The following is a 58,017-nucleotide window of genomic DNA, read 5'->3' as shown; positions in this document are numbered from 1 at the left end:
GACACCATCCACTTGTGGTATTTCTGTTGTAGCAGCACTAGGTGACTAAGACATCATCCACTTGTGGTCTTTCTGTTGTAGCAGCACTAGGTGACCAAGACACCATCCACTTGTGGTATTTCTGTTGTGGCCGCACTAGATGACTAAGACCCTAGGTATAGTGTTGCTGACTACCTACTGAAAGGGTAAAAAGAGTATCAGAAAGTAGCAACTGCCAGAAGCAACCACAGCCCTAGGGCTTGGAAAGCAAAAGGAACAAAGAACAACTTAGGAGCTTGTAAGAAGGGCTCTGCAGAGCTCAGCTGGTGCTGGTGTCTTTGAGGGGGCACGACGAGGGTGAGTGCTAAAAAATCTGCAAACTGCTGCTGCCGGTGGGAGCTGCCACTGCCGCGGTGATGTTGCCAGATGATGCTCAAGGGCAGGAGCAGACAGGAAGGGGCAAGTCCCACCTCCACCAGCCCTGCGGTCTCCCTCTAGTGGCACCTGTAGACACAACCTAACAGCGAACCCAGGAAAACTAAAACCCTTGCCTTCACCGTTGGATTCGGTTTGACTCATGGTGACCCCATGTGAGTCAGAGTAGAACTGTGCTCCATAGGGTTTTCAATGGCTGTGCTCTTTCAGAAGTAGATTTCCAGGCCTTTCTTCTGAGGCATCTGGGTGGATTCAAACTGCCAAACTTAAAATTAGTAGCCAAGCACTCGGCCATTCACGCCACCCAGGGCTGGGTTCAATTTCAACTCATAACGAGTCGATTTTGACTCATAGCAACCCCAGGTGACAAAGTAGAACCACCCCACAGGATTTTCTACACTGTAATTTTTTTTAATTGTACTTTAGATGAAGGTTTACATAGCAAATTAGTTTCTCATTGAACAATTAATACACATTGTTTCGTGACGTTGGTTGCCAACCCCACGCACGACATGTCAACAGTCTCCCCTTCTCGACCTTGGGTTCCCCATTACTAGCTTTCCTGTCCCCTCCTGCCTTCTTGTCCTTTTGTTTTAAATCCCTAGCTAATCTTTGGCTGAAGGATGAACCTCAGGAGTGACTTCAGTACTGAGTTAAAAGGGTGTCCGGGGACCATACTCTCGGGGTTTCTCCAGTCTCTGTCAGACCAGTAAGTCTGGTCTTTGTGAGTTAGAATTTTGTTCTGCATTTTTCTCCAGCTCTGTCTGGGACCCTCTGTTGTGATCCCTGTCAGAGCAGTCAGTGGTGGTAGCCGGGCACCATCTAGCTGTGCTGGCCTCAGTCTGGTGGAGGCCGTGGGAGCTGTGGTCCATCAGTCCTTTGGACTCATCTTTCCCTGTGTCTGTGGTTTTCTTAAACCGAACAAAATATTTTTCTTGAATTTAATCCTCGTCTCATCTCTCATGATCAGCGCAGGGAAGCCGAGCTCAACAGAGGTTAGGATTTGCCAAGGCCACACACTAGTGAAAGGCAAAGCAGAGACTGTCAGCCCCAAGGCCCCAGGCCCACAGCCTGACGGAAAGCACAGACACCGAGCGGCATCAGAGCAGAGCCCCTCTGGCGGAGCAGAGAGGTGCACGGCACCTCTGAATTCATCGCTAAACTTCACAAGATCACTTACAGCCTGTTCTCTGGAAAAATCCCACGTAGGACCTGGAACTCCACTGGTGACAGCATCATAGCAATTCCTCGTTTGTGGAGCCCTGGTGGCACAGTGGTTAAGAGCTCGGCTGCTAACCAAAAGGTCGGCAGTTGTAATCCACCAGCTGCTCCTTGGAAACCCTATGGTGCAGTTCTACTCTGTCCTATAGGGTCGCCATGAGCGGGAATTGACTCAATAGCAATGGGTTTGGTCTGGCTAAATTAAAGGAAGGTATCAATGTTATAACCACTACCAGGGCCGGGTTACCCAATAAGCCAGGTCTGCACGGGCCCACTGGTGCCTTCCCACGGGTCTGCAGTGCACAATTTCACCTGTCCCCACCACGGCGACAATGTGGTGAAACCTGTGTGAGATTGCCCATCACAGATTAGCAAGTAAATACAATTAAGTCCATGTGCACTGTCATGGATTGAATTGTGTCCCCAAAAATATCTGTCAACTTGGCTGGGTCATGACTCCCAGTATTGTATGATTGTCTACCATTTTGTAATCTGATGTGATTTCCTTATGTATTGTAAATTCAATCCTTATGATGTAATAAGATGGATTAGCGGCAGTTATACTGATGAGGTATACAAGATTGGATAGTGTCTTAAGCCAATCTCTTTTGAGATATAAAAGAGAGAAGCGAGCAGAGACACATGGGAACCTCAAACTATCAAGAAGGCAGTGCCAGGAGCAGAGCACGTCCTTTGGACTTGAGGTTCCTGCGCAGAGAAGCTCCCAGACCAAGGGAAGACTGATGACATGGACCTTCCTCCAGAGCCGACAGAGAAAATGTTCCCCTGGAGCTGACACCCTGAATTTGGACTTGTAGCCTACTGGACTGTGAGAGAATAAACTCTTTGTTAAAGCCATCCACTTGTGGCATTGCTGGTACAGCAGCACGAGATGACTAAGACAGGTGCTTTGCCCAACGCAAGCTGGTGCACACCGCGCTTACTGGTGACTCCGCCCTGACAGTGGCCCTTGTTTACTGTATACACATTCCTTGCCTGCAGGGCCTGTTTAGGGATCCTGCTTTCATGGATGTGTCAGCTGAGAAGAGGTTCAGCCTGTGCTTTAAGACTCCTCTTTCTGTGTCCCTTCCTGGATACTCTGCCTGGAAGGACCTCCCACCATGCGGTTAGCAGCTGAGTGCATTAACCGTTTGCACCCTGGCCTTCTGTTAGAGGCCCTCCAAGGACGGCTGTGGGGAGGTGCCAACACAGGCCACAATCTCTGCCTGGAAAGGCTATGAAGTAAGGCCAGGATGTCCATCCTACCTGCTGGAACCATCGTCCAAACACCCCGGCAGAAGCCGTGTTTGCCCCCACCCCACCAAGTCAAGTTATACCCGCTCCAGGCGCCAGGACTGTTGGGACTACCCCTGAACCCAGTTCAACAAGGGGGACATCTGAAGGCTGTGCAGTCTCAACAGGAAAGAGGACAGGGTGTGAAACCCTTTTTCCTAACGCTGACTTGGGCAGATCTGACACTGCTGGCTGGCAAACAGCAGCCTCCTCTTTCTTCCTTGCCCATCTGGTCCACCGTTACAGGGACTGGTGGCCCAGCTCCGCTCAGCCCTATTCTATGGACTGAGCCAGCCATGGTGGTGCCTTTCTCTGTCCGTGATTGGCTTAGGAATGGGCGTGTGGTGCAGCTCTGGCCAATGAGCTACACAGAAAGCTCTGCTGGGGGCAGGGCCCTTCTGGGGCTTGGCTGCTTGCTCTTCAAGAAACTAAAAAATAACCAAACCAAACCAGTGACCGTTGAGTCAGTTGTGACTCATGGTGACCCCACGTGCATAAGAATAGAACTGTGCTCTATAGGGTTTTCAATGGCTGATTTTTCAGAAGTAGATCACCAGGCCTTTCTTCCAAGGTGTCTCTGGGTGAACTTGAACCTCCAATCTTTCAGCTAGTAGCCGAGCACGTCGACTGTTTGCACCACCCCGGGACTCCTAAAGAAACTCACGGGAAATCTTTCCCACAGGACCGTGATGTGTCTGCATGGGGCTGCAGCAGCCAGCTTGCCAGTGAGTGAGGTGGCATATGCAGAGGGTGGCAAAGGAGAAAAGGACCTCGTTCTGGGCGGCACCAAACTGAGCAGCTGAAGTAGGCAACCCTGGAGTTACGCTGCGTCCGGAGGGCCTGCGATGTGACATCATAAAGCCCCTTTGTGGTTTAGGCTGCTGAAACTCGGTTTCCTGTTACCCCGGCAACAAACAGGTACCATAGGGGCAGTGACGTCACTAGGGTTGGTGCCCCCCGCCCCACGCTAATGACTGCAATGTTGTAGCTAAAACACCAGAAAATCTGACAAAATCAGTTGCTGTAAAAACACTGGCATCAACGAGAACAGCACGTGCCGACGGAACCGCGTGATCTGAAGCGTCACTGGAACAGGGTGATAACGGCAGCTCCGGCCCGAGTGGTCAGAAGCTTTGAGAGTTAATTAGCATAGAGTTTTAGCCTTGCAGGTATATTGATACATGTAAGCTGGGCTTCTGAGAAAGGTTTTTGTTGTTATAATTAACTATAGGGATATTTTTATTAAAATAATACATTGTTGCTGAAACACTGCATAAAAATTTTATAGACAGTCATTTTGGGTCACCCCCTCTGACAGTGTCCCGCCATGCAGTCCGCACCCCCCGCACCCCTCAGTGACGCCACTGAATGGAGACCATTACCCGCTCACCAAATCCACCCCTTTATTTTCTCAATAACCAGTGTGTTTTTGCCGTTTTGTGCTTTGCCTTGTTCCCTCAGCCTGACGTTGCTCCTGCTCGGGTGGAAATAAAAATTGGTACCCCAATCCTAGGAGCCGAAAACCCGCTCACTAGGGCCTCTCGCAGACTGGTTCCCATGCAGATGCCTGCTCTGAGCACAGGGCAGAGAGCACAGGCTTAGACTTTGTCCTCCCTAAAATGAAGCAAACAAACGTGTAATTCCAAACTGTCACCCAGCAGCAGGAACAAAGCAGCCACACTGAGCCTTCCCTCAGCCCTGACTGGAGGAAGCTGCCTGGGGCTGTGGGTGAGACCCCACTGGGAAGCCCTGGCTCTGCCACCAACTCGCTCGGTGACGTGGGCAAGCCACGTCCCATGGCTCTGGCCACTGGTCCTCATTTATAAACACGAGTGGAAAAGACCCCTTCCAGCTGGCACATGTTTCATCCATGCCTTTGACAACAATGGCGCTACTGTACCAGCCAGCGAGAGCATGCCTCTCATGCCTCAGGAACCGCGGGGCCAGCGCCCCCACAGTGACCCGGACACTGAGGTCAGACCTGTGACATCAGCTCCCACATCCTGGCTGAAAGGGCCTGTGCCCTCAGTCTCTCTCAGGTTGTAACTGAATGGTTATTTGAAAGGACACAGGAAGCTGGAGTGAGGGTCCCTTCTCTAACCAATTCCCCACGTGTGAGGAACCAACCCCTGCCGGCACCAACCAAGCAAGACCTGCCCCCAGGGACCTGCCCCCAGGGATCCTGCCCCCAGGGACCTGTCCCCAGGGATCCTGCCCCCAGGGACATGCCCCCAGGGATCCTGCCCCCAGGGACATGCCCCCAGGGATCCTGTCCCCAGGGACATGCCCCCAGGGATCCTGCCCCCAGGGATCCTGCCCCCAGGGATCCTGCGGTACACGCTCCCTGGGGCACACACTGTACTCTCAGTCAGCTAACCCAGACTGGTGGGCGCCAGGCCCTGCCCTCACCCAGAATGCTCCCCGCTCTGTCCGCTCGGCTTGCTGACCCCAGACCTAACCCAGACTGGTGGGCGCCAGGCCCCCACCCTCACCCAGAGTGCTCCCAACTCTGTCCCTTCGTCTTGCTGACCCCAGCCCTGGTTTCCAACCTGCTGCTCCCCGGACCACTGAGTGCTGTCTGACTCGCTCCAGCTGTTAATACACATCTTTGCCGGCACAGTCCCCCCAGTCGGCCAGTGGCGCACCTAGGGTACTGCCCCAGCCCTGGGCGCGTGGCAATGCTGAGCAGTGTCTATTAACCCGCGGGGGCCCAACATCCTCCCTCAAGCACAGTAATGTGTTAATCAAAATATTAACGAGGTTGACGTGTATATTTGAGCCGATATTATGGTAAAGCTATGTAAAAGAGGGGTGTCAGACGGTTGGACGGGGGCACGAAGTTCAGTGCTTGCCACAAGTGGCAGTTTCCGCAGATAGGGCCACCGGCTGTACTGGGTTAACAGAGACCGCTCAGCAGCGCCACGCCCCCAGGGCGGGTGCAATACCTGCCACACCTGCCATACCCTAGTTACGGTCTGCCCCAGGCAGTAGCTTGATTCTCATTTCTCATCACAAAGGACATCTTTGCAAAGAGTTCTTTCCCCGCTCAGATTGTTGCCTTGAGTATACTTACAGTGAGAGACCCCTGGGTGGTGCAGACAGCTGGCCCTCAACTGCTAACCCAAAAGGTGGTGGTTTGACCCCACTCAGCCAAGCGGTGGAAGAAAGCCTTGATGACCTGTTCCCGTGAAGATTAGACAAGAAAACTCTGTGGAGCAGTTCTTCTCTGTAATACACGGGATCACCATGAGTTGGAATGGACTCCACAGCAATGGGTTTGGTGTTTTGGTATTTACAGTAATGACACCTTCTCAGACTCTAAAATTATAAAACATGTGTCATAATGACTCTACCACTCCATATGGGGCCATATGCCATAGGAAGTCCATATGGGGCCACAGGAAGACAATGTTAAGATTGGGCTGTCCAGAAATCCAGGGTGAATGATCAACAGGACTCAGAAATGAGATTCCCTGGTCATTGCCCCATTTCCCATCCACCCGCTTTCCTAAATCTCCCTTTCCTGGGCCTTCTGGGCCGAGTCTTCACTGGGTGAGGGCCTTCCTGCACTCAGTGGGGAGACAGAGGAAGTCATATTTTAAGGACTGATTGATAGGCTTGGGCCACCACCCACGCCAATCCAGCCAGAATCCCTCTCTAATTTTTCACCCTATTGCACACCACACGCAAACTAGGTCTTTGGCTCTCATTGTCCTCAGAGCGACCTTCAAAACTCCCACAGCAAATGGTTAACAGCCTTGACTGCTAAGTGAAAGACTGACTGTTCAAGTCTAACCCAGAAGTGCCTCGGGAGAAATGCCGGGCAATCTACTTCCAAAAAATCAGCCATTGGAAGTCCCGTGGAGCACACTTCCACTCTGACACACATGGGAGAGCCAGCAGTTGCAATCGACTCAATGGCAGCTGGAGACTGGTCCTCACAGTGGCATTGTTATAGCAGAAATGCAAAGATGAGCAAATGAAGCTTACCCCTGGCTTGTGAGCTGGAGAAGCTCCCCTGTCACAGAGGAGAGACAAATCCTCTGAGCTGAGAGAGGGGGCAAGGGACATAGAAAGGTCAGAAGCTGAGGTGGGTCCTCAAGGAGGGGGGTCCATCATTGCCCTGGGTTAAAACCCCGAGAGGGGGTCAAGGGGGCCCGCAGATGGGTTGAGAATTACAGCAGAGGAAGGGTGTGCCTCGCGGATCCCTGCTGCTGGCAGAAAGGCCGGGAGATGGCTCATGGGAGCTTCTCTCAGGCCCTCCGAGAAGTGGAAGTGGCAGAAAGCACCTGGAAGGGTGGTCCTGAGGGGACTGTGCTCAGGACAAAGAGGACAGGGGCCTGATGAGCCAGTGAATGAGAGCAGAGGCCAAGGGGCGGCTCAGCAGGCTCCTCCTGACCCCGTGGGGGCTAGAAGCCTGGTCCACCAGGGAACCTAGAAGGGGGCCTGACTGAGCCTGCCCACGTTTGCCTGGGCTTGTCCTGAATTCACCGAGATCATTTCTGCCATATAATGGAATGAGAACTTTAGACAGGAGTTCAGCTCAAGTAGAGAAATGTTTTAAATTCAGATTTTTTAAATCTAAAGGTGTCCACTTTTGCTGGTTATCCTGTGGGAACAGGGATGGGGGGGTAGGGTGGGTACTCTCTGGGGTGGGTGCTCCTTGGGGTGGGTGGGGGCGTCTGACTTCACAGCCCAGGCTTTCCAAAGCCCCTTGCTATCTTGCCCCATGGACAAGGGGCCCAGGAATGAGGACTGGACTGTCATTCTCAGTGGGTCTGGCCAGGTTCAAGGCCTGGGGCAGGAAGCTCATCCTCGTGACCCCTCCCACCCTATATGGTTGCTAGGCATTGGTCCACTGTGTTGGGAGGGCAGGGCCCTTTGGGGACTTAGGCTCCCCAAAGAAGGATTCACGCCTCTTCAGCCCCAGACATCAGATGATCCCCCTGAGTGCATCTTCAGGGGCCATGCCGGGGCAGTGTAGGGGCAGGCCTGGGCCTCCCAGGGGGTGGCTGCCCAGCTCTGGGCTCTGGGAGCCAGGCAAGGGGCTCCTTCCTGCCCTGGGAGGTGGGGCTGGACCCACCAGCTATTCTGCTGGTGTCTTCTCCAGGGAGTATCCTGGCTTTCGAGGCGCTCTTTGTTCTTGTCAAAGGCCCCTGAGGTGGACGGGGACACCCCACGTTCCTTGCCTGGCTACCAGGCAAAGGAAAATTCAGGAGACAGTTCTCTTTTAGGGACAGGCTCTGTGGCCTGGGCACCCGGAGGGTGTTCATTCCTTCCCTCAGCCCTCCCCAGTGACAGACACCACGGGAGGAATTGTTTCCAATTCTAAGCCCGAAACCAATCTCACTGCTGTCGAGTCGATTCCCTACAGGACAGAGTAGAACTGCCCCATAGGGTTTCCAAGGAGTGGCGGGTGGATTCGAGCTTTTGGTCAGCAGCCGAGCTCTTAGCCACTGTGCCTCTAGGGCTCCAATTCTAAGTTGTTGTTTTTTTTTTGAAAAAAAAACCCAAACCCGTTGCTGTCAAGTTGATTCCAACTCAGAGCAACCCTGTAGGACAGAGTAGAACTGCCCATAGTGTTTCCCAGAAGCAGCTGGTGGATTTGAAGTGCCAACCTTTTGTTTAGCAGCTGAACCCCTAACCACAGCGCCACCAGTTCTAAGCCAGCAGCCCTAAATTCAAAAGCAGGGAGTGGACAGCCAACGCGTCAGTGAGCGGTACAGGCTGGGGCCCACCCCGGTGCCTCTCAGTCTGTCGTTTCTCCTCTTTCGATGGACCCAGACATCTTCACATCAGCCCTGGTCCTCCCCTCATGGAGAGTGAGCGTGGCCCCCTGCGCACCATCTCGGCTCCTGGGAAGACGAGGCACCCACCCAGAGGTTGCAAACTGGCAGTTCCCGGGCTGGTTCTGGCCCACAGAAGTGATTTGTTAGGTGGTTAAGTGCTCAGCTGTTAACCGAAAGGCCAGAGGTTTGAACTCACCAGCCGCTCTGCAGAGAAAGATGTGGCTGTCTGCTTCCGTAAAGATTACAGCCTTGGAAACCTTATGGGGCAGTTCTACTCTGTCCTAGAGAGTAGATATGAGTCAGAATCGACTCGAAGGCAATGAGTTTTTTTTTTTTTTTGCACAGTACTAGCCCAAGCAGTGAATACATTTGCCATTAAAAAATTGAAAGATTTCCCATATAAACCTGAAGGTCCAGCTGTCCTTAAAAAAAAAAGACATGGCATCAAGTATACAAGATCAAATGGGCAACACCTGCCCAAAAGCAAAGCTGAGAAGGCAGGAAGGGACAGGAACACTGGATGAATGGACACGGAGAACCGGAGTTGGAAAGGGAGTGACGACGCGTTGCGTGGACTGCAACCAATGTCACAGAACAATCTGTGTATAAATTTTTGAATGAGAAACTAATTTGCACTGTAAACTTTCACCTAAAGCGCAATTAAAAAAAAAAAACCCTAAGTTGGCAAACTCAAATTTTATAAATATTTATACTAACAAACATGAAAAATAAAGTTTTTTTCCTAAAAAGAAGACATGGCAACATTGGGTCCGAGATCTGGCAAGTCCACATGTAGAGCTGGCAGCGGCTGCCTCCCGCTCCCACAGTCCCCAGCCCACCCTGCTGCCCTGGCATCACTGCTGCCTCACTCAGCTCATTGCCCACCTGGCCCTGGGGCACCTGGCTTGGCTGCTGCTCTGGGCCTAGGTGGGAAGCAAAAAAAAAAAAAAAAAAACCAAAACTGTTGCCATCAAGTTGATTCCAACTCATAGTGACCCTATAGGACAGAGTAGAACTGTCCCATAGAGTTTCCAAGGAGCACCCAGTGGATTTGAACTGCCAACCTTTTGGTTAGCAGCTGTAGCACTTAACCACTACACCCCCAGGGCGTTCAGACACCCTTGGAGCCTCCCCCTGGTCAGGCGCCTCAGAGCCCCTCCGCGTCCTGCGAGGCTACCCTGCCTGTCGGCACCGGGAGGCCCACCAGAGGGCGACGGTGCAGCCTAAGCAATGGCGCTCCGGGCTAGGACACGGGCTTCCTCTCCACCTCTGTCACTGGCTCGGCAGGCGCATGCTGCCCAGCCCACAGGTTCCCCTCAGAGAGGGAATGCCCACTGGTTGATTTTTAAAAAATTTATTCTGTTGTTGTTGAGAATATACACAGTAAGACATACACCAATTCAACCGTTTCTACATGTACAATTCAGTGACATTGACTACATTCTTCAGGCTGTGCAACCATTCTCACCCTCCTTTTCTGAGTGGTTCCTCCCCCATGAACAAGAATTCACTACCTCTTAGCGTTCCTATCTAATCTGCCCAGTTGCTGCATTGGTTGATTTTTAAAAGCTGCTTTATTGAGGTATAACTGACACGCGATTAACTGCCGCAAAAGACCTCTTTAAAGAGTTGAAAAGCCCAGATGCCACTATGGGACTGAGGTGCACCTGACCCACGCCATGGTGTTTCCAAAAGCCTCATGTCCATGTGAAAGCTGGACAACGAATAAGGAAGACCGAAGAAAAACTGACGCCTTTGAGTTATGGTATTTGTAAAGAATATTGAATATCCCATGGACTGCCAGAAGAACGAACAAATCTGTCTTGGAAGAAGTACAGCCAGAATGCTCCTTAGAAGCAGGGACAGCAAGACTACATCTCACATACTTTGGACATGTTGTCAGGAGGGACCAGTCCCTGGAGAGGGACATCATGCTTGGTAAGGTAGAGGGTCAGTGAAAAAGAGGAAGACCCTCAACAAGATGGATTGACACAGTGGCTGCAACAATGGACTCAAGCATAACAACAATTGTGAAGATGGTGCAGGACCAGGCAGTGTTTCATTCTGTTGTACACGGGGTGACACCTAACAGCAACAACATTTAAATCGTAAATTTGACAAATTTGGATGTATGGGTACACCTGTGAAACTATTACCATGACCAAGGTCAGGAACACAGCAATTGTTCTCTGAAGTTTCCTCCTGCCCCTCCCCGACCCATCCCCCTCCCCCAACAATCACTGGTCTGCTCTTCATCAGTGAAGAATCATATGTATTTTCTAGAATTTTTTTGTCTGACTTCTATCGGCAAAATTATTTTGAGAATCATTCACGTTGTTGCGTTTAGCAAGAAAAATGTAGAACAAAATTCAGATTCACAAAAAAAGACCAGAAATGCTGGTGTGACAGAGACTGGAGGAATCCCTGAGACTATGGTCCCCAGACACAATGCTAACTCAGAACTGAAGCTACTCCCAAAGTCCACCTTTCAGCCATAAATTAGACAGGCCTATAAAACAAACAGTAACACGTGTGAGGAACATGCTTCTTAGTTCAATCAAGTATATGAAACCAAATGGGCAACACCTGCCCAAAAGCAAAGACAAGACAGCAGGAAGGGACAGGAAAACTAGAAGAATGGACACCGAGAACTCAGGGTGGAAAGGAAAAGGGGGAGAGTGCTGACACATTGCAGGGCTTGTAACTAATGTCACAAAACAATTTGTGTGTAAGATTTTTGAATGAAAAACTAAAAAAAAAAAAAAAAATCCTTTTCATTGCCTAGTACTATTCCAATGTATGGATATACCACAATTTATTTACCTGTTGATGGACATTTGCATCGTTTTCAGTTTGGAGCAATTACAAAGCTGCTGTGAGCATCTGTGCATACATCTTTGCATGGGCTTATACTTTCCCTTCTCTTGAGTAAAGATCTACGAGCAGAACAGCTGGACCTTGTTTTTTTTCCAGTTGCCTGCAGTTGATTCTGACTCATGGCGCCCCCACATGTGTCAGAGTAGAACTATGCTCTATAGAGTTTTCAAGTAGATTGCCAGGTCTTTCTTCTGAGGCACCACTGGACGCACTCAAACTGCCAACCTTTGGTTAGCAGCTGATTGAATTAACTGCACTACCTGGGGACTCTGATCTTATGGTTGTTGTCGTGTGCCATCGAGTGGATTCCAATTCATAGCGACCCTACAGGACAGAGCAGAACTGCCCCATAGGGTTTCCAAGGAGCGGCTGGTGGATTTGAACTGCTGACCTTTTGGTTAGCAGCCAAGCTCTTAACAACTGAGCCATGAGGGCTCCCAATCTTATGGTAGGTGTATGTTTAACGTTTTAAGAAACTGTCAAAATGTCTTGCTGAGTGAATGCACCATTCTGCATTCTCACCAGAGTATATGAGAGTTTCAGCTCCTCCACATCCTCATCAACATGTGGCATGTTGCCTTTATAATTCAGAATTCTAATAGGTTACAGTGGTGTCTTCCTGTGGTTTGAACTTGTACTTCCTTAATGACTAATGTTATCAAGCATCTCTTCATGTGATTGTCTGACATCCGGGTATCTTGTTTGGTGAAGCGTCTAAATCTTCTGCACATTTTTTATTGTTTTTTTTTTTTTCCTTCTTACTGAATTTTTCGAGGTCTTATATTCTGGACACAAGTTCTTTATCAGATATATGATTTGCAGATGTTTTCTTCTAGCCTGTGGCTTGTCTTTCATTTTCTTAACCAAGTCTTTTGAAGAGCAGAAGTTCTTAATGTTGATGGAGTCTAATTTATAATTTATTTTCTTTTATGAGTCATGCTTTTAGTGTTGTATCAAAAAAAAAATCTTTGCCCAACCCAAGGTCACAGCATATTGTCTATCTCGGTGTTTTATGTGAGTTTGTTAAGAGTACACACTCTGCTGTTATTGGGGGAGTGTCCTATCAATGTCAGTCATGTCAGATTGGTTGATAATTTTGTTCAAGTCTTCTATATCCTTGCTGATTTTCTGCCTACTTCTTCTATCAGTTATTGACACAGATACAGAAATCTCCAGTTATAATTGTTCTGGAATTCCCATTCTTTGCAATGTTATCCATAATTTGTTATGATCCACACAGTCGAATGCCATAGTCAATAAAACACAGGTAAACATCTTTCTGGTATTCTCTACTTTCAGCCAGGATCCATCTGACATCAGCAATGATATCCCTGGTTCCATGTCCTCTTTTGAATCCAGCCTGAATTTCTGGCAGTTCCCTGTCAATATACTGCTGCAGCCGCTTTTGAATGATCAGCAAAATTTTACTCATGGGTGATATTAATGATATTGTTTGATAATTTCCGCATTCGGTTGGATCATCTTTCTTGGGAATAGGCATAAATATGGATCTCTTCCAGTCGGTTGGCTAGGTAGCTGTCTTCCAGATTTCTTGGCATCGATAAGTGAGCACTTACAGCGTTGCATCCGTTTGTTGAAACATCTCAATTGATATTCCGTCAATTCCTGAAGCCTTGTTTTTCACGAATGCCTTCAGTGCTGCTTGGACTTCTTCCCTCAGTACCATCGGTTCCTGATCATATGCTACCTCCTGAAATGGTTGAATGTCAACCAATTCTTTTTGGTATAATGACCCTGTATATTCCTCCCATCTTCTTTTGATGCTTCCTGCATTATTCAATATTTTCCCCACAGAATCCTTCAGTATTGCAACTCGAGGCTCGAATTTTTTTTCAGTTCTTTCAGCGTGTTCTTCCCTTTCCGTTTTCTATCTCCAGCTCTTTGCACATATCATTATAATACTTTACTTTGTCTTCTCGAGCCACCCTTTGAAATCTTCTGTTCAGTTGTTTTCTTCATTAGGAGTTGTATTTTATTGCTCTTTGCGCACCCGGTAAACTTGATCGGATGCCAGACGTCTTGTCTGGGTTCTCTAGAGGAGCCAAACTGGTGAAACATTCTTAGAATTTTCCCAGGTACTAACCCGTAAGCCCTTTCAGCATGCCCAAGGGCAGGTACTACTATAATCCTTATTTTCAGATGCAAACACTGAGCCTCAGAGATGCTAAGGAACACGAGCAAGATTCCACTGCTAGCAATCCCAGGTCTACCACTTCCTAGCTGGGTGATCTTGGGCGAGTTTCTTATTGTCACTGACCTTAGTGCCCTCAGCTGTGACAAAGGGATACTAGGAATGATACGTATGTCACAGGGCTGTGAGGACACAGCTAATTCAAGGTCTGGGTCATAGTAGGCGCTTACTAAATGCTAGTTGTCGTCTTACTGCGCGCGGCTATGGGATCAAGCCCATTAGGTGGACTGCTGATCTGGCCATGGGGGGCTTGTGGACCATCCGTCTCAAGAAGTCCTGCAGAGCCTTGCAATGTCAGCAAGTCACCTTTCCTCTGGGTACCTTTTCCAGGACATCAGAACACCTTCTGTTTTCACCTTTCCACCCCTTCCCCTTCCTCACACTCCTGTGAGTTCAGCACCCACACCCCAGCCCAGCACCCACCCCCTGCTGCTCCCCCACCATCTGAGCCCATCACTTCTGGGCCTGACAGCTGTGGCCTGCTCTTCTGGAACCGCTTCTGGCAGGGTCCCCACCTCACTGCGTTTGTTCCCTGATGTGCCTCCCACCTGGCAAAGCTCCGATCTCAGGCATCTTTGCTGCCCAGTCCTTAGCACATGGCAGTGGCCTAAACGACACTTATTGAATGAGTGTGTGGTGTACATGCACTGAGAAGTCACAGTCTCCTGCCACCACTGCCAGTTCAACGGTGACACACTCGGGGACCCCCCACCTGCCACCACTGCCTGTTCAACGGTGACACACTCGGGGAACCCCACCTGTCATCGCTGCCTGTTTAATGCTCACATACTCGGGGACCCCCCACCTCCCTGAGGCACCCGACCTCCTGCTGGACACTTCCTCCTCAGCCAGAGTACTTGGTTAGCATATCCTGAGGGCAGGGGCTGGGTGGCCCCCTGAACACAGTGCTGTGCACACAGCAGTCACTTAATAAGTGTACGCTACAGCAGTTGGGATGAAATCCGATCACAGCACACGCCGCCCTTACGCCTCTGGGAGGAGTAGTTGTACATTAGCAAGACAGGTGGGGAGGCTGGTAAGCGCCCTAACAGTCCAGGGGCGTCCTTGGGGACGTGGCTGTGGGCCACTCCTGCTGTCGCATTCCAGAGCAGGTTGTTACGGGGGCGTGCCAGGTACACAGAGCCGTTGACCTTGGTCTGATCTTGTGGTAAGGGCAGGCGGGGGAGGGCATCCCAGTTGTAAGGAAGGAAAATGCCAGGGCCTGGCTGCCGCTTCCCCAGGGACCTGAACTTCTTCCTCCTCCAACCTCTAGGAGCTGCTGCCTCCGTGCAGCAAAGGGGGCCGAGGACCCCCAACTCCCTCCCTCTTTACTGTCTGGGAAACACTCATCTCCAGCGCGCACACCCTTCCCTGGAAGGTGCCCACCCTGGCAATGCAGGTGGGCCCTTGCAGACCCCTACGCAACGTCCCTGCTCAGAGGGTGGCCTGTGTGCCAGAGGACACACCCCTGTGCCCAGGCCGCTGTGGGCAGAGGTGTGGCTGCTACATGGGGATATGGGCTGGGGAGTGCTCACACCTGCACGTGAGACCATGGCCACGTGCTGGGGCCGCTTTGCCCCACCCCACTGGGTTCCCGCAAGGAAATTCAAGAAGTCAAAATTTGACCTAGCTTCCAAACTGAGCAAAGATGCATTTGTCAAGATCATATTTCAACAGCTTATTAGCTAGGTATAAATCTTTCAGCATTAGACCTAGGATATGCTAGCCTGGGCCCCGCCCATGAGGCTTGGGGGTGAGCAGTGGTGTGGGTGCCGGCCTGAGTAACTCATTACCAGCCCGCACAAGCTACTGTCCCTTTCTGCACCTCAGTGTTCTCATCTGTAAATGGGGTTAATAATAGGACCCAGCCCACAGAGTTGTTGAGAGCTTGGGTTTGTGTTTAGTAAGGGCTCAGCACGGTGCCTGGCACAGGGCAGGTGTTGATAAATGTCCGTTATTATCACAGAGGAGCTGTGGGCAGTCCCCACACCCGACTTCTAAGCATGTCACTCAGTGGACATGTGACTCTGGCCTCTGGTCCTACCTCAGAAAAGTCCTTCATACGGGAGAAGGGGGAGGGGGAAGCCACAAGAAGGTGGCTTGGGGGGCAGATCTGGGGCAGTGAGGACAATACAGGTAAGTGTAGATTTGAAGGATTTTTTACTTTTTACTTCCCGTCTTTCACCTTTCTTGGCGGGATGGTTGGTGTTTTAGCCATCTGGTGCTGCTGTCACAGAAACACCACAAGCGGATGACTTTAACAGACATTTCTTCTCTCACCGTTTAGGAGGCTAGAAGTCCAAATTCAGGGCGCCAGCTCCCGGGGAAGGCTTTCTCTGTCAGCTCTTGGGGAAGGTCCTCATCATCAATCTTCCCTGGTCTAGGAGTTTCTCAGCACAGGGACTCTGGGTCCAAAGGACACACTCTGCTCCTGGCGCTACTTTCTTGGTGGTATGAGGTCCCCTTATCTCTCTGCTTGCTTCTCTCTTTTATATCTCAAAAGAGATTGACTCAAGATACAACCTAATCCTGTAGACTGAGTCCTGCCTCATTAACATAACTGCCTCTAATCCTGCCTCATTAACATCATAGAGATAGGATTTACAGCACATAGGAAAATCACATCGGATGACAAAATGATGGACAATTACACAATACTGGGAATCATGGCCTAGCCAAGTTGACACACATTTTGGGGGGGCACAAATTCAATCCATAACCGTTGAGGAGTTTCCTTTCTCTGAAATGGCAGCCTCACTGGTGTACAGGTGCCAGTGTCCTGCTTGGTGACGCCTCACATCCGCCACATATCCCCTGCCATCTGGGGACTTGGGGGACCCAACAGTGGGAGGGACTAGTCCCTCAACTGGAACAGGCCTCCCCAGGTAGCAAGTACGATGTTTTACAAGCCTTTGAAGCAGATGCTTATGGAAGGTGCTCTACAGAAAAATAGATTTTATTCCTCACATCTCTCCGGCTTCATGCACATTCCCCAAGGAATCCTAAGAGGAGAGCAGGGACCCACAGGGGTTCTGCACTCCAGGCTGAGATGGGGACTGGCAGGAAAATAAATTCTCCCCCTGAAAAATAGCACGCTGGCCTGCTGGTTTTCAGACTCAGGCCCTGGTGTGCTTGTTCAGCCTGGGTTCCTTGACCCCATTGACTGTGGCACTGGTGAGGCTGCAGGCCAGGCCCCGGGGTGGGTGACTCACAGGAGACCTCGCAGCCCAAACGCTGGCCTGGGGCCCTCTCTGGTCTTTTCTAGGCCTCCAGTCAAGGAGATTCCCTCCTGCAGAGGCCAGGCCCCTTTCATCCAGGGCTGGAGGAACCCCCTGGGGGGCTGAGGGACAGAGGGGACATGCCTCTGCTCTGGGGTGCCAGGAGCCAGCTGGGTCAGCGTGGAGGGACCCTAGGAGAGGTGCAGTGAGACCAAGGCTACAATCCCGGTCCAGCTATGAAGCTGTGTGATCTCCTCTCTGGGCTTCAGTTTCCCATCTGTCAAGTGGGAGGATGAGACCTACTCTGTTTTCCTCACAGGGTTCCTCACTGGGATTCACTGAATCCACAGACAGATAAGTACTTGGGACCACATACGGTGGGACACATACAAATGACCAAGGGTCCACATGGTACGGGACGGCTCCTCCAGGACCAACGCACAGCCAGAGGACCTCAGGCCAAGCAGTGGGAGAACCCGGGGTCCTGTGGTCACTCCTCATGGGCCAGACCCCGAGGGCGCTGCCCAAACTTTGTCATTCCTGCCTTCTGGAGGTGGGGCAGAGGGACGGGTACGGCCCAGGTGCCTGGTCTTCATGTGGAGGCTGTCAGAAAGCCATGACCCCAGCTCAGAACTAAAGAATTCCAGCTGGAGGGGCCTTCAGATGTCCCTTAGAGCCCCACCCTTCATATGATAGATGGGACCTGGGGCTCAGCTCTGCAGACCCAGGACTCGGGCAAGTCTGTCCCCACTGCTCGAAATGGCCCTGCGGGGGTGCTTCTGCCCAGTGGGTTGGTAAGTGGCTGAAGGACATTGGTGCAGAGCCCACTGGAGAGCAGTCTTCTTCAACGTTACGGAGATTCCTCTAATCTCGAGGCTCCGACAGGTGGGGGAGGGTGGGTGGCTGGGAAAGCTGAGGAATCAGGTACAGATGATTTTCTGGGTTTTTTGGTGGCGCAGTGGTTAAGAGCTCGGCTGCTAACCAAAAGGTGGGCAGTTCAAATCCACCAGCCGCTCCTTGGAAACCCTATGAGGCAGTTCTATTCTGTCCTATAGGGTCACTACGAGTTGGAATCGACTTGACGGCAACGGGTTTGATTTTTGATTTTATGCATATGCAAGCAAATACAGAGACAGCCTCTTATTTTTCCTGATATTACTCTGTTCTTTGCACTGGAAAAGACTTTTGCTTGTGTGTAGGCACGTAATACATGTTGGGCCTTCTGATGTGGTTCTAATCTTGCTTTTCTCAGTTTAAGGCAAGGGAGACGAAGCCAAAATTTACATCTCACAGGGACAAGATCATTTTGGGGGAGGTCGGTTGAACGGGGAATGTTCCCGGAGCTAATGGTGGGCGTCCCAAGGCACTAACATCCACCCTTAGATCCAAACACCCGTCCCCCGCCCCAGGATGCACGCTAAGGAGGTAAATCCTCAAACAGAAGATTTCTCATCAAAAGTCTAATTGCCATCTTAAGTGAGAATAACAGCACAATTAGAAGAGCGTAGTCAATGTCACTTAAATGTGTATGTAAAAAAAAATTTTGAAATGGCGTATCTTTGGCTATCTGTATTTTCACCAAAAAAAAAAAAGTTGAGAATTTAGAGGGTTAAAATGTTGTGGGGTTGTTAACCAATGTCATAAAACAGCATGTGTGCTACTGTTACATGAGAAACTATCTGTTCTGTAAGCCTTCACCTGAAGTACAATAAAATATTAAAAAAAAAAAAAGTCTAATTGCAATAATAGTACAAAACTGTTAATTGCAATATAACAAAATCAAACTGCTAGAAAACTGGCAACTGTCTAAATTTCCAACAAATATTTGGGGAGGACGGCTGGAAGCATATGGAGACCACTATTCTTTTAGATCGAGGCTAGCAAGTACCCTAGTCACGCCTCCTCTCAGCTCCGGCAGCCAGCACCAGCTGTCTGTCACAGCATTCTCCCCCTGGCCTGGAGAAGAGGCCAGTCTGCAGGAAAGAGGAAACCTACTGGCCATCTCCACCCGAAAGGGAGCCTGGTAACACAGTGGTTAAAGCCCTTGGCTGCTAACGGAAAGGTCGGCGGCAAAAAAAAAAAAAAAAAAAAAACCATTGCTGTTGAGTTGATTCCACTCGTAGGCAACACTATAGCTACATACTCAGGCCCCTAATCCTGTACTCTGAGAACATACCAACAAAATACAAACCAGTCGCCTTTGACTTGATTCCGACTCACAGCGACCCCGTGTGTGCAGAGTAGAAATGCTCCAGGGGGCTTTCAGGGTAGTGAGCGTCAGGAAGCCGACTGCCAGGCCTGTCTCGCACTTGGCCGCCTTGGGTGCCACCGTGGAGAGGTGGAGATGCTCACTTCCACCTGCCCCCCCACTCCCTGTCCTCCCTCCCCCAGATCCACCCCTCACAGGTACGGGTCCGGATGAAGGAGCCCTGGTGTTGCAAGCGGGTGGCATTCCTGGCAGAGACGCCAAATAGGCTGGATGGGAGGAAGGTGGGCGATGCGGAGTGACTCGCTCTGGCCCTTGTGGGGCCCACGCGACCTCAGAGTTCCCTGGTGCTCTGCTCTGCCCAGTTCCCCTTTCCCGCCTGGCTCTTCTCCCTCCTTGGCCCAGAGCCCTCTCTGACTTCTTCGGTTCCCAGACCACAGTTAGTGTTGAGACACTTCCCTGGACCCTTCCCTTTGGGGTTTTGTAGGGCTGCTTAGTGCTTCATTTGCTGTTATCGTTACTGGGGCTGGAGGCAGAGGGGAGCTTGCAAACTCCCATGAGATCAGGGACCCCCAAGTGGTTACTCAGCACCGAGCGCCTCGTATACAGTAGGTGGTCAACGCACTTCAGCCAAAGTGATGCGCTGATGTCGGGGCAGGGGCAAGCGCTTCCAACCTTTGGGGACCCATTCCTGTGGGGCCAGGCGGAGGGGTCTTCACCAGCTTGACCTGTCCCTCAGCAGCAGATCTCAGGCCTTGGGGTCATGGTGGATGATTCTGAAATCACGCAGGTATGAGAACTCCTGGGGCAGCAGCTTGTAGGCCACCTGGATCTGTCCCTCTGTCAGCCCCCACTCCAGCAAAGACCCCATTTCCAAATAAGATCATATTCTGAAGTTCCAGGTGGACATGAATTTATGGGAGACACCATTCAATTCGTACGCCGATACAATAATATCATATATATCCACATATGTGTGTGTGTGTGTGTGTGTGTGTGTGTGTGTGTGTATACATACACACATAGGGGGCTTTGGTCTTCGTTTGTTTTATGAAAGTGGAGTTATACTACTCACAGAGGAGCCCTGGTGGTGCAGTGGTTAAAGCGCTCAGCTGCTAACAAAGGTTGGCGGTTCCACACAACCTCTACAATAGCCCATAGGAAGCCTCCAAGTCGGAAAGTGAAGCTCCATCGCTGTGCGCTACTCCCCCAGGAGGATGTACCGTAATTCATTCCACCCTTCACACGTGGGTGAACATTGCCTGTTTTCCGTTTTGGTCTCTGCGCAGAGCGATGCAGCAAACAGCCTTTCCTCAGGCGCACCAGTGTGCAGATGTTTTTATTTCAGGATAGCGGGCGTTGAAGAGTACATGTTGTTTATTTAAATAGAGGCTGCCAAATTGTTTTTCAGAAAGGCTGGCTGGGCACCCTGTTATCAGATAAATGCCCCTCCAGCCACAGTGTTACGCTGCCCTCCCTCCCCCGCGAAGTGTATTAACTTCTCATATACTGAAATCCGTTTCTGAATTACCTAATCAGTTCTAACAATCTAGCTGCTTTTGCCTAGTCCATCCCATAATGACAGGTGACAAGATGTGCTGACGTTTCATAAGGCAGCTTCCGACTCGCTGTTCTCTTTTGTGCTAATCTAACAAATCTTGGTCATTCATTCATCCATGTAACTTTAAGATCATTTGTACAACTAAAACCCAAAACAAAGCAAACAAAAACAAACCCTTGTGAAAAGATTTGTCCAGAGGACTGAAGGCCCACAGCTCCCACGGCCTCCACCAGACTGAGTCCAGCACAGGTAGATGGTGCCCGGCTACCATAACTGACTGCTCTGACAGGGATCACAACAGAGGGTCCCAGACAGAGCTGGAGAAAAATGTAGAACAAAATTCTAACTCACAAACAAAGACTTACTGGTCTGACAGAGACTGGAGAAACCCCGAGAGTATGGCCCCTGGACACCCTTTCAACTCAGTACTAAAGTCACTCCTGAGGGTCACCCTTCAGCCAAAGATTAGACAGGCCGGTAAAACAAAACGAGACTTAAGGGGCACACCAGCCCAGGGGCAAGCACAAGAGGGCAGAAGGGGGCAGGAAAGCTGGTAACGGGGAACCCAAGCTTGGGAAGGGGAGAGTGTCGACATGTCGTGGGGTTGGCAACCAATGTCACAAACGATATGTGTACTAACTGTTTCATGAGAAACTAATTTGTTCTGTAAACCTTCATTTAAAGCACAATAAAACAAATACACACCACCAACAAAACCCTCGCGTTTCTCCTTGGACCGCGCTAGTGTGTACATGACTTAGGGTTTGGGGCTGGGGGGAAATTTAGGGTTTTAAGTTGTCGGTATTCCTGTGCAAGAGCGTGATGTGTCTTCCATCTGCTCAGATTTTATTTATGTCCTAAGATTGGTTTTATGGTTTTCTCCCTAGGTCTCTCCCTTTTATACACATGTCCCTTGTATACTACAGCTTCCCCTAATTCAAGTCAATAAATGTTTACTGAGCACACAGAGGCAGATGGAGCCCAAAGCCAGGATTCTGGTGTCCGCAGTAACGAGACCCTCCCTCCTCCATCTCTGCGGAGTCAGGAACCTGCACGAATCCGGGCCTTCCTCGAGGTGAAGGGGGAGAAAAAGATCCCGCGGCGGCGGCGTGGTGGGGAGCAGGGGACCGGGTGGTTGAGGGGCCCCTGCCAAGGGCTGTGGCCCAGCGGAGGCAGAGGCACCGTCCGGGCGCTCCCAGTGCGGCGGAGAAAGGGGGCGCCCTCGCGCCTCCCGGGCTGCGGACCGTGTGGAGGAAGATCCAGTCCCGGGCAGCGCACCCGCCACGGCCTCAGAGGAAGGGGACACGGCGGCTGCGGAGGCCCTCCAGGCCCGGGGCGAGGGCAGAGACCTGCTCCCCTCGCCCCAGGCTGCGGTGTCCCCACAGCAGGGTCGGCGCACAGTTCCTGCGGTGCTCTGGGCCCCGCGCAGGGCGCATGAGGACCCCGAGTCCTCAAGTCCTGCCCCCACCTCCCCGCTCCCCCGCTCCCCGGCTCTTCGGCCCAGAGGCGCCGCTGAAAGTGCTTCTCTTGAACTGCTGGGGCACCCCGTCGCGGAACCAGGCTAGGCGGGCGAAAGTCCGACTTCCCCCGCAGAAGCGAGCGCCCAGGAATCCGGGGGCGCTGGCTGTGCCCAAACGGCCACCGCCTCTTCCTCCCACCCAGCGGCTGAAGTCAGACATCAGGGAGTGTGTGAACTGGCACAAACGTGCACACGGCCTAGAATTCAAACGGGACAAAAGGGGTGCACGGTGAAAAAGTGCGGTCCCTTCCCCGCTCTGCCTCCCCAGCCCAGCCAGCACCCACTAACCGGACTAGGAGCAGCCAGTCTCTGCCCCTGTCCCAAGGGAGCCCGTCACATGCAACCGTCCTCCTAACAGTACCCTCCGTTCCCGTTTCCTTTGTTTTCTCTCCCGACATTTCAAACGGAAGTGTTCGATTTCTGCCTATTCTTTGCTGTTTCACGTGCCCTTGGTGATGGCGTCATACGGGTGGGTCTGATTTTTTTCCCGAAGTTTCTAGGGCACCCTAAGATTAACCATTACCGTACTTATTTAACCAGTTCCCTCCTGATGGGCACTTAGGTTGTTTCCCCAAAGATCTGCTCATCTAAAGAATGTGAAGGGGATATCCTTGCACGGATGTCATGTCAACATGTTCAAGTGTGTCTGGTGTGTGTCGGATAAATTCCTAGAAATGGCATTGTTGGGCCCATCGCAACACGTGGTTTAAAACCTGAGGGATGTTGCTAGGTTGACCTCAAGAGGGGCTGTTTCAGTTCGCACCCCAGTGAGACACTGCTGTTTTCTACGCCTTCCTCAACAATAGTTACCGCCTTCCCTGACCTTCGTCAGTCTTCGCTCGAGTTTAAGCTTCGTTTCTCTTGGGTGAGGCTGAAGGTCTTTGCCTGTCTTGAAGCCGTTTGTATTGCCTTTTCCATGAGCTGCACCTTGGCGGTGTCCTCAGGGAGATTCACGTTGTGTGCCAGAGGGTTTCTTTTTTAAAACTTGCACACATCTCTGCAAGGAAGAAACGCTTTTCCTGCTCCTGGAGATTCGACATCGTTTTTATTTCTATTGACTGGTTTAATTATAGAAAGGTCAGTGGTTCTCAGTCATAGTGGGTTAAATATTATGAACTAAAGCCTACTTTAAAGTGCGAACACAGTTTTCTGTAACACATTAACTAGTGCCATTTCCTGTGATAAATCTGCGTTGTAAAACGGTGCACTGATTAGGGCCGTGGGTTAGGGTTGCTTTCAATGAGAGAGTAATGAGAAATCTTTCTTGGGTGATTGATTGTTTGATCGTTGTAGTTGTTTAGGAGGCCCCGCTCCTGTTTTATTAACATATTTATTCACATTTATCCCCAAATCCCCTTGCAGTTCCCCCCATAGTCAATCACCCCAGTGCGTTTAATGTGTGAACTTTTGTATGTGTTCTTGCTAATGTTTTATGCACCCGTATTTTTAATTTTATGTAGATGACATTGCATTATGTGTCTTCTTTCTTTTTCTCTTCAGCAGTGTGTATTTAAGATCCATTCATGTTGCTCTGTGTATAGCTAACCTGCTGCTTCTAACAGCTCCGCAGGACGCCACGGTATGTACCCACCACATTTTATCAATGCATTCTTCCAGGGGTGGCCTCTCAGCCACCACAAATAACGCTGAGTCAAGGCCAGCTGCATAATTTACAGGGCACCGTGCAAAATGAAAATGCCAGGCCCCTTGTTCAAAAAGGATTAAGAGTTTCAAGATGGCGACACAGAGCGTTAAGCCAAGCACAGCCCTGTGCCAGCACACAGATCAAACGGCCATGGAGCTGGTCCTGGCTACAGTGCACACCCCTTACATGTCTCCTTACGGATCTGATTGAGAATATCTTTGGAATACTTATTTAGGAGCGGAATTGCAGGATCCTAGGGTATGTATGGAGCCCTGGTGGCACAGTCGTTAAGCATTTGGCTGCTAACCAAAAGGTCAGCTGTTCAAATCCACCAGCCGCTCCTTGGAAACCCTATGGGGCAGTTCTACTCCTTCCTGTAGGGTGGCTATTAGTCGTATGTATATACTCACTGTGACTAAGTACTGCCAGGTGGTCTCCAGAATGGTGCTCCCTGTCTACACTTCCCCCAGCAGCACCTGAGGGCTCTCACATCCCCACAACCCCAGCAACAATTGCATTATCCAGCTCTCTAATATTAATTTCCCAGTCTTGTAGGTGTAGCACAATTTCCTCATTGCTGTGTTAATTTGCCTTACTCTGATTACTAATGAGTATCAGCCTCTCTTCATAAGTTTATTAGCCTTTCGAGTTTCCTCTGGATAATTGGTTATATCCTTTGTTTTTCTCTTGGGGTTCCTGTCTCGTTCTTGATGATTTATAAGAGTTTCTTGTGTATTCTAGATCTGTGCTGCCCAATAGGGTAGCCACTAGCCACATGCGGCTATTTAAATTTAAACTAAAATTAATTAAAATGAAATAAAATTAAAAATTCTGTTCCTAGTTCACACTAGCTACATTTCAAGTGCTCAGTAGCTACACGTGGCTAGTGGCTACTATACTGGACAAAACAGATATGGAACATTTCCATCATCAGAGAGTTCTACTGGCCAGCGCTGCTCTCTTCTAATGTTCTATGCTAATACTAATATTAGCCCCTAGAAATTGCCAATATCTAGGGTGCCAATATCTGCACCAGTCTTTTAGATTTGCCCATGGGGTTCTTTGATGAACAGAAGTTCTTAATTTTGATGTAACCAAAATGATCTTTTTTTTTCCTTATGATTTCTGCTTTTGAAGTTTTGTTTAAGTCCTTCCATACTCCCAATTCACAAAAGATATTTTCTTACATTTCTTTCTGTTAACTTTATAGTTTTAGGTCTTTATTCCATCTAGAGTATAACTTTTTAAAATGGTCTTAGGCAGAGATTCAGTTTTATTTTTTTCCTTTATGAGCCAATTTCCCAACACCAGATACTATTCAATCAATTTTCCCCCTTTTCAGATACTAAGTTCTCGTGTATCCACAGGTCTGTTTCCAATATCTCTATCCTGTTCCATGTTCTGTTTGTCTGTTCTTGCTCCAGCATCTAACTGCTCCAGAGCACTGTGATTCAGTTGGGTATCTTATTACCTGATAGGGTGAATCTTCCTTCTTTGTTAAAACCTTAGCTGTGGACATTCCAGTTAATTGGCCTAATATTGTGTTTAGTGCCTCTGTTCTACCTCGTTTGTGCTGTAGTGCCTGGGGTCTTAAAAGCTTGCAAGCAACCATCAAAGGTGCAACAACCTGGAGCCACAGAGGAAGATGGAGAGTCAGGAATAGGAGGAGGATATGGAATGTGTGGCTAATTGCCTCCATGAGACTCCCTTTGCCACGAGACTAGAAGAACTGGATGGTGCCACTACTGAACATTTTGATGAAAGATTCTGTAGAAGAATCCTGATCAAAAGGGAGGAAATGCAGAGAGAATTTCAAATTCTAACAGAATCCAGATTTTCTGGAGCCACGGAGACTGGATAAACCCTTGAAACTATTGCCCTAAGATAATCTTTAAAACTTAAACCAAAAATATCCCCCAAAGTCTTCTTAAAACCAAATAATAGTTTAGGTTAACTAGTAAAGAATGTCTGCCTTGAGCATTGTGCTCTTTAACATCTGTCTGTATGGGATCAAATTGACAACAGCAACTCGAAAGATTAGATAGGAAACTTAGGGGGCGGTGAGTTTATGTTAATGGGGGAAGAACAACTCAGAAAATGAGGGTGAGAACAGTTGCACTACTTGAAGAATGTAATCGATGTCACCAAATCGTACATGTAGAAATTGTTGAATTGGTGTATGTTCTGTCGTATATATTCTCAACAGCAACATAAATCAACTAAATTATTTAAATAAATAAGTAAATAAGAACTTAGTTACTTGTGGATCTTTAGTCATCCAGGTAAACTTCAGAGTTAGTTTATCAAACTCTTAAAAAAAAATTAAACTGGAATCATCATTGGGATTGCATTGAATTTTTAGATTAATTTGTGAGAGTACAGATGTCTTTTCTTTCATTCAGATTATCTTTATTATGCCTTTTATTAAATTTTAAAAATATTTTCTATACAGATCTCATGTATTCTCAGCTAATTCTTTATGGTTTTATGGCTATTAAAAATTGTAACTTATTTTTTATATAAACTTTTGGCTGGCTATTGCCAGAGCGGGTTCATCTTGAATCCAGCAAGGTTCTCAATAATAATTGCTGAAGATCCTTAATAGTTCTAAAAGTTTGTCTGTTGATTGTTTTTCTACAAAGATGTCATGTCATTTGCAAATAATGATAGTTTGATCTCTTCCAGTCCTTATCAATTTTATTTCTTTTTATTTTCTTAACACTTTGGTCAAAATTGTTTCTAATCTTCGTGGAAATCCATTTAAATTTTCTCTGTTAAGTATATTATATGCTGTAGGTTTTGGTATTATAACCTTTGCTAAGTTGAAAATTTTCCTTTTTTATTCCTAGTTTGCTGTGTTGTTAGGTGCTGTCGAGTTGCTTTTCGACGCATGGTGACCCCATGTGACAGAGTAGAGCCGCCCCACAGGGTTTCCTAGGCTGTAATCTTCACGGGGACAGATCGCCAGGTCTTTCTCCTGTGGAGCTGCTGGGCTGGTCTGAACAGCAGACCTTTCGGTTAGCAGCCAAGCACTTTAACCATTGTGCCACCAGGGCTCCTTCAAGATTATATTAGCCTCACACCGAAGGTGGGTGTAGTGAGCACAGCATGAGCAAAGTAAATGGTGTCGCTGAGAAGCACTCAAGAGAAAACAGCGCTTGAACTAAAGAATTTGACGTCCAGAAGATGGTAACAAGTCCAACAAAGACCGGGAAACAAGGCGAGGTGGTGGATCCAGCGGGGAGGCTGAGGCTGTCGGTCGGTTACACGGCCCACGGCAGAGTCTGAACGGCTGTTTCTGTGGCAGCCTCAGACAGTTAGGTCGGCTGATGTTTGTCTCTCTAGATTTTACCCTGGGGCATCTGCTGGCTGCTGACAGAAGCAGATTTCTGGGCCTGGTAGATTCACTGGGGTGAAAGCCCAGCCTCAAGCCTCTCAGTGGGCAGCAGCCCCCAGTTTATCCCTAAGAGGACACCCAATACCCGAATTGTCTTGCAGCCAGGGAAAGCCTATTTGCTGCACAGGCGTGGGGCCCTTGGCCATAAAACCCACCCCTCCTCACAGACACTGAGAAAGGGTTCACCTCAGGGTGAGGCAGAGGACTTGTCCTTTTTCAGTCTTTATTTGGGGAAGGGAAGAGCCAGCCTATGTCCTCTGGTACTTCGATTCTTCCCTTTTAGGGAGCTCAGGGCTGTTGGGATAGTCGAGTCCCCTGTCAACCCCAAGACCGCACACACTTTTGAGGAGTCCAGCAAACAGCCGAGTGTATTTGGTCATTTCTTTATCCAGCAGAACCCCAGAGGAGCAGAGGGAGTCGGGCAGGGACCTGGAGAGAAAGCCAGTAAGATGGATTGGGTTAAGAAGGGAGACCAGGCAGGGGGTCCCCCGTCAGCCCTTTCATCTCAGAGACAATGGGTTTTTTGAAGGTGTTTTTTTGCTGGGAACTTTGGGGAGGCTGGGGAGAGGTGGTATTTACCAGGTGATCTGCACCCGTGTCATACCGTACATGGCACAGCTTGAAGCAGAAGGTCCCTTGGCTGGGATTCGGATCTGGGATCTAGTCCTGACAACACCACGGACTACTGTGCGTCCTTGGGCGAGTCAGACAGCTTCTGGACCTCAGATTTCCCGACCATACAATGGGAATATTACCATCTGCTCTGTCCTGCCTATTTCATGCAGATCTGTCTGAGAAAGACAGGCAGGCTGGCCTCACCAGAGAAACACAGTCACCACCTCTAAGCTCACGGGGTGACCCACCTCCTCCTCCTTCGAAGGAAGCTGGCAGCAGGACAGCTGGAGGGTCTGTGCAGGGTGGGACAGCACCTCATCCTCTTTGCCCTGCCCTGCATGTGTTGTTATCCACCAGGCCCAGATCGGGAATCTGGTTCCGCACTCCCACCCTTTGCTGGTGGAGTCCTTCCACGGGGAACACTCCCTCAGCAGCTTGTCAGCAGGCAGGAGACCTCTGCTGGAGTGCAGGGCCGGGGTGAGAGGGGGACTTCATCCAGGGAAAACCCGGATGGATAGCCCACTGAAGACAGCATGCTGGGCTGGGCACCCTGTGTGAGTGTGTGTGTGCATGTGCACGTGTGTGCGTGCAGATGTGTGTGTGCTCGTGAGTGTGTGAGAGAAAGAGATGGGGAAAGAAGGGGTGGTGGACAGATGACATGCTGAAGCTGGTCCCTGCCCTGGGGGGACCTAGGGTGGGAGGAGAGCTCCTTACTCCCCAGACTGTTGCCTCATACCCGAGCAAGGAGGCCTCACAGGAAGCCCTATCTGAAAGTCACCTGGTCAAGGGACTTTTCGCCAGTGTCCAGGAAAACCCCAGAGGAGGGCCCTGGGCCCAGGCCAGCTGCTTCCTGCTTGCAGCAAACGCCTCTTCTGCTTGGCTGCAGTTTTTCTTTCTTTTTACCTGAGTGCAATATCCTTGTGGAAGTGATTCACTACACCCCATCTCCTGCTCTAGTCCTGTGACTCCATCTTCCCTATCTGTAAGCCTCAGACTTCCAGGAAAGGGAAACTGAGCAGCCAGCGGTCTCTTTCCTGACATGCTTTACAAGCAGAATGTGTTGGCTGCGGCACTCACCTGAGTGACGGCCTCCAGACAGGTTAGCCCTCCTGCTCTGACCCAGTTGCTCCCCCAGCCTGCAGAGTCCCCCGTGACGGTCGGAGCACCCACCGCAGCACCTCTGCTGCTTCAGCCAAGTGGCCCTCCTCATTGCTCCCCAACACGTCCCCCACGTCTCCACCTTCACAAGTGCTCTGCCGCTATCCAGATACCCTCTTCCCCGTCTCTGTGTTCAAGATGGCTACTTGCCCTTTAACACCAGTTCAAAGGGCATCTCCTCTTTGAGGCTTTTCCTGCTCCCCAGGGCTCATAATGCCTTCTTCTTTTTATCCCAGTGCTGTTGCTGTTCTTAGCTGCTGTCAGGTTGGCACCGACTCATGGAGACCTTCTGCACAACAGCACGGAACGTTGTCCGATCTTGCGCCATTTCCATGATCTTTGATACGTTTGAGTCCATATTGTTTCCCAATGGCATGTCTTTATTAATCTGTCTCTGTTTTTTTTGGGGGGTGAGAATTTTTCTTATTGAGATATAATTCATATACTATAATATTCATCATTTTAAACTGTGAAATTCAGTGATTTTTAGTATAGTTACAAAAGTTGAGCGACCATCAATGCTAATTCCGGAACATTTTCATCACCTCAGAGAGAAACTCAGTTATTTTCCATTCTCCCCTCCCTCCAGCTCCTGGAAACAACTCGTCTACTTTCTGCCTATATAAATTTGTCTATTCTGATCATTTCATAAAAAACGAATCATACCAAGTCTTTAATCCATCTGGTATTTATTTTTGTGAATGGTATGATTTCAATTTTTTTCCCTAAATGGATAGTCAATCCTGCACAAATCCACATAAATCAAAATATTGCTTAAATTATCATGGCTTTATAATATCGTATTCTTGTTTCAAAATTGTCTTGGCTGTTTGTGTGCATTTAGACATCTATATAAGGAGTCCTGGTGGCTCAGGGGTTACGTGCTAGGCTGCTAACCGAAAGACTGGTGGTTCAAACCCACCAGCCCAAAAAGATGTGAGAATCTACTTACTTAAAGACTACAGCCTTAGAAACCCTATGGGGCAGTTCTCCTCTGTCCTGTAAGGTCGCTAGGAGTCAGAAGTGACTAGACGGCATACAACAACAATAAATATCTATATGAATTTAAGAAAGAGCTTCTCAAGGTCCGTGGAAAAACCCATTGAGCTATTTACTGAGGCTGCACATAATTCATGGATTTATGGTGTTTTTGAAAGAAGGGCATCTTTACAGTATTAAGACTTTTACCCATGAACATAGTATAGCTCTCATTTGTTTTTGTTCTTTGGTATGTTCTTTCATAGTGGCTTGAATATTTTGTTACCTTTATTTCCAGTTGTTTTACAGAGTATTGTCATTGTTAATCTTCTTGACTATCTCTTCATCTATTTGTTATTGTTATTATTAACCAAAACCTATTAATTTTTTGATGTTAATCTTGTAAACATTTTTAGGAAGTTGACTACTTTTCAATATCTTCTAGATTTACTGATATTAAGGTTTCTACTTTTTGAGCCAATTTGGAGAATTTATATTTTTCTAGAAAATCATCCCTTTCATCTAAGTTTTCAAATTTATTGGTGTAAAGTTGTACATTATATATTCTTGTTATTTTTTAAGCTCTATATTGTTAGGTGTATCCCCCTTTCTGTTAGTAAATTATAATTTTATTGCATTGTATTCAGTAAATATAGTTCATATGATCTTTTTTTTTTTTTTTTCCTTTTTGGGATCTGTGGTCTAACCTATGGAAAAATTTTGTGTTTGATATATTTGAAAAGAATATATGTTCTTTGGTTTTGGAGATTGAAATCTTGCATATATCTACTAGATGAAGATTAACTGCGCTCTTCAAATTATTTATAGCTTTACTAATTTTTTGTCTTGTTGGTCTGTCAGAATCTTTTTAATATAACTTATTTTATTTAGTTCTCATGTATTTTTTTAAATCGTCAATCTCTGAGATATATTAAAGTGTCCTCCTTTGTGCTTTTTAAAAGTTTGTCTTCTATTTCTACTAGTTTTTGCTCATTATTAGGAAGATATGTTGTTAGGTACATAGAAGTTTGACATTATATATCTTCTTAGCAGATTGCTCTTTCTATCAATATGAATTCCCTCTTTATCCCCTATAAAGCCTTTCTCCTTAAATTCTATTTTGCCTGATGCTAATACAGCTACACCTGGGCACTAAGCCAGACCAAAGAGTCCAATCTAGCTTTGATGATGGACACGATTAATGACTTGCATCTAGTTAGAGGTGGCATTTATTTTGGTTTTCTCTCAAAACAGCAAATCACTAACCAAAGGATTTACATAAGATAAGGAGATGGTTCTTGGTTGCCCCCTTGTTTCTCATGGATATCCACCAAAGTCTGGTGGTCTTGACTGCATGCATGGAGTAAAGTATCTGAGAAGTGTAGAATTGTGGGCCTACATCAGCACCAGAAACAACGAATACTACCATATACAGAAAAAACTGGGCAACCTCCTCCTATCTACACCTTTGCTGCAAGGCCCAGACATTTTCTGCTTATGTTCCTGTAATCTAGTGTCAGAAGTCACCTAACTACAGGGGGAAAAGAATCAACATCAGCACAAGACTGGTTCCTATGAGGTGGAGGTCAGACATACCTCCACTCTCCAACTTTTTCACCTTTTCTGACACCAGTTGTCCCCCCACCCCCTATGGCACTCTCTCCTCTGCTGGGTTTTATAATTCATTGCAATGGTCACACAGAACTCACAGACCATACCCACGATTATATGGTTTATTATGGAAGTAACAGACTGCAACTTGGGACCAGGAGCAACTTGGAAGTAACAGGATACAATTCAGGAGACAGGATACACTTTGTTGATCATGATGGCTTCCAGCCAAGAGAGCTGTCACCTTTTTATCAGTTGTGCCTCCAGGCAGGCCCTTCTCTTGGCCGTGCCAGCCAGAGGCCCTACTCTTGGCCACTGGGCCTCACTGGGCCTTGCCGCTGCTGCTGGGCCTTCCCAGGCCTTTGCCCGGCTCTGGCAAGTGTTATTCCTCTTCTGGCTCTGCTGACAAGTGCCTGGAGGCACCTGCTCTGCCAACAAGCCCCCTGACTGAAGGCACTCAGCTCGAGCTCTCTTTCTCTGTGGGCTGGCAAGCACCAGAGCAGCCGTCTGCTGCTCCTGTGGTTCCCACCACTCGTACTGCTGCCACTGTCTTGCACCCTCTCCAGTGTTATAGCTCTTGACCCAGTCATTTTCTGTTGAGTTTTGTGTGTGTGTGTGTGTGTGTGTGTGTGTGTGTGTGTGTGTTTTAGGTGAAATTTTACAGAATAAATTAGTTTCTCATTCCACAATTTATACACAAATTGTTTTGTGACATTGATTGCAATCCCCACAATGTGCCAACACTCTCCCCTTCTCCATCCCAATTCCCTGTTTCCATTTGTCTATTTTTCCTGTCCCTTTCTGGCTTCTCATCATTGCCTTTGGGCAAGTGTTGCCCTTTTGGTCTCATTTACATGATTGAACGAAGAAGCACATACCTCATGAGTGTTATTGTTTGTTTTATACAACTGTCTAATCTTTGGCTGAATGGTGAACTCTGGGAGTGGCTTCAGTTCTGAGTTAGCAGGGTGTCCAGGTGCCATACTCTCAGGGGTTCTTCCAGTGGCTGTCAGACCAGTAAGTCTGGTCTTTTTTTTTTTTTTTTTTTTTGTAAATTTGAATTTTGTTCTACATTTTTCTCCTGATCTGTCCGGGACCCTCTACTGTGTGATCCCTGTCAGAGTGGTTGGTTCTTCACTTTTCAAGGATAGCTTTCTGGATATAGAATTCTTGATTGACAATGTTTTTTTTTTTTTGGCACTTTTGGTGGCATCCCACTGTCTTCTGGCTTCCTTAGCTTCTGATGAGTATTCAGCTGTTATTGGGGATCCCTTGTACGTTTGACCGTCTTTCTCTTGCTTCTTTCAAGATTCTCTCTTTACCTTTTGTCTTTGGTGTTTTGACTATGGTGTGTCTAGGTGTAGATCTCTTAGAGTTTATCTTGGAGTTTATCTTGGAGTTTATCTTGGAGCTTCTTGGATGTGTAGATTAATATTTTTTTCCATCAAATTTGGGAAATTTTCATGAATATTTTTTTCTGCCCCTTTCTCTCTCCTCTTCTTCTGGTATTTCCATTATTTGTATATTGTTGTGCTTGATAGTGGCCCATAGGTTTCTGAGGCTCTGTTCATTTTTCTTTCTATTTTTCAGACAAGATAATCTCATAGTACCTATCTTTGAGTTCATTGATTCTTTCTTCTGACAATTTAAATCTTCTGTCTAGCCCCTCTAGTGAACTTTTCATTTTCAGTTATTGTGCTTTTCAATGCCAGAATTTCTATTTGGTTTTATAATTTCTATCTCTATTGATATTCAATTTGATGATACATAATTGACATACTTTACTTCTTTAGGCATAGTTTCCTTTACTTCTTTGAACATATTTATTATAGCTGATTTAAAGTCTTTGTCTAGTAAGTCCAACATCTGGGCTCCCTCAGTTACAGTTTCTATTGACATCCTTTTTTCCCTGTCCATGGGTCATATTCTATTTCTTTGTGAGTCCCATAATATTCTGTTGAAAACTTGATGTTTTAGATACTATAATGTGGCCACTCTGGAAATCAGACCTCCCCATGGTTTGCTGTTCTGATTGCTGCTGCTGCTGTTTGTTCAGTGACTTTCCAAGATTAATTCTGTAAAGCCTGTATTATCTGTAATGTGCAGCCACTGAAGTCTCTGCTCAGTTAGCTTAGTAGTTAGCTAATGATTGAACAGAGATTTCCTTAAATGCCTTCAGCTGGTAAATATCCCACCTTTTGCCAAGGAAACTCTGTGGGTGGGTTGAGGCATGCATTCAATGCTCAGGCCATTTACAATACTGCCTTAGCCTTTACTTCCTGCTTGTTCAGGGTCTCAAAGTTAACCAGAAATGAAAGATTGGGACCTTCTTAGATCTTTCCTGAGTGTGTGCATAGCCCTGCTTGAGCTTCCTTTTCAATTTTTTATCCAGGCTCGTTTGCCACATTTTGTATAGCAGTCTTAGGCAGCTGTGATGTTAAACAATTGTAGCTGCTTATGTTCAACAAATACCCTGGGAATAGGGGTTTTCCCAAGGGAGAGAGTTCCAAGTCAGGTTAAATAGTGACAAGGCTCTGAGGATGAGGCTTTCCTAGGAGCTCCAAACCCAGTCTATCCCCTCAGTTGCTACTGGTTTTCAAGGTTACCGCAGAGCTGGGGGATTGAGGGTGGGGGTGGGAGTACACTAAGGTAAAACACCACAGACACCACTGTTCTTACCACAGTTCTGTAGTTTTCCTTGGATACTGTTCAGACTGTTGTATGTCTTTAATTTACAGAATTCTTAAAAAGTTTGATAAATTTTGCCAGTATTTTTGTTGCTTTTATGGAGGAATGGATTTATGGAGGTCCTCACTCCATCATTCCAGAAGTGCCTTTGGTTAGAGATATTTTCTAAGATCAGTCCTGCCTAGGTGTTAACTAGTAAGGGAGGAATTCACAGGAAATAAGATTAAAGTGCTATCCTTAGCCTGGAGTTATGTGTGTTAATAAAAGAAAAAAGACTTAAAGGATGAAAAAATTTGTTTTAGGATCCAAAGAACCGTTCCAAGATATTGGAGTAATATAAGTGCCTCTGGTAAAAGTTAGTTGGCGGCCAGGACCCACATCTACGTCCCTGATGCCTAGCTCAGTGCTTTCTTGTCCTCCTTCCCTAAGAGATGCCTTTCTCAGGGGAAAAGAGCCGCCATATTTTGAGTGCTTCCTCTAGCTGGAAGTTTCATACTTATTATCCTCACAACTTACCAGCAAAAAGAAAATTATCTTACTTCCACATTACAGATGTAGAAATAGAGGCTCACAGGTGTCACATCACATGCCCAAGCACTCATGGGAAGAGAGAGGATCCCACTCCACAGTAGATCTCTGGCTCCATCAAACCTGATGCCCTGACCCTCCAGCTGGCTATTGGGTAGGCAGGGAGGCTTTCTGTGAAGGTGACTGTCATTACAATTTGGAGAACAAATGGTTTGAAGCCGCCTTCATATAGCCCTCTCCCCCAGGAGATGTCTCCCCACTAGTCACACAGCAGGGAACAACAGCAAAGTAATAGGTGTAGCTTTGCCCCCTGCCACAAACACCTGCTGAGGTAGCCTCTCAGGTCAATTCCACTCTTCAGGAGAAGCCAGAGCCTCCAGGCAGTCCTACAAAGTCAAGGATGGCAGGGCAAAATCTGTTTGGGACGTCAGGACTAGGAGCGTAGGACTGTCCTCTTCACGTGCTCAGCAGAATAAAGTCCAGGAGCCTGCATGCCCAAAGCCCCACCTGTCAGCCAAACAGCATATGTGGAGGACAGGAGGGGATGCCCCCAAGTGCCTGGTGCCTGGCATCCTGACCAGGTCACAGCTCCACCCCCTCCCACTGACTGCAACAAAGGAGACACAGTCATTAGAAAATCTTTCACAAAGATAAACTTGAATCTCCGAGCTATTGGCAAGGGAGTAACCATGACAACAGTACACCCAAGTGTGTTTCATCAGCTTCAGCTGCATCAGCTCACTGGGATCTCACTCACAACCACCCTGTGAGGTAAGCAGGGCAGGTAACTACAGACTCACTTTACAGAGGACTTCTCAGAGGTGACCCAGCTTTCCACATGGGTCTGTAAACATCCCACCCGTACGCGTCCCTGCGTCTGACCCAGGCTCCTCAATACCTCAGGTGTGCGAGGCTTCCAGCGAACACGGCAGATACCTCAACTTCCTCTACTATAAAATGAGGGACCGGGCCACCCCCTCTCTGAACAGAGCTCCTTCTTGGTGACATGCATAGTTGTTAGATTTCCAGCTTTTGTCCTCTGAGCTTATGAGTACCAAGGATTGCTGGGTCTATGGTGGCTGTGCCAGCCAGCCAGCCAGAAGTCTTGGCAAGCCCTGGGCACAAATGAACCTGGAGCTAAGCAGAGGGAACTTAAGCCCCTGGCCCACTACTGAAGCCACTTCCTGGGGCCAGGCACCCCATCAGGAGGATAGTTCTGGATTGGGCACAAAAAGGGGTTCCTTCTTGCTCCACTGGCCCTACCGCAACCATCTGCTGGTGGAGGGGTGAGGGAAACAGCATTGCTCCCCTCGCCTCCCTCTCTCTGCGGGGCTGGTGCTGGCTATCCTTCACGATTCTTCTCCAGAAACAGGGCAGGGCTGCACCCCTCCCTCTGCAGGGGCCAGGCTCAGGGCCAGGTCCAATTTGCCACTCACACTGGAGTTCTTCTTCGCCCAGGAGCCTTCCCCAGACCTCACGGCAGGACGGCCCTGCACTGGCGTCACTGTCTCAATCTGGCAGCGGCACACCGGGCACTTGGCCGTGTCCCTGAAGACCCTCCAGGCACAGCAGCTGCAGAAGTATGTATGGCCGCAGGGGAGAAGGCAGGTGTTGGCAGCGTGGTTGAAACAGATGGCACACTCCTCCTCTTCTGCTCTGGCTGGAAAAAGGAGAGCACAGATCAGGGGCACACGGGGCGAGTGCAGGCAGCCTACTCCTGAGATAACCGCATGACAGAGAACTATGTAGTCGTGTTTTGAAGAATATTCACCTCGTGAGAAAACGCTCACAATGTAGTCAAGTGAGAAAAACTGGATAGAAAACATAATATATATACACATATATCACAAAATTCCAGTTTAGAAAAAAAGGAAAAGAAAACACAAACAATTCCTCATCTAGATGCACGACTGAAAAATACTGGACAGAAAGCCACCCAAGAGGTAACGGTTAACTCTGGGCATGTGGATAAGGGGTTGATTTTCACTTTCTTCTTTATCTTTTAATGTTTAATTTCTTTAAAAAAATATTTTATTGTGTTTTCCATGAAAGTTGACACAGCAAATTAGGTGCCCATTTGACAATTTCTACACAAATTGTTCAGTGACATTAGTTACATTTTTCACAGTATGTCAACATCTCATTAATTGCGTTACGGTCGTTTCATTTCTAGTACTCTAGTTTCCCTCCCCCCCCCCTTTGTCTTCTCATCTCTACTTCAGGGTAATGGTTGACCTTGTGGTCTTATATAAATGGTATTTTAATGGAGCCCCATACTCACAGGTAATTACCTTTATTTTGTGAGCCAATCTGTTATTTTGCTAAAAGGTGACCTCAGGATATAGTTTCTGTTCAAGGTTTAAAGAGTATCTCCAGGCAATAGTCTCAGGGAGTCCTCCAGTCTCAATTCGTCCAGTAAGCTGCACTTTTTAAGAATTTGAGTTCTGTGCTGTGTTTTTTTCCTGTTCTATCCGGGTCTATCTATTGTGGTCCTGATCAGAACAGTCGGTAGTGGTAGCCGGGCACCATCTAGTTCTTCTGGTCTCAGGGTAGATGAGGCCATGGTTCATGTAGACTATTAGTCCTGTAGACAGTTTCTTCTCTGGTAATATTTAATTTATTTCTATTTGGCAAAGCTTTTATAATGAGCGTGGGTTATGCTTTCAAAGCAGGAACAAAATAACATTATCTGGTCATCATGAATGTGCTCTAGTAATGTGAAGTGAGCCAAAGTTCCAGAAAGCAGGGCTGTTAAATTGCTTTTAGGTGTTTAGCAGGCAGGGCCAAGCCTTTTGGCCCAAAGCCCATGAACCTGAGCCATGCTGGAGACCGTCCTGGGAGTCAGAGAGACATTTCCAAGTTCCCAGGGCTCAGCCGCCCCCAGCCCCCTGCCCCAGTGCTAGAGTCCTGGGGAGTCCCTGGTGCTCAGGGAAGTGCTCACCTTCAGGCTCAGGCACAACATCGTCACCGTCACCAAGGAACCAGGGCCTCGTGGTGGGGAACCAGCTGGCCATGGGGTCTGTGGCAGAGAGGAGAAGCTCAGTACCCGGCTTGAGAAAACCCAAGGCTGCCATCCCACCTGACCCCTGGAGCAAGGTGTCCATCTCCTTTCTTTCCTGCATTTCAGGGCTGGAGCTCCTGGCTGATTTTAAGGCCCTGCCCTGGCCATCCCTTCCCTAACTCAACCCAGCAGAGGCCAGAATTCATGAGGCTGTAGATTCTTCCTCCCAAACTGCCCTTCCTTCCGTGCCCTCCTGTGGCCCACTGCCACCGCCTGGGTGGAGATCCTCAGCATTATCCACATCCTCAAACCCGGATGTGGATCCACTCCCCCGAGAAGGCCAGGAATACACAGATGCTTGGGTCCCACTCCGCACCTGCCAAATCAGGCGCTCCAGGTGAGGCTCCAGCAGCTGTGACGATGTTAAACAAAATCCCTGGGTCGGGGGGCTGCCTGTGCAGGTCCACGGACCCCCAGAGCAGAAATGCTAATATTTCTTTTAATGCATGTTCCCTGCTTCTACTGCTCCCCTGAAATCTACTCTCCTCAAGGGTAGCGGGAGGGATGGATCTTATTTCTCCAGTCACTGCCTGGGCGTCTTACCTTCTCCCCACACTTACTATTCCCTTTGCTTACCACACCCTGGGCTCCTAGTGAGCTCCTACTTAGACTGCAAAGGCCCGCACAGATGTTTCTTCCTTTGTGAGATGCTATCAGCCCTTGAACAGATGTTTGGGATGCTGATCTTATTATCATCCATCAGGGACTGGTCTTGTCCATCTGCTGTCCCCAGTACCTGTCTCCATACCTGACCCTGGGCAGGGGCTGGGGGAATAACTAAAGATGAATGAATGAATCAGTGGGTCTTCCCGTAGCCCTGGGATGCGGGGGAGGTGCCACCTGAGCTTCCACCTTCCTCCCGGGGGGTGGTGCCTGGGTACCGCCAGTTGCCTCACCCAGCAGCTCGATGGCCTTGGTGGTCCCGTACACATCCATCACAGCCCAGAGAGGGGCGCCCATGCGCACACCCTTGCGCAGCAGGATCCGGGGGCCCCCGTTGACCTCCGCGAAGAGCTGGCCGCGGCGGTTCACCCAGAAGCAGACCACGTCCCCCGCGAGCGCGCAGCCCTCGGGCAGCATGGCCGCCCACGTGGGGCTCTGCCTCTCCAGGTCAGGGCACACGAAGGGCGGCAGGCTGGGCGCGGGCACGTGGGCGGGGTCCAGGCACGTGAAGCCCACGCGGAGGCCGCCGCACCATTGGTCCTCGTGCCCCAAGACGCGCAGGGCCACGCGCTCGCCGGGCCGCACCGGCCGCTGGCTGAACACGATGCCGTCATGGAACGTGGCGTGCCGCCGCGCCGTGCACCGCCGCGCGTCCAGACGCACCTGCGCGCCCTTGGCCTCCGGGTGGAAGCGAAGTGTCTCGAGCGGATCTTCGGCGCCTGGGGTAGCTGGAACCGGAAGACGTCAGTGCAGGCCGGGAGGGACCCGGACTCGGGCCCACCAGTTCGCCCAAGCCACCTTAGGAGCCCCCAGCTTCCCAGGACCACCTTGACACACTCCCAGCACCCCGGGGCTGCCTCCGCACCCCCTGCTTCCCCCCACCTCCAGCGCACACACCGTCCCCGTCCCCCTTACCACCGCGGTTACCCCGGGGCCACCCAAAACCTGCTTAGAGCCCGTGGGGACCCCGCTTTGCCGGTCCGGAGTCTGAGTTCCTGCCATGACCTCCCTAAGCCTCCGTTTCCCTGTTGCAGGGATGCCGTCAAGATGACAAGGAGCTGATGCCTGTGCCTGCTCCGCCTAGCTCAATAGCCAGTGCTGATTATCACTGTTCAATCCAGCAGATTTGACAACAGTGAACAGAATAGATTTTAGAACAGTAAACATAACATGATCCTGTTTTTGTTAACTGCACGCGGACATACCACACACATACATATTGGTCTCAGTTATCCGGTGCTGCTATAACAGAAACACCACAAGTGAGTGGCTTTAACAAACAGAAATTTATTTTATCATGGTTTAGGAGGCTAGAAGTCTAAATTAAGGGTGCTGGCTCTAGGAGAAGCTCTCTCTCTCTCTTTCTGCTCTCAGGGAAGGTCCTTGTCCCTTTGAGCTTCTGCTACTGGGCGATCTTCCCGATCTTCCCGTGGCATCTCTCTTCCCCATCTCTGCTTGCTTGCTTGTTTCATACCTCAAAAGAGACTGACCCAAGATACACCCTGTGCTAATCCTATCTCGTTAACATAACAAAGACAACCCATTCCCAAATGAGATTATCACCATAAGCCTAGAGGTTAGGATTTACAACACATATTTTTGGGGGACACAGTTCAGTCCATAACAATATCCAATATAATGCATAGAAACAGCCTCAGCGGGGGTGGGCTGATCTATAATTGTGGTCAGCTCTGGAAGATGGGCCAGGTGTTGGTGCTGTGTTTTCCTCTTTGCTTGTCAGACTTTCTAATTTTCCCCAAGGTGAAGCTGCACCACTTGTGAAGGAGAGAAAGGGGCCGACAGCCCCCGACGGGATGCAGGGTGCAGCCTGGCTAGGAGTCAGCCCTTCAGAATTGTGGCTGTGCCCAGGCAAGGCCTGCTGTGGCTCTGAGACCAGGGGATTTCCTGACATGGAAGGCAGGCAGGGAAAGTTCCCTACCAGACACCCCTTCCTCCCACGCCTGCTACCTGGAGGAACAGAGAGTTCCCTGCCCGAGAACTGCCCACAGTGGGTTCCTGGGGCCCTGTCTCCCACCCAGCCCGCCTCCGCTCCTGGCCCTCTCTCTCTGGGTTATTTTATTTTGAAAATAAAAAGAGGTGAACAACCAGAACTTGGGCCAGATCCCAGCCTAGAAGGATACCCCCTAACCCCCGATCTGGTCACCGTCCACTGGCAGCAGCTCTGTGGTCACACTCGGGGGACGAGGAGGGGAGCTTACCCTGGTCAGGCACAAGGGACACTCTTGAGGTCACGGCGAATCTGCCTCTGACCTCCACAAGCCAGGTAAGCCCACCATGGTTTCCTCGCCCCGGGTGTTGGGGACAAGCCCTCACGCTGGCCTGGGGTCCTCTGGACCTGCTGCCACCCTCCCCCCCGTCACCGCCCTGCCCCCACAGAGTCCCAGCGTCCACACTCACCACTCCGTCACCCACGCCCTGGCCCTTGCTGTTCCCCCTTCCTGGAATGCGACCTCTCTCCCAGCTGTCCATGGCTGTCCCTCCCATCAGACAGGCCGGCCAGATCGCTGCTCCCCGAGGCTGGGCCTCAGCAAGGGGAAGTCCCTGAATGAGCACAGATCATGGCCTGGGGCCGTATGGCGGGTGGGGAGCCCTGACAGTAGGCTGGACGATTTGGATTACTGAGCCTTCTGGAGCTGACCTCCACAGAGTGGGCAGGCAGCCGGGGTGCCGATGGGCAAGGTCTCACACCTAGGCCTGGCTCTGATGTGGCCTGGTCGGCTCACTGCCCCTCTGGTCTCTTATCACAAATGGGAATGATGGCCTGTCCAGCCGGGGCCTGGAGTCTGGGGCACCTTCCCCGGGCTTCTGAATGTGAGGGGGTAACTCCCCTCGGACAGGTCTCAGGCTGGGAGGGAGGACAGGTAGGGGGTCTTGGTGTAAGCGGCCAAAACCCGGGAGGGTGGAGGCTGACCCCTCACTTGGCTGGGCCACTGGCCATCCCTGAGGTGGGGACTGGAGAGAAGGCCTGGGGTGGGCTTGGTAAGGGACCCGGGCAGAGGCCCTGACTGCCAGGGAGATGGTCACCGGCATCCGAGCCCCTAGCACTGTCCTGAGCCCTCACTCAGGGCCAGGCCCTCTCCACACCCGCCACCGGTGAGGCAGAAAAGGCCCCCCCTCAGCAGGCTCTGGCTTCATAGCTACTAGAGCTGGGGGTTCAAATGGGGAGGGCAGCCGACCGGGCCCAGGGTAGCCCTGACAGGGAGCCAAAGACCCCCTATCCTCAGCTCCCTGGGCCTAGACGTAACCAACAGGGATGAGCTCCTGTTTGGAGCCGCTGTCCTGCCGCCCCAGCCCCTGCACGGCCACCCCTGGACAGGATGTGGCTGACTCAGGGCAGGTGGGCTGAGGAGTGGGGCAAGGTGAGCTCACTTCCCATCCACTCCCTGGAGGAAAGCAGGGAACTTACTGGCCAGGAGGCAGTCCAGAGAGGACATGGCTGCCTGAGTCCCTCAGTAGGGCGGGGAGGCTCTGGGGACCCCAGGATGCAGGCCTTGCCCTGCACAGGACGGTCTGCAAATCTCGCCACATCCCTGCCTCAGGAGCCTTCCAGAGGCACATCGGAGTCATGTTCCCATCATCATCACAGTTAGAGGGGGGCCAGTGAAGCCAAAGGGACACAGCCGGCTGCACAGACCACTGGGGGGCCAGCGGACATGAGCGCCCTTCTCCCAGCTGTACTCCTGGGCCCCCTCACTGCCTTGGGCAGCCCCTCAGCAACTGCCTGAGTGTGGCCCTTGTGAGGCGCCACCGGGCCTCAGTCTCCCCACGCGCACTCTCTGTGTGGTGGTGCCGTTCCCTGTGCAGGGCCAAGGGTGAGGGGGGTGGACCTGCCTGGCCCTGCCGTTCTGGCTGCGTGTCTGCAGGCTGGCACCCACCCACAGGGCACACTCCTGCACAGGGCTCAGCTGCCAGGTTTGGAGGTGGGTCACAGTGGGCCTGAGAGGTATGGGTGTCCCCCGAGACCCTCTGCTCCACTTGTCCCCTCCAGGAGCCCACAGGGCTGCAGGGAGACCTCCCATCCACCAACCCGGGCAACATGGTTACACCCGCTCCTGGGGTGGGGGGTAGCGGAGGTGGGCACAGGCCGAGTCTGGCTGTCTGAGTAGGCCTGTCCGTCCACAGCTGCCTGGGGTGTCGTGGAGTTCAAAGCACCCTCACACCCACCTTCTCACCCACCCCCAGAGGTGGCCATTCTTAGGATAAGCCCCGTTTTCAGGCAGGGCCCTGAGACGCAGAGAAGCAGGGTGACGTTCCCACCCACCCATCCTGCCCCCTGAGCTCCCCAGGCTGTAGGGACGGGACCCTGTGCCAGGCTTGCCAACAAGGACCCACCCCGGTGGCTGGGGAGCTCAAGAACCACGGCTCATGGCCTTTGGGATGTCTCCACCCCTGGACAGGTGGACTCACACCAGAGAATCACAGGTCTTGGAATCACAGGGACAGAAGGTCAGCGAGCGCCTCCCTAGGGCTTCATCATCCTCATTGCACCCTGCCAGCCATCAAGTCTCTCCAGCTGCAGGCACCCACTGAGCACCTTTCAGTCGTCCCCCTGACTCTGCGGGAAAGCACTCAGTGGGGCAGCAGCTTGGAGAGGCTGTGCAAGTCAGCCAAGATCCAAAGTGGGGGCGCCACAGCCTGGCTTCTCGCCCCACATTCCTACACCATCTCCTTTACGGCAATGTCATTGCCCCCCCTGGAATCCAAACACGGTTGCTGGGCAGCAGCGGCTTTGCTTCCCATCCCTGCTGCTTTGGATGCAGCCACTCAGGTGTGTGAGCTTTCAGAGGCAGGGTCCAGCGATGCACAGCCCTGAGCTCTGGTGATCAAAGGCAGAGTTCCCCATCTCCTGCCCAGCACGGCCGTCCCACTAAGGGAGCGCTGTACCCTCATGTGGCGCTTGCAGAGAACCTTCGCACCAGGAGACTCTTTGGATTGGCGCATTCTGGCCGCCCTATAAGCTGGCAGCATGGGTTGCATTGTCCCCAGCCTATGGATGAGGAAACTGAGGCCTGGGGGAAAGGTGCCTCACCCGAGTCCCACAGCTAGACCCTGACAGAGCTGGGACCCTGGCCCTTGTCTTCCCCCAGGCCCCTTAAATTCTACCCTGCTGCCCACTGCCACAGCAAGGGGCCCGGGTAGCACAAACGGTTTGTGCATCGGCTGCTAGTCACAAGGTTGAATCCACCCAACAGCACCACGGAAGAAAGGCCTGGCGATCTACTGCCATAAGGTCGCAGCCATTGAAACCACGTAAGTCGAATCCTCAGGTTTTGGTTCCCCACCACAGCCACTCTAGTCTCCGTGTAACTGGATCTGAGAGGCAGGTGAGTTATGCAGAGTCAGCCCATCCTTGCAGGGACCCTAGATCTGAGTCACACAGCCTCTGCTTGGATTCTTGCAGTGACAGGAAGACTGCTACCTCAGAGCCAGAAGCTCTTTCTGAGCAATGTTTACATATCGGGTTGGGGACCACACCTCTGCCTCCTGAGATTGCTGCCCTGGCAGTGACACAAAGCCCCTTCCACCCCTGGCATCCCCAGTCCAGGGCTCCACTTACCAGCCTCACAGCAGAGCTGGGCCCCCATCAGCCTGGCGTCCTGGAGCACAGGTCTCCGAGTCAGGAGGGAAGTTATCTGGAGGGTGCCAGTGGACAGATTTCCAAAGGCTCTGCAGGTCCTCTTGTTATGGGCCAGGGATTGTGTTCCAGGGTTGATGATTAATTAAATGTCGCTGTCACGGGTTGCAATCAGGGATTTACCCGGTGGTTTCTCTTGGCTCAGGGCAGAGAGCTGGCGGGCCCGGTGGGGTGGGAGGGAGGTGACCTGGGTATGACTCCAGACCCATCTTTCTCAGCCCGGCTGGGCATTGTGACTGCCTGCTGCACTTTAAAAGTACCTGTGCCCAGGCTCTGCCACCGCCCCGCGCGACTCTGATTCCATGGGCGGTGGGGGTGGGGTGGGGGGGCGCATCAGTATTTTTTAAAAAATTACCCCGGATCATTCTAATGTGCAGCCAGGCTGGAGACTCACTGCTGCTGGCCCTGGCACCCAGAAGATGCTCAATCAATGCAGCTGAAGTGAGTCGAATGGCATTCGCTGCCTCCCAGGACCCAGGAGGTCGTGCCTGCCCTGTGCCTCCTGCAGAGAGGCTAAGCAGACAGAAGGGAGAGTATGTCCCTGTGACTGCTCCCTGGCCTTGCTGGTGCCGGAATTCACTTTCCAGCCGTGGGGGTGGTTGTGCCATCGAGCTGATTCTGACTCATGGCGACCCTATAGGACAGAGTAGAACTGCCCCATAGGGCTTCCCTAGGTTGCAATCTTCACAGGGAGCAGATCGCCAGGTCTTTTCTCCTGCGGAGCCACTGGTGGGTTCGAACTGCTGACCTTTCTGTTAGCAGCGAGTGCTTACCCGTTGCACCACCAGGGCTCCTTCCACTTTCCAGAATCCTCTACGAAATGCACACACCCCTGCAGGGGGTCCCCACAAAGGCCTGGCTCCCAGTATGTTAGCTGGGATGAAGAAGTCAGAGGTTTCTGCCCCTCCATTTCCATTGGGGAAACTGAGGTTCCTTGAGGGAAAGTGGCTTGCTCTGACCTGGTGCTTCTCAAACCGCAAAGGGCACACGAGCCACCTGGGGAGCTTGTGAAGGAGCAGACAGGCTCAGAAGGTCTGGGCTGTGCCTGCAACTCTGCTGAGCCATGAAGCCACCTTAGGTCGCAAGGCCCTGGGTTGGTGTGGAGACTTGTGAGGACTCTGGCCCTTGAACTCCAGGCCGAGCCCTTCCCAAGACCTTGGACCGGGGACACAGTCAGCAAAGGCTATGGACTCAGCTAAAAGGGAAAGATATCCCCAACACATGTTCTTTGGGGATCTGGGAATGATGGTGCTGTTGACTGAGCTGGAGAGGTTGGCTGGGGTGAGAGAGGATACCCATTGCCATCGAGTCGATTCTGGCTCATAGAGACCCTATAGGACAGAGTAGAACTGTCCCACAGGGTTTCCAAGGGGCACCTGGTGGATTTGAACTGCCACACTTTGTGCTAGCAGCTGAGCTCTTAACCACTGCACCACCAGGGCTCTGAGAGAGAACAGGGAGCTTGGAAGCCCAGGTTTGCCCCATAGGTTACCCTGGGCAGCTCTTGTGCCCCCCTGGGTCCTGGTGTCCCCATGTGTAAAACAGAAAGCTAAGATCTGCTGGTGTGTGGTCTCTTCCAGCCCCGACATGCATGGCTTTGGTCTTGGGGAGGGGAAGGCAATGGCAAACTGGCCCCGGGTGACTTCCAAAGACGTTGCTGCCACGCTGAACCTTCTCTCACACACCACACCCCCGCTGGCTCCCCTGGCTTCTCCGCTGGAAGCCGTCTTCCAAATGCCGAGGCAAACTGGTGAGGAGTCAAGGTCAGGGTGAATGCAAGGTTGAGGGTTCCAGCTGGCCCAGTCCGAGGCGAGGGCCCCCCAGGTTTGCGGTCCTGGCTGGCTCAGCCTGAAGGGTCTCGGGTGCGGGGTCCCCTATTGTGCCTCAGGCCCTCAGGCACCCCTGGTCCCTGGGTGTGCTAAGGCCTTCCTTGGACACAGACCCTCATGCTCCCTCCTCCCCTGCCCTGGCTTTCTCTTCAGCGCTGACTGCCCCGGGAGGTTGTCTAAAGAGCTGGAGCCACGAGCGCCTTGTTGATATAAGAGACGCGGGATGGAATCTTATCAGGGAAACCAAGTCTGGAGCCTCAGCCTGTCTGGAAAATTACTGGGCAATCCGTGGACATCAGACTGCCCCGTGCCAGCAGACTGGTGCAGTGGGGTCCCGTCTGCAGGACCTCAGTGAGGGTAAGCACCCTGAGGAACCAGAATCCTGTCTCAGGCCCAACATATAGGGGAGGAGGGCACCCAGCTAGCCCCCATCACACATTCCCACGTTTATTTACTTAACAAACACATATCAACTTGATGGAGCCCTGGTGGCGCAGTGATTAAGAGCTTGGCTACTAACCAAAAGGTCAGCAGTTCAAATCCACCAGCCCCTCCATGGAAACCCTATGGAGCAGTTCTGCTCTGTCCTACAAGGTCGCTGTGAGTCAGAATCAACTTGACAGCAATCGACGGCACACACCAACAACACCGTTCTAAGTCCACGACTGTATTAGCTCGCTAATCCTCACGGCACCTCCTTGAGAACGTTCTATTTCCAGTAAAGAAAGCGAGGCGCAAACAGGTTAAGCAACTTGTTCTCAATCACAAGCAGTAAGCGACAGAACCAGGTCCGGCTCCAGAGCCCCGCCCTAACCACCACGCTACGCCCCCTCCATGCCTCCTCACTTTGCACCCTCGTAAGCATTTGTGACTATTTAATACCTTCCCCACGACTGTGCTGATATACAGTGGGAGCTTTCAGATATTTGCTGACTTGTTGTCTGAATGTGAGGTGAAGGGTGCCCCACAATGGGGACAGCACCCTCCTCTTCCCTCCAGTGCCTGGGAAGTCATTGTAGAGGCTTGTTCCCAGAAGAGAGTTACTGGCCCATTGAGACCAGGGCTGCTTCCGGACAGTGATTGGGGCGGCCCCTGCTGGCTGTTTTCAGTACTGCAGGATGGACTGAGCCCTGTGAACCGTCAAGGGTAGAGGGTGGGCCGGGAAGGTCGGTACCCCTAAGGGGGAGATGGGAGAGGAGGGGTTGAGGCTTCCGAGGTCTCCCCCCCCCTCCCCCCACCCCGCAGCTCATCATACTCCCACCCTCCGCAGGGTCTGTTTGTCGCCACATCGGACCCCTCGTTGGCCGCCAACCATCAGTTTTCCCAGTGCCCCATCATTACAAAGTGCTTCCACGCGGGTCACCTCGTAAGATGCCGCAGGAATCCGAGAGGGGACAGGACAATAGTTTCCATCCCCGTCCTACAGACGAGGAAGCCAAGGGCTTGCCCCGGGTTCATGCCAGCCTGCAAATCCCGGTAGGAAGCCAGCCCAACTGGACATTGTTACGCAGCCCAGCCCTTTGTGGTCTCCTACCATCGAGGACCTGGGACCCCGACCATATTACACTTGTCTGTGCTCACCCGCTCACCACCAGGCTGGGATCCCAGAGGACAGTCAGGGCCATGCACACCGCAGGGGGTCAGCAAGGATTTGTCAGCGCCCAGAGTGCCGTGCAGCCATTTCTTCCAAAGCTATGTAGAGCGTACCTAATGCCCCAGCAATTCCGCTCCTAGGTGAATGCCCAGCATACACTAGTCCTGGTGCACAAATGTTCACAACAGCCTCAAACTAGAAACCACCCAAATGTCTACTGGGCTGGACGCTGCCATGCACTGCTCAGATCCCCCTCAGGAATGAAGGACTTATTCACCCACCAGCTGGAGTGCTGCCCTCACCTGTCAGCCTGCCTCGCGACCGCCTCACCCAAAGCTATGCCCTAGTGGAGGCAGCCTGCGTCAGTGACCTGTTCACCGGGGGGAGAAAGGCCTGGCCCCTGGCCCCAGCTCAGGACAGCACCAGGGGACCATCGGGTCCAGCTGAGGCTTTTGTTGCAACTGCATCCCGGTTCAGCTCTCCCTCTCTCTCGTCCGGGTTCCTTCCCTTCCCTAGGAGTTGGTCCTGAGATTGCTCCCTAATAAACACCCTGCTCGATAAGCTGGGTCTCAGAGGCCGCTCCCCGGGGAACCCAGCCTCCCACATCCATCCTCAGAGAATGGAAAAATAAACGGTCACATATTCACACCATGGAATACTCGTGGCCATGCAAATTAACCAATTACTGTTACCCACACCACCGCGGATGAACCTCACGGATGTGCTGCTGCGCTCAGAGAAGCAGGATAACAGAGAGCCCCCACTGCCCGCTTCCATTAGTGAAGTTCGAAAACAGGCAAGACTCTGGGAGCTAGTGACTGAGAGGGGGTGCAAGGGGCCCCCAGGTGCTGGAAACGTCTCACATCTTGATCTGGGTGGTGGTTATGCAGGTGCATATACAGATATGAAAAAATCCAGCCAGTAGGACTCTCAAGATCTATGTACGTTATACCTTAGTAAAAAGATAAATAAAAAATTAACGGTGGTTATATATTGGCTATATATTGTGATATGCAGATGACACAATCTTGCTTGCTGGAAGTGAAGAGGACCTGAAGCACTTATTGATGAAGATCAAGGACTACAGCCTTCAGTATGGATTACACCTCAACATAAAGAAAACAAAAATCCTCACAACTGGACCAATAAGCAATATTATGATAAATGGAGAAAAGATTGAAGTTGTCAAGGATTTCATTTACTTGGATCCACAATCAATGCCCATGGAAGCAGCAGTCAAGAAATCAAACCGTGTATTGCACTGGGCAAATCTGCTACAAAAGGTCTCTTTTTAAAAGTATTAAAAAGCAAAGGTGTCACTTTAAAAAAGTGTTAAAAAGCAAAGATGTCACTTTGAGGACTAAGGTGCGCCTGACTCAAGCCATGGTATTTTAAATAGCCTCATATGCATGAGAAAGCTGGACAACGAATAAGAAAGATCGAAGAAGAATTGATGCCTTTGAATTAAGGTGTGTTGGAGAAGAATACTGAATATACCAGGGACTGCCAGAAGAATAAACAAATCTGTCTTGGAAGAAGTACAGCCAGAATGCTTCTTAGAAACAAGGATGGTGAGACTTCGTCTCACATACTTTGGATGTTATCAGCAGGGACCAGTCCCTGGAGAAGGACATCATACTTGGTAAAGTAGAGGGTCAGCGAAAAAGAGGAAGACCCTCAACGAAATGGATTGACACAGTAGCTGCAACAATGGGCTCAAACATAGCAAGGATTGTGAGGATGGCACAGGACCAGGCAGTGTTTCGTTCTGTTGTACGTAGGGTCACTATGAGCCTGACCGATTCAACAGCAGTGGGTTTGGGTTTATATATTGGCTAAGGGAGCCCAGGTGGTGCAGTGGTTAAGCGCACGGCTGCTAACCAAAAGGTCAGCGTTGGAACCCACCAGCCACTCCTCAGGAGAAAGATGTGGCAGTCTGCTTCTGTAAAGATTACAGCCTAGGAAATCCTATGGGGCAATTCTACTCTGTCCTATAGGGTCGCTATGAGTCGGAACCAACTAGACAGCAGCGGGTTTGTTTTTTTCGGTATATGTTGGCTAAATTCTCTCCTGGCCCTAAAACTGATTCTGAAGGGAGCTGATGGGTAAGGAATGGAAGCCAGAGAGCTTGGCCAGCACTGCCGCCTGGTGGAGAGAAGCGGAACTGACTCCAGGCCACCCAGCGCTGCGCCCGCATCCTCTGACACTTGATCTCGGCCACCCACTCCTCCTGCCCCACGAAGCCCCGTTAACAACTCTGGGGCCCATCTAGGTCAATAGCTAGACAATCAACCTGAGCCGCGAGGCTAGAGGGCAGGAGAGGGAGGCTGGGATCTGTCAGCAAAGTAGCCAGCCACTAGTTATGTCTGACTCCAGTGTCCTGGGCCCTGCTGGCCCTGCCCCACCAGCACTAGAGTGCCCGCCAAGAAAGGGAGACAGGAGGGTTCAGGGACCTGAGTGTGGAGCCTGCGGGGCGAGGGGCACTGCTGGGGGCCCTAGTGCAGCTGCTCCGAGTAAGAGAAAGGTGAACGGGCACCTGTCCCTCTCCTCTTGGGTTTTGGAGCCTGTGGGGGAGGGGGGAGCATGCACGCACTTGTGTGTGTGTGTGTGCATGTGTGCACGTATGTGTGTGCTTGTGTGTGCGTGCGTGTGTGCGCGTGTGTGCATGCGTGTGTGCGCGCGTGTGCGCGTGCAGTGTGCATTTGCGTGTGCACGTGTGTGCGTGTGTGCGCACGTGTGCGCGCGCGTGTGTGCGCGCGTGTGTGTGCGCATGCCCACGTGCACGTGTGCACCTGCATGCCCTTGAAGGCCCCAGAGCGCCCCCACAAGGCTCCCATCACTCCTATCTGCATCCCACCTGTCACTCCGTTGAGAAACCTGGACTTCGCACCGCATCCTCCCCTCACCCAAGAGGCCAGTTCCAAGCTCGCGGGTGTTCTGCTAGTCTGAGGACACAGCCAGCCTCAGGAAGGCAGGCGTAGGTGGGCTGGGTGCTGTGCAAGGAAGAAATTGCAAGTGATCCTACAGACCCCCAAGACGTAGGACACACCGTGCCGGTACCCACACCTCCTGATAACCATGTGGCAAGATGCCCTGACAAGGGCTCCTGACACAAAGTGACACAGACGCCACCTGCCCTCGTGGCTGAGAAGCAAGGATGCAGGTCCCTGAACATGCCTCGGCCCTCACACCCTCCTTCCCTGGCCACAAGGCCTCCTAGACCGAGTGTGCTCTCGGTGAGCTCGGGGGGTCTGGCTTCTGTAAGCAGACAGGGAATGTCACCCAGAGCCCTCTCCCTGCCCTGAGGGCGTGCCCCAGAACCAACAATTCTCTCTGTTGACTGATCATCCAAGGAGTCAGAACGCAGAGTCCACAGTCCACGTTTCCTCCTCAGTCCAGATGGAGCCACGTGTGTCACAGGACAAAGCCAGGCCCAGTGTCCTGGCCTGAGCCTCGTGAGGCCAGAGAGGCGGTCAGGACAGCCCGGCAGGGGGCTGGTAAAGACGCCTGCCTCTGAGTCCTCCCGGGTTCCTGGGCCTGACACGCTACAGTGTAACTGCCTCTTTGCTTGTCCATGTGCACCATTACCTGCTGGATTCCTGGGGCAGAGCCTTCTGCGTCCCTCACCTTTGTCTGCCAGCACCAAGCCGGGCACAGAGCTGCCATCCAATGACCGTTTGGTGAGTACATGAGCTGTTGTTGTTGTTAGGTGCCGTTGAGTCGGTTCTGACTCATAGCGATCCTATGTACAATAGAACAAAACTCTGCCTGGTCCTGCACTATCCTCACAATCGTTGTTCTGCTTGAGCCCATCGTTGCAGCCACTGCGTCAGTCCATCTCATTGAGGGTCTTCCTCTTTTTTGCTGGCCCTCTACCAAGCATGATGTCCTTCTGCAGGGACCGGTCCCTCCTGATAACACATCCAAAATATGTGAGATGAAGTCTCGCTATCTTCGCTTCTAAGGAGCATTCTGGCTGTACTTCTTCCAAGACAGATTTGTTCATTCTTCTGGCAGTCCCTAGTATATTCAATATTCTTCACCAACACCACAGTTCAAAGGCGTCAAGTCTTCTTGAGTCTTCTTTATTCATTGTCCAGCTTTTGCATGCATATGAGGCAATTGAAAACACCGTGGCTTGGGTCAGACTACCCAGGCTACTCTTGGGTACATGAGCCACACATAACTAATCCAGCCCATGGTGGGAAACCGAGGCCCAGTGTATTTATTTAGATATGCATTGGATATATCAGCAAAATTTTAAATTTCAACAGAAGTTTATCGAGTGCCTACTATGTGCTAAGCATTGTCCTAATTGCAGAAGAATAGTGGTTTAAACAAGAGGTGTTCATTTCTTTTTCACATAAAATAAGTTCAAGTAGGCAGTTGTTACGGATTGAATTGTGTCCCCCAAAAATGTGTCAACTTGGCTAGGCCATTTTCCCCAATATTGTGTGGTTGTCCACCATTTTGTGATTTGATGTGATTTTCCTATGTGTGGTAAATCCCACCTCTATGACGTTAATGAGGCAGGATTAGAGACCGTTATGTTAACGAGGCAGGACTCAATCTACAGGATTAGATTGTATGTTGAGTCAATCTCTTTTGAGTATAAAGGAGAGAAGCGAGCAGCGAGGAGAGGGACTTTCTACTACCAAGAAATAAGACCTGGGAGCAGAGCGTATCCTTTGGACTCGGGGTGCCTGTGCTGAGAAGCTCCTAGACCAGGGGAAGATTGATGACAAGGACCTTCCTCCAGAGCCCACAGAGAGAGGAAGACTTCCCCTGGAGCTGGTGCCCTGAATTTGGACTTCTAGCCTCCTAAACTGGGAGAGAATAAACTTCTGTTTGTTGAAGCCACTCACGGTATTTCTGTTATAGCAGCCTTAGATGACTAATACAGTGGCCATGACAGCTCCATGGCCATTGGGGACCCAGGTTCTCTCTAGTTTTCTGCTCCACCACCCTAGCACCTGGCCTCAATCCTCAAAGTCACTTCACAGCCCAAAAGGTCTGTTGGAGCTCCAGCCAGAACATCAGAATTCCAGGCAGGAGGAAAGAGACCCAAATGGGCATCCCTCCCAATTAAGTCAGCTCCCTAGTAAGCAGATTTACTGGAGGTTGTATGTAACACTTTCATTTACAACTCATTGACAGAACTTAGTCATGTGGCCACATGACTGGGAAAGCTGAGAAATGTAGTCTTTATTCAGAGGAGGGCAGTGCCCAGCTGAAAACTGGAATTCTATGACTAAGAAAGAAGGAGAAAATGGATGTTGGATGGGCAGGTAGCACTGTCTAGCCCAGAGGTAGAGTGGAGCGGTGGTCTCTCAGTGTAAGGGGAGAGGGGACAAGGCAGCTAGGTTACAAAGGCCTTGCTAAGGAGGGTTTAGACTTTATTCTGCAGAAAATAGGGAATTGCTGCGGGATTCTGAGCAGGTACCTGGAACAATCTGCATCCAGGAAAGAGCCATCAGACAGAGCAGTGGAGGGACAAGTGCTGGTGAGCAGGCTCTGAGGAGGTAGTGAGGGCATGATGTAGGAAGGCAAGGAAGAGGGCTAGATGTGGGACTGACCTGGGGCATGATAGGAGAGTGAAAGCTAAACCCTGGTGACAGCGGGAGGTGATACCAGGGGACACAGGGCTGAGAGCAGGTCTGGGAGGCAGCACAGTGAGTTCAGGGTGTTTGAGTGTGAGGCAGCTGCAAGCCGTCAAGTCAGATGACTCGAAGGCAACCAAGAATCCAGGCCGGAAGTGTAGGTGAGAGGACAGGGCTGGGGCTACAGATTCGGCCGTCACCAGTCGTGTAGTGGTGATGAGATCAGCCAGGCGGGGCATCTGGCTGTTGATCCAGAGGAAGCGGATGGACCCTCCAAAGTTACTAGGAAAGGAGGACAACGGAATGGTTAAGCACACAAACTTTGGAGCCACACGGAGCTGGTTTGAATCCTGACTTCACCACTTAATAGCCCTAAGACTCTGGGCCAGCTGATCGCCCTTCCTAAACCACAGCTTTCTCATCAGCAAAACGGGAATAAAGAGGCCTACCCTGAGGGCTGATAAATGAAGATTGGATGGTGTTATGCATTCAGTTGTGTCCCCCCAAAATGTGTGTCAACTTGGCTAGGCCACGGTTCCCAGTATTGTGTGGTTGTCCATCATTTTGTGATCTGATGTGATTTTCCTCTGTGTTGTAAATCCTACCTCTATGATGTTAATGAGGCAGGATTAGAGGCATTATGTTAATGAGGCAGGACTCACTCTACAGGATTAGGGTGTAGCTTGAATCAATCTCTTCTGAGATATAAAAGAGAGAAGTGAGTAGAGAGGAGAGGGACCTCATTACCACCAAGCAAAAAGAGCCAGGAGTGGAATGCGTCCTTTGGACCTGGGGTCCCTGCACTGAGAAGCTCCTAGACCAGGGCAAGATTGATGACAAGGACCTTCCCTTAGAGCCAACAGAGAGAAAAAGCCCTGAATTCAGACTTCTAGCCCCCAAACCGCGGGAGAATAACTTTCTGTTTGTTAAAGCCATCCACTCATGGTGTTTCTGCTACAGCAGCACTCGGTAACTAAGGTAGATGGGTAAGGAGTTCTTAGCACATTTCTGCATAGGGAACCGCACTCAATAAACACCAGCTCTTCCTATTAAAGAGGCAGCTCACGCCCCACCCCAGAGGGGAACTCAGTGCCTTTCTTTGGGCCAAACCAGGGTGCCCTGCAGTCCCCCTGCTGCACAGCGGGCCCCAGGAGCCCTCTGTCTGCTGGCTCAGGGAGTGAATTACAAGCACTAGGCATCTTCAGGGCCCTGAGGACCTCTGACCCAGCACACAAGGCAGCCCTGACTTCGCTGGGCCTCCTGGGCATCTGCAGCCCAAGTCAGGGGAATCAGAAAGGGAGTTACCACATTTTCCAGGAGGCAGTCCAGCCAGAGGGGGCGGGTCAGCCATGGGCTTCATGGATGCTCCTGGAGAGGCTCAGCTCTGTTTTGGAAAGAACAATTGCTAGAGCAGAAGAAAGTGTCCAGCCAGTCATCATCAGCCATGCAGTGGCCCACACACTTCTGCACAAACACGAGCACGACCACGTGGCGTGGAGGAGATCCAGCCAGGGTAAGGCCCAGCCAGGAGTCTGGGCGGACAATAGCTCTCCTCAGCCCCCAGGAAACCCAGCCCCACAACTTTGCATCTGAAAGGCCAATCTAACCCTTGGCCCTGTAAGGATCCCAGACAGAATTTGAGGGAGGCCAATATGTCAGGGACAGTTCTATGAATCAGGGCCCAGAAAGGAGCCTCGAGAGGGGTGGTCAGAGAAGTGGGAGGGTGCCAGGAACATGAATGTGTGGGGAGGGGGATGGGGAGGGTGCCAGGAACGTGGATGGGTGGGGAGGATGGAGTGGGAGGCAGCAAGGACAGGTTCAACCAGGTGTTGATTGGGAATACAACGGGGCAGAGGCCATCGGGTTTGCCAGGAGGAGATCAGCAGCCGGAGAAGGTAGAGGAGAAAGCCAGGGGCAGGTGCCGGAGAACTGAATGGGCATGAGGTGACTATAGCTGACAGGATTTGAGTGTGGCTGCATGTGACAGAGACTCAAAATGACTCAAGATGGAAGTTCATTTCCTTCCAAGTACAAGTCTGGGTTGGGACAGGGTCTCCACTACCCAAAGCTGTCATGGGCCCGGGCCCATCCCACTTTTGCTGTCATCACTACAGTATTGCTCTCCTCCACCTGGCAGAGACTGCTTGCCCCATAGTCACCTTCCAGCCAGCAGGAGGAGGAAGAGGAGGCCATAGCAGGGCATGGCATGTCTTCCCTGCTGTGCAACAGGCAAGGTCAGTACATCCCCCTAACTTCAGCTCACATCTTATTGGCCAGAACCTAGTCATGTGGCCACGCCTAGCTTGCAAGGCAGGCTAGGAAGTGTAGCCTTTATTCCGGGTAATCCTGTGCCCAGCTAGAAATTGAGGCGTTCCATAATTACAAGAGAGAAGCAGAGAATGAATATTGGAGGGAAGTGAGCAGCTGTGGGGTTCAGGGAAAGAGAGGGGTGGCAAGCAGAGGGACACAGGGTGAAGGAGGCTTTGAGCACGAGAAGACCAGTGTGCACCGAGCCTGCGCGGGCCTCACATGTGCATCGGGTGGGTGTGCGTCACATAGCTACTGAGCACGTGAGTAAGCCATTGCGAGGACATTGCAGGTGGGGTGGGGAGGGTAGCTATTTTTGCTGAGAACTAGCCTTGCTGGCCAGGAAGACAAATTGCCAACCTTCCCAGCTGACTTTTCAAGACTCCCTGGAGGTCCTTCTGGCTTCTCACCAAAGCCAAAATAGCACAGAAAGTAAGAAAATATCTTCCTTCCGCTCCTTGGAATCTGTGCCCATTGTCAAGGCTCAGAGTTTCCGCCAGGTCTGCGCTGCCTGAACCATGGGCATAGTTCTCGGGCAAGGAGTAGCCATTCCCCAGGCCCTCTGACGCCCCACCCTCCCACCATGGCACAGCCAGGACTCCAAGTACCTGGTGCCGGAGCGGGCTCCAGCCTAGTCTGTCTCTGGAGCCTTTCTTCTCTGACTTCAGCTTTAAGAAGTAAGAGCTCTAAATGGCTGCCTGGTTGCCCCCAAGCCCGACTCTGGCTTATGTGGTTGCCGCGGGAGGTGGGAGGGAGGGCCATGATCCACATGAACCAGAGCAGTTGCAAAAACTGTTTATTGGTTATCTGAGCTTTGACTACAGATGATAGTTTAAGGGAACATTTTGAGAAATTGGGGCACACTCACAGATGGCGGTGATGAGAGACCCCCAAACAAAACGTTCCAGGAGCTTTGGTTTGGTGACTTACTGTTGTGTTGTAACCATGAATGGTGAGACTTCGTCTCACATACTTTGAACACGCTATCAGGAGGGCTCAGTCCCTGGAGAAGGACATCATGCTTGGTAACGCAGAAGGTCAGCGAGAAAGAGGAAGACCCTCAACGAGATGGACTGACACAGTGGCTGCAACAATGGGCTCAAGCATAACAATGACTGTGAGGATGGCGCAGGACCGGGCAGTGTTTCATTCTGTAGTACACAGGGTTGCTGTCAGTCAGAACCAACTTGACGGCACCTGACAACAACAACATTGTGTAGAAGAGGTGGATGCAGCAACGTGTGCACAACCACACAAGGTTGATGGGCGCGTAGTGGAGCCAAAGAGAGCTGTTTCTAGAGAGGATTCTGTAAAGCCCGGTGCCTATCTAACAGTGAAGAAACTTTTTGTTGGTGGCATTAAAGAAGATACAGAAGAATATAATTTGAGAGACTGCTTTGAACAGTATGGCCAGATTGGAACCACAGAACTTATGGAGGACAGGCAGAGTGGGAAAAAGGGGATTTGCTTTTGTAACTTTTGGTGATCATGATACAGTCGATAAAATTATTGTTCAGAAATACCACATTATTGTTTTCTTTTTTTTTAATTGTTGTAGTTTAAGGGAAAGTTTATAATTCAAGTTAGTCTCTCAGACAAAAATTTGTAATTTTGGAATTGCTCTCCCTATACTGTAATAGCACACTCCTCCTTTCCACTCCTGATTTCCCGTGTCTATTCAACCAGCTCCTGAACCTCTCTGCCTTCTCATCTCATCTCCAGACAGAAGCTGCCCATTTAATCTCATGGACCTACTAGAGCTAAGAAGCACAGTCTTCAAGAGTATCATTTTATGTTCCATAGTCCAGTCTAATCTTTGTCTGAAGAGTTGGCCTCAGGAATGGTTTTAGTTCTGGGTTGACAGAGTCCGGGGGCCATGCTTTCCAGAGTTCCTCCAGTCTCAGTCAGACCATTAAGTCTGGTCTTTTTACTAGAATTTTAGTTCTGCACTCCACATTTCTCCTGCTCCATCAGGGACTCTCTGTTGTGTTCCCTGTCAGGGCGGTCATTGATGGTAGCCAGGCACCCTCTAGTTCTTCTGGTCTCACGCTGATGAAGTCTCTGGTTTATGTGGCCCTTTCTGTCTCTTGGGCTAATACTTTCCTTGTGTCTTCGGTGTTCTTCATTCTCCTTTACTCCAGGTGGATTGGGACCAATTGATGCATCTTAGATGGCCGCTCACTAGCTTTTAAGACCCCAGACGCCACTCACCAAAGTAGAACCCAGAAGATTTTCTTAATAAGCTTTGTTATGCCAGTTGACCTAGATGTCCCCTGAAAGCAAGGTCCCCAGACCCCGGCCCCTGCTACTCTGGCCCTTGAAGTGTTTGATTGTATTCAGGAAACTTCTTAGCTTTGGTTTAGTCCAGTTGTGCTGA

The 58,017-nt window shown here is 50.6% G+C and overlaps 1 protein-coding gene across 1 annotated transcript; it reads right to left on the bottom strand.

The window, feature by feature from the left end:
* Positions 1-36,279: 36,279 nt before the first annotated feature.
* Positions 36,280-44,260, bottom strand: NEURL3 (neuralized E3 ubiquitin protein ligase 3). The gene is made up of 4 exons (XM_004369420.1): positions 44,233-44,260; positions 38,888-39,373; positions 37,872-37,949; positions 36,280-36,584 (listed from the first exon to the last, which is right to left on the bottom strand). Exons 1-4 carry the CDS (start codon positions 44,258-44,260, stop codon positions 36,280-36,282), a joined length of 897 nt encoding a protein of 298 aa, XP_004369477.1.
* Positions 44,261-58,017: the final 13,757 nt, after the last annotated feature.

The sequence above is a fragment of the Trichechus manatus genome, unplaced genomic scaffold, assembly GCF_000243295.1.
Source record: "Trichechus manatus latirostris isolate Lorelei unplaced genomic scaffold, TriManLat1.0 scaffold00004, whole genome shotgun sequence".
NCBI lineage: Eukaryota > Metazoa > Chordata > Mammalia > Sirenia > Trichechidae > Trichechus > Trichechus manatus.
Note: the sequence above shows the minus strand (reverse complement) of the source record. Positions and strands in the feature narration are given on the sequence as shown.

Excerpts from the sequence above, each read along its gene's own strand:
- NEURL3 (XM_004369420.1), bottom strand. The coding sequence starts at position 44,260 with ATGGGGGCCCAGCTCTGCTGTGAGGCTG. Across the intron at positions 39,374-44,232 it reads CCAGCTCTGCTGTGAGGCTG|GCGCCGAAGATCCGCTCGAG; the intron begins GTAAGTGGAGCC and ends CAGCTACCCCAG. Across the intron at positions 37,950-38,887 it reads CAAGGCCATCGAGCTGCTGG|ACCCCATGGCCAGCTGGTTC; the intron begins GTGAGGCAACTG and ends TCTCTGCCACAG.